Source organism: Elaeis guineensis, chromosome 6, assembly GCF_000442705.2.
Source record: "Elaeis guineensis isolate ETL-2024a chromosome 6, EG11, whole genome shotgun sequence".
Lineage (NCBI taxonomy): Eukaryota > Viridiplantae > Streptophyta > Magnoliopsida > Arecales > Arecaceae > Elaeis > Elaeis guineensis.
Window position 1 is genome coordinate 2,436,382 of NC_025998.2, and position 72,089 is coordinate 2,508,470.

General features: G+C 36.3%; 5 protein-coding genes across 5 annotated transcripts in view; 1 reads left to right on the plus strand and 4 right to left on the minus strand.

Annotated features, from left to right (window-relative positions):
• Window positions 1-16,136: 16,136 nt before the first annotated feature.
• Window positions 16,137-23,850, minus strand: LOC105047693 (probable protein phosphatase 2C 6). The gene is given in 6 exon segments (XM_010926737.4): window positions 16,137-16,392; window positions 16,609-16,950; window positions 21,676-21,781; window positions 21,884-22,264; window positions 22,371-22,606; window positions 22,609-23,850. Coding segments are annotated over 5 exon segments (1,497 nt in total). The 5' UTR covers window positions 23,045-23,850; the 3' UTR covers window positions 16,137-16,392; window positions 16,609-16,612.
• Window positions 23,851-29,740: 5,890 nt separating this feature from the next.
• Window positions 29,741-36,012, minus strand: LOC105047692 (U-box domain-containing protein 52). Its single transcript, XM_019851383.3, is given in 11 exon segments — window positions 29,741-29,995; window positions 30,154-30,377; window positions 30,380-30,496; window positions 30,499-30,937; window positions 31,198-31,626; window positions 32,305-32,415; window positions 32,515-32,851; window positions 33,956-34,150; window positions 34,233-34,354; window positions 35,230-35,342; window positions 35,695-36,012. Coding segments are annotated over 11 exon segments (2,355 nt in total). The 5' UTR covers window positions 35,894-36,012; the 3' UTR covers window positions 29,741-29,926.
• Window positions 36,013-46,957: 10,945 nt separating this feature from the next.
• Window positions 46,958-55,539, minus strand: LOC105047691 (conserved oligomeric Golgi complex subunit 8). The gene is made up of 12 exons (XM_073258881.1): window positions 55,225-55,539; window positions 54,973-55,125; window positions 54,120-54,268; window positions 52,719-52,796; window positions 52,496-52,589; window positions 52,252-52,326; window positions 51,503-51,799; window positions 51,250-51,317; window positions 51,097-51,151; window positions 49,906-50,044; window positions 47,843-48,027; window positions 46,958-47,728 (listed from the first exon to the last, which is right to left on the minus strand). The coding sequence occupies exons 1-12, from the start codon at window positions 55,363-55,365 to the stop codon at window positions 47,441-47,443; spliced, it is 1,722 nt and encodes a 573-aa protein (XP_073114982.1). The 5' UTR covers window positions 55,366-55,539; the 3' UTR covers window positions 46,958-47,440.
• Window positions 55,540-68,197: 12,658 nt separating this feature from the next.
• LOC105047690 (1-aminocyclopropane-1-carboxylate oxidase 1) lies at window positions 68,198-69,595 on the plus strand. Its single transcript, NM_001303586.1, is given in 3 exon segments — window positions 68,198-68,306; window positions 68,393-68,619; window positions 68,869-69,595. Coding segments are annotated over 3 exon segments (894 nt in total). The 5' UTR covers window positions 68,198-68,204; the 3' UTR covers window positions 69,434-69,595.
• Window positions 69,596-71,804: 2,209 nt separating this feature from the next.
• The window catches only part of LOC105047689 (V-type proton ATPase subunit C), a 10,468-nt gene continuing 10,183 nt past the window's right edge, over window positions 71,805-72,089 (minus strand). The window contains exon 11 of the mRNA XM_010926731.4: window positions 71,805-72,089. This exon is cut by the window's right edge and continues 1 nt beyond it. Coding sequence (XP_010925033.1) covers window positions 71,994-72,089 — 96 coding nt within the window. The 3' untranslated portion in view covers window positions 71,805-71,993.

Here is a 72,089-nt window from a genome sequence, read left to right on the forward strand (position 1 = left end):
AATTGATTAAGTTCCTCTTGCATCGCATTAATCCAATTATAATCATTTTCAGCTTCTTCAATGGTTTTAAGTTCAAGATGAGAGACAAAAGCACAATGATTGAATGCATCTTTAAGTGAAGAATGAGTTTTTACCCCATGCATAGGATCACCAATAATTAGCTCCTTAGGGTGATTGTGAACATACCTCCATTCTTTGGGTAGGTCATTTGTACCTTGAGATTGTTCTTGATGTTCTTCACCTCCCTCATCCTGTTTGTCTTCATGTTCCTCATCATCTTGAATTGTAGAATCTTTCAGAGTGATCTCCTTCATTCCTTCTATAAGAGGATCTGCATCATCAACACCTTCATTCTTCCTTGAAGGAAGATCATTAAATTCATCAAAGATAACATGTATTGACTCCTCTACTACTAAGATTCTTTTGTTAAAAACCTAAAAGCTTTACTAGTGGAGGAGTAACCAAGAAAAATTACTTCATCTGATTTTGCATCAAATTTTTCAAGTCTTTCTTTACCATTATTTAATACAAAACATCGCAACCAAAAATATGAAAATATGCAATATTAGGTTTTCTTTTTTTCCAAAGCTCATAGGGGTTTTCTTTAAAATTTGTCTAATCAAAGCACGATTTAAAATGTAACATGCTGTGTTAATAGCTTCCGCCAAAAGTATCTTGGAAGGTTGCTTTCACATAGCATGGTACGGACCATTTCTTCTAGGGTTCTATTTTTTCTTTCTACTACCTCATTTTGTTGGGGTTCCTAGGTGCTGAAAAATTGTGACCTATTCTTTTTCATCACAAAATTTTTCAAAGTCCTGATTTTCAAATTCGGTTCCATGATCACTTCGAATATTTTGAATTGAAAATTTTTTTTCATTAGTGACTTTTCGATAAAATTAGAGAAAACTTGAAAAGTTTCATCTTTGTATGCCAAAAAAAAAACCCATGTAAAATGAGAGAAATCATCAATAATTATAAAACCATATCATTTTCCTCCTAGACTAGTAGTTCTAGTAGGTCAAAATAAGTCCATGTGCAATAGCTCTAAAGGTCTAGAGGTTGAAACAATATTTTTAAATTTAAATGAAACTCTTGTTTGGTTACCTAGTTGGCATGCATCACAAATTCTATCCTTTTCAAAATTCAATTTTGACAAACCAAGAACCAATTCCTTCTTAATTAATTTTGAAAGTGAATGCATGCTAATATGTGCAAGCCTACGATGCCAAAGCCAACTAGTCTCATTAATCTTGGCATTCAAAGATACTAGGCATTGCATGTTTATCTTGGATAGATCATTCAAATCTACCATATAAACATTACCATGTCTATGTCCAACAAATTTAATGCCCTCATTAATAGGACTAGTTACAATGCAAACAGAAAATTCAAAAATAACTTTATATCCTTTATCACAAAATTGACTAATGCTTAGTAAATTATGCTTTAAACCATCTACTAACAAAATATTTTCAATGTATTTGGAGGGAGTGATACCAATGTTACCTATACCGATGATCTTTCCTTTACCATTGTCTCCAAAGGTGACCATCCCTCCATTCTTAGCATCAAGTGTGATGAATTGGGATTCATCACCAATCATGTGTCTCGAGCATCCCCCTATCAAGATACCATTTCCTGTTTCTCCTTGGGATGCTAGACACACCTGCAGGCAAAAGTCAAGTTTTTTTTTAGGTACCCAAGCTTTCTGGATCCTTTTTGGTTAGTCATAATGGTTCTTTTGGAACCCATATTTTCTTTACATTTGAGTTTACAGATTTGTTAGAGAGGCAAGTGTATGATTTATGTCCTACTCTACCACATTTGAAGCAAGTAATATTAGATAACTTGTTACTTGAAGAGTTTACATAGATATTTTTTAGATACTTTTATTTCTTAAGGGGTTATAGCCAAGTCCAGCCTTATCATACACGCCTTTTGATTTTCAAGAATCATATTAAGTTTATTAGAGCTCAAGGTGAATTTTTAACTATTGATTTTAGCTTGGTAATTTCATTCTTTAAATTTTGATTTTCTTGAAGCAGGGTGGATTTTTCAATTGAAATGCCTTCATTTTGTTTCAGTAAAGATTGATTTTTTGATTTTAGATCTTGTTCTTTATCCCTAGTTTCTTTAGTTCATCAATTAAGTCATAGAAAGCTTCATGAAGTTCTTCAAATGTAAAGTCACTAGGAGTTTCGGAGTTTACCTCATTTTCATGTGCCATAAGGCACAAGTTGGCTTGTTCAGTTGAGTCTTCCACTTCGGATCTTGAGTCATCACTCCCACTCCAAGTGGCCATCATGCCTTCTTCTTATACTTCTTAGGATCCTTCTTCATTGTGGGCATTCGAACTTGAAGTGTTCCGATTTCTTGCATTCATAGCAGATAAGGAGTTGGTCTTTATCCTTTTCTTTGCTCTGTTCCCTTTTGCGAGTGGCCTCTTCCTCATTCTTTTTTTCTTTTTCTCAAAAACTTTTGAACCTTCGGGTAATGAGTACCATCTCTTCATCCTGCTCTTCATTATCGGTGTCATCAGTTTCTTCATCTGGTTGAGCTGTGGATTTGAGAGCGATTGTTCTCTTCTTTTTGACTTCTTCCTCTTGATGTTGTTTCATACTCAGCTCATGTGTCATCAATGATCCAAGAAGCTCTTCCAAGGTAGAATGTTCAAATCCTTGGCTTCTTGGATGGCGGTCACTTTGGCTTCCCAAGCTCTTGGTAAGGACCTGAGAATCTTTCTTACAAGCTCACTGTTAGAATAGGACTTACCAAGACTCTTTAAACCATTTATAATATCAGTAAAGCGAGTAAACATTTCAGTTATAGACTCATCATGCTCCATTTTAAATAATTCATATTTATGCACGAGCATGTTTATTTTGGACTCTTTACTTGATTAGTTCCTTCATGGGTTACTTCTAATCTATCCTATATTTCTTTAGCAGACAAGCAAGTTGAAATGCGATTAAATTCGTTAGCATCAAGAGCATAATATAGAATATTTATAGCTTTAGCATTTAGTTGGGCCATTTTCTTATCAACCTCATCCCACTCTTTTTGGATTTGGCTGATTCCACACCATCAATAATTTAGTGGATGTGTGAGGGGTTCACTATGATACTCTACATATCATAGTCGAGTGCTTGAATGAAGATTTTCATCCGAGCTTTCAATAGGTATAATTGAACCCATTGAAAAGTGGAGGTCGGTTAGTGGACTGCCCCTCGGCTAGAGAAGTGCCAACTTGAGTTGTCATAGATCTTTAGCTCTTTGATTGGTTAGATCAAAGTAGGGCTTGAGCACCGGGCTCTAATACCATTTGTTGCCCAGCTATGCAACCCAAGAGGGGGGTGAATTGGGTTTCTAAAAATTTTAAACTTAACTTATGTCTTATGAAAAAATTTAACAATAGCTATATAAATAGGGAGAGTATAGTTGATTCAAAGCTAATGATTAAAAGTAAGAATGCAAGAGAATAAAGAAGTTCTAAAGAAGATCAATTAGGCACATCACAAACAAAAGGATTTATAGTGGTTCGGTGCCAACCTTGCACCTACATCCACTCTCCAAGCTCCTACTTGAAATTTTAATCCACTAACTTGTATTCAACCTGAATAAAATGTGAAAACTCGACTCTAGCTATCCCAACTAGTCCACTTATTTTTCGGGTACAAGCCAACCCAATACACTCCGATTCAAGGTTCGATCAACCTTCCTTGTTTTGAAACCCTTTCAAAACAAAAATAATAGCTTAAACAGAGTAGAACAATCAATAGCTCAGAGAATACAAAAGAAGCTCCTTTAATGAGCGAATGAGGCTTTAAATACACTTTACTCAAAGAGAAGAAAGCTCTTTTCATTTTTCTCAAGGTGGTTGGAGACTTGAATGTGCACTTGAGGAGTTGGTGAGCTTGAATTAAAGGCTTCTTGAATGCTTTGAGTGAGCTCTTGCTTAGGGCTGAAAAATATGCTTGAAATCCTCTTTTTAAAAATCTCTCTTCTTGATTCTTCTTGATGATTCCCACCTTTTTGTCCCTTTTATAGCTTTAAGAAATGGTGGAGAACAATCTGGGCTGAAATAGAACCGTTAGACCACATTAAATGAGCATTAAAAGCACTTAAAATGGGTTAAAAACTAGCCGTTGTGGAACATTCCCATCACAGGGGTCGACTCATGCTCATGGGTCGACTCATGCTCATGGGTCGACTCATGGGTTGACCTCTGTGAAAAATTACCAGAAAACAACCAGAAAATAAGGTTCTGTAAATTTGGCCTAAAAACAGCAGAGGTCGACTCATGGGTCGACTCATGCCTAGGGGTCGACCCATGGGGTCGACTCACAGGCTGTGCCAAGCCTGTGCCGGCCAAAAAGTTGCGTGCCAATCAGCTCATTGTGCCATGAGTCGACTCATGGGGTCGACTCATATTTTTCAAACACGAATATCTTTCAAAATACAATCCAAAAATAATAAAATTTTCATCAATGGATCACAAATCTTTTGTTCTATCACTTGATACTTTCAAATCAGGGTTTGATGAAATTATGATTTTATCCCTGAAAAGCAATAAGTTTTTTTCAAGCGAAAATCATTAGTACCCCTTCAAATCTTTGTAATCATTAAAATCAATCCAAGGAGCAACATCTTTCGTAACTCTATGGTGCAAACCGATAGTGTTGAGGCCGTATTTGCAGAACAACATTCTACTACTGCTGGTCCTAGTTGTCTAATTATTCAGTCATATGTGACTTCTCTTGTGTCTTCTGCTATGGTGACTTCTCCTGTGTCTTCTACTATGGTGACTTCTCCTTTGCTAGAAGTAGTGGTAAGTGCGGGAGACGACACTCATATAGGAAACGATGACTGGATAGTCGATGGAATAAATTCTGATAATCTAGGCTTTGAGTCAGATGAAAGTGGAGATGAAGACTGTTGGATGGATGAGGACAGTAGCAGTAATGATGATGATGGTGAAGATGAGAATGATGATGAAGATTTCATGCTAATATTAATACGGAAGAACCTCAACCTCATTTGCACGAACCTCCATAATTTTTTAACGATATAAATTTAATTATGGTGGTTGTATTAGTGCTGGTCGAAGATTGAACTCTGACTATCATTTTGGGACTCCTCGATGACTGAATTTTCTAAGATATAATGTTTGAGAGTAAAGATTATGTAAGAGAGCTATTGATCTTTATCAAATTATGAAGCATCGGATATACAATGTAGTTTAGTCACATTCAAATTATGGTCTGTACGATACGCATCATCAGATAATGTTCAAAAGTGTAAATGGAGGCTTCGTGCTGCATTGTTGAAAAAATATGAATATTTTCAAATCACAAAATATGAGGATCCTCACATTTGTTTGTTTATGGGGTTGAGTCGAGACCACAAATATATCAGTGAAAGAATGATTGGCACACTAGTCCGACATATTGTTGAAAAAGATCTCGGTGTTAAAGTTGAAGCTATTGTGGCAACTGTTAATGATCAATTTCAATATACAGTATCATACAGGAAAGTATGGTGTGGAAAGCAAAAGGCATTGGTTGATATTTATGGAGAATGGGAGCCGTCTTATGCTAAATTACCCTATTATATGGCTGCACTTCAACATGCAAATCTCGGTACAGTTGTTTCATAAAATTTTTTCAAACTGTGAATTCCAATATCTGAGTTTTAAATTATATTTTTTGGGCTTTTAAACTATCTATCCAGGATTTTACGTGCTACCATTCTGTAATCAGCATTGATGGCACGCACTTGTATGGAAAGTTTAAAGGTAAGATGTTAATTACAACAGAAATTGATGCAGAGAATGAGATATTTCTATTAACATATGCAATTGTGGATGAGGAGATGACTGCAAGTTGAAGTTGGTCTCTTTTCCAGCTCAGAACATATATCGTTAAAGATAGAAATGGAATATGCTTAATTTCTGACAGGCATCCAGGTATATTAAATACCATCGCAGATGAGTCTATTGGATGGAGTCCACCATGTACCTATCACCGATATTGCTTAAGACATATCTGCAGTAATTTCAATACTTATTTTAAAAATGTGCAGCTAAAAAGAGCAGTATGGCAAGCAGGAAGCACTCATCAAGTTCGCAAGTTCAACTTTATCATGGGTAGGATCAGAACAGTGAATGAAGAGGCTTGGAGCTGGTTGTCCGAGATAGAAAAGAAGAAGTGGATTTGGTACATGATGATGGCCTGCGCTATGGTGTCTTAACTACAAATTTATCGGAGCTTTTTAACAGTATTTTACGAGGAGCTAGAAATGTGCCAATTACAGCTTGTGTTCAAATGATATTTTATCGTCTTATAAAATACTTCAATACAGGCATGTCCAAGCCTTGAGATATGTAGAGGAGAATCCAAATAATCTTTTTACTTCTCATGTTGCAATTAAGATTACTGAAAATCAAGTTAAAGCTAACCAGCACCGAGTAACAGCATTCAACCTTCAAAAGGTATATATGAAGTGCTTACGAGGAGAGCAAGCGCAGGGTTACGAGGTGGAGAAAATTTTCATACTGTTCTTTAGCTGAAAAAAATATTCTTGTGGAAAGTGGAGCATGTACAAATATCCATGTTCACATGTTTTAGCTGTGTGTCAAGAAATTGCTGTACATTTTAGTGATTTTGTGGATGATGCATATACAATTACAGCATATATGAATGCTTAGAGCGGTGACTTTAATCCATTACCATATGAAGATTATTGGATGCATATACATATGTTCAAATATATTCTTGATCATCATCATTTGAAACCTAAGTAGAAAGGTAGACCAAAGTCAACAAGACTATGAAATGAGATGGATGATAGGCAAATAAGAAGTAAGAACCACTGTGGCATTTGTAAGGAATAGGGTCATGACCGCCGCCGCTGTCCTAGGATACTTCAACACACTTCAACTTCAAGCAGTGGAAAAAATTAAAGGCTCCGAAGATTATTTTCGTCATTGTTTTATGTATTTCTGTGAGATTGTATTTGAATATACATGTTTAATATCCTGAGATGAACTGAATTTTATGTTTAAGTTGTATTGTGTGACAATATTGTGTTTAAAATATATTTCTCATAAAATGAATGATGATTATATTTCTTATTTTTTAATACATCTATGATAATATCATTATTTTAGATTCATTAGCATATTATGGCTTACGATCCACGGTGTCCCGATCTTGAGACAGCAGTATTCTTACATTGCAGGAGCATCATCGATCACAGATTATTTTAGATGGCGGTGTAAGCATTCCAATCCTATTTACTATTTAATTTTTTTTTAAAAATCATATACATTATCTAATTATTATATTTTATTACAGGAGCTCAGACATCTTCATCTACGACGATCCAATGCTGACTTCTGGAGGACAGAGGACATCCCACATAGAGTGCTGGATTATTTACGATATCTTGGATTTTATAGAGTATATCGAATTGGTCGTATACAGATGGACGTTGGTCTTATTACTGCTTCGCTTGAGAGATGGCATCCAGAACACACACATTTCATCTTCCATTTGGTGAGGGACCATCACTTTATAGGATGTCAGCATCCTTACTGGACTACCAGTTGATGGCGATCTAGTTACCGGAGTTGATCCCACACTTACCATTCCGGATTGGCAGGCTTTGTGCTTACGATTGTTAGGATTTGAGCCTGACGCACACTTTTTCGATCATTCACGACTTAGGATTGAGTGTTTGGATGATCGTTATCGATATTTTCATATTGCGGATGATGCATCAGAGGAGATGGTCCAGCAGTATGTTAGGGATCAGGTGCTGCGGTTGTTAGGTGGTGTCCTGTTACCCGATACTTCATCGAATAAGATGAAGCTGATATTTTTGCATTATTAGAGGATTTAGACTTCGCTTAAAGACTCAGTTGGGGCAGTGCAGTACTAGCTTGCCTATACAAGCTATGTTCGGGGTTCTTTTGCTGATCAGAACAGATTGATGGTTATCTTGTATTATTACAGGTATGTGAATTAAAAATTTTATTTTTAATATTTAATTATATTTCATATTGGGTATATCATGTATGATTTTTTTGAAATTTACAGATTTGGATATGGGAGCATATGCCGACTATCAGTCTATTACGACACAGTTGCTCGAGATGCCATCAGAGCAGCATGATCCTGATGTTCCATTCAGACTAGACAGACCATTGGATATAGGTATAAAAATATTATTTTTTTATTTAAAACTTACTATTTTAAATTCGATAAAATTTATTTAACATGAGTAGATTGTGAAACAGATGGAACGTTGCATTCAACGTTCATCACGTATCGACGAGAGTGACATGGGTTTATAGGTGCCAGTTGGATACATTAGTTGATACATATAGACGGATAAATTTTAAATTTTTTACAAATATCATTTTACAGTATTCATAATCTATTAAAATTTTAGCTTACTAATTTTTTTATTTTAACTCTATCAGTTTTTGTGGGAGCATATACAGATGAGATATTGGCTATACTGCCGCAGATGTGTACAGTTGGATATGACATATGGACTGCTAGAGTGCTACTTATTTATTTTGATGTGGTAGAGTGGCATCTTTCTGATCGTGTCCTGCGACAGTTTGGTCAGATTCAGGGCATCCAGAGCAGTTTGATACCAGTCAAAGACTTCATCGTATTGATCGATGAGGGAGAACTCGTATTGACTGACGTATCAGACATGTAGAGTACATCGATATTTGAGATGCACGTCGAGATACATTGTTCATGGTGATCCTATTTTGAGAGGTCATTCATATACCGATGACTACATAGCTTGTTTTTTAGCATTACAGTGCGAGTCATTGGACAGCCTCGGTATACAGTTTTCGGATACGAGGGCGAGAGTTCTACTATGCATCTTTTAGTAAGACTACGAAAATTACTTTATGTTATTTGTGTTATATTTTTGTTTTATATTTTACGGTATATTGACTATTTTATTTTTATTTTATAGACTGATTCTATGTCAGATCTTGTGTTGGATGCTCGTCGTGCTTTATCTACGACTGATAAGGACGAATGGATTCAGATACTGCTTGAGATAGAGAGAAAATTTCAAAATATTGGTGGTGATTGGTGTTGATCCATATAGCTGTGCGCTTTGGTATGGAGTAGCCGATGCGTCAGATATGAGATATACGCCGTCACCATATGTTTCACATATGCCATCACCGCATATTCGCAGATGTCATCATTAGATGCTGCACATATGCCACCATCTTTTGATCCACAGATGGCAGCGCTTTCTTCTTCCTACATCCCCCAGATGACATCATCGGGCATCAGTTGGCCACATGAGTATGATATTTTCTTTTCAGGCCCATCCGTGTATCCAGATGAGAGGATTGATCGGGTCGCTCAGTCCGTAGATGATCCGACAGCATCAGTTATTCCTGAGCAGCATGATCAGCAGACCTCCTCTACTGATATAGAGGAGGAGCCATCACAGCAGGAGCAGGAGCAGCCGGCGAGGACCTTCTTGAGAAGGTCCAAGCGACCACGGGCACCGTGACGTCCTTGTGGGACTTAGTCTTTTTTAGATTTATACTTAGTATTTTAGAAACTTTTATTATACTATTTTTTGTATGCTTGATATTTTTATTCTATTTAATATTATTAAATATTAATTTTATTTTATATTATTTAATTTCAAGTGATCGAATATTATGCTTTGTGATATGGATACACATACTCGAATGTGTCTCAGAACATTAGGAGAGAAAAAGTTATGTTAAAAGAGCTATAAAAATTATAACGTAAATAATAATAATATATCAGATAATTTAATTATGAGATAAATCAGATCGTACTGGTATATCTCGATCTGGTACGGATACGAACAGCTACGTATGGTGCGGTATGAAAAAAAATTAAGTAATTTAAAATTAAAAAGTAATTTGAAATGATGTTTCTTATTTGAATTATATTTTTTTCCCATTTTTTTCTTATCTTTTCTTTTTTTATGGTATATTTTATTTTTTTAATTTTTTAAGATTTTTTTGATATATTTTTTTTAAAAATTAATTTTAAATGAAGAAAATAATTTGAAATTATCTTTTTTATTTGAATTAAAATTAAAATTTTTATTTTTTAAAATTAAAATTTATAATTTTTATTTTTTTCTCATTTATTTATTCTTTGTTTGGAATATTTTAAAAAAAAAAATTGAAATGGAGAAAGTAATTTGAACTGATATTTTTTATTTTAATTAAAATTAAAAATTTTATTTTTTATAAATTTAATATTATAATTTTTTATTTTTTCTATTTTTTTAAATTTTTTGCTTCTTTATGGTACTTTTCATTTTTTTGACATATTTTTAAAAAAAATTAATTTAAATGCGAAAAGTAATTTGAAATGATATTTTTTTTTGAATTAAAATTAAAATTTTTATTTTTTTTAAATTCAAATTTATAACATATATTTTTTTCTCATTTCTTTCTCATCTTTTTATTTTTTATGGTATATTTTATTTCTTTAATTTTTAAAGATTTTCTTTAAAATATTTTTTAAAAAAATTAATTTTAAATGGAGAAAATAATTTGAAATTATTTTTTTTATTTGAATTAAAATTAAATTTTTATTTTTAAAATTTTAAATTTTAAATTTATATTTTTTTCTCATTTTTACTTCTTTGTTTGGAATATTTTTTTTAAAAAATAATTTGAAATGGGGAGAGTAATTTAAAATGGTATTTTTTATTTTAATTAAAATTAAAAATTTTATTTATTTTAAATTAAAAATTATATTTTTTATTTTTTTTTTTTTAAAATACTTTATTTTTTATTCTATTTTTTTAATTTTTTATTTTTTATATATTTTTAAAAAAAATTAATTTGAAATGGGGAATGTAATTTGAAATGATGGTTTTTATTTAAATTAAAATTAAAATTTTTATTTTTTTATATTCAAAATTATAATTTTTATTTTTTCTCATTTCTTTCTCATTTTTTTATGGTATTCTTTATTTCAATTTTTTTTTTTTTTCATATATTTTTTTTAAAAAAATAATTTGATATGGGAACAGTAATTTGAAATCGCATTTTCTATTTGAATTAAAGTTAAAATTAAAATTTTATTTGAATGAAAATTAAAATTTTATTTAATTACTATCTTATTTAATTAAAATTTTATTTAATTCAAATAAAATTAAAATTTTAACTTTAATTCAAATAAAAAATGTCATTTCAAATTACTATCCCCATTTCAAATTATTTTTTTAAAAAAAATATGAAAAAAGAAAAAATTTTATTTTAATTTTAATTCAAATAAAAATCATCATTTCAAATTACAATTCCCTTTTAAAATTAATTTTATTAAAAAAATATCCCAAAAAAATACCTTAAAAATTTAAAAAAATAAAAAATAAAATAAAAAAATGTAAAAAAATAAAAATAAAAATTTTAAATTTAAAAAAATAATTTTAATTCAAATAAAAATCATTATTTCAAATTACAATTCTCTTTTAAAATTAATTTTTTGAAAAAAATATTTTAAAAAAATATATCTTAAAAAATTAAAAAAATAAAAAGTATCATAAAAAAAAAATGATATTTTTGGGATAAAATGATGTTTTTGAGATAACATAAAAAAAAAAGATAAAATGATGTTTTTGAGATAAAATGATATTTTTGGGATAAAATGATATTTTTGGAATAAAATGATGAAAATAGAAAAAATAGTATTTTTTAAAATGCCATTTGAAATGGCATTTTCAAAAATGTCATTTCAAATGGCATTTGAAAACACCATTTCAAATGATGATTTTATTTTTTTTATTTTTTTTCATCTACGTGAAAATTTGGATGGAATAGGGTGGTGACGTGGCAATCAAGAAACGCCATTTTGAATGACGTTTTATCCTGTTTGCATCATTTGGATAAATAAGTTAAAAATTAATTATTTTTATAAATAATTTTTTTTTAAATTAATAAGTAAAGTACTCGATTTTTCCATCCTCAGCAGTTTCAATCAAGTGGGAGGCTTGGAGCGGCCAAATCGGAAACCTTAGACGACGGCTTGGGGTTTTGTGTTGGGTATTTATATATAAAAGTTTACCGTATGAGTTTCAATCGGATGGGGGCTTTGAGCGGCCAAACCAAAAGCCTAAGGAACGGCTCCGATTTTGTATTGGGTATTTATACGTAATAGTGTAAACGACATAAATATATTATTAATTAATTTAAAAATAGATATAATTTTATTGATTAAGATGATCTTTAGGCCATCCAAGAGCTCAAATCTTCTCTGCCTTCAATTATTTCTATATTTTTATAAAAAATATTATTATTATATATATATATATAATATCAAAAGATATCTTAAGAATAACTTTCCAATTCGAATGAATGTTAATTTTAAATTCTAAATCATCTCAAACTCTATAACATGTTGTCAAGTGGATCTTATTTTGATTTAGAATAGATTCGATATTCAAAAAAATCCATCTGTCATATTTAAATTCATTGTAGTATTAAATCTGACATTAGCTTATTGCACTTTTGGACCCATGAATTATATGTTAATATATTTTTTTATATTTTTATATAGATTTTAATAATTTGTGTTCAAACATGTGAATATTTAGATTTATTATATATAGGTGAAAAATATTAAAAATTAAAAAAATAACATTAATTATATTAATTAGATGGTACTATTTTATCAAGAAAATATTTTTAAAATTTTAAGATTAATTTTAGGATCCTATATTAAAATATAAAAATATTTAAATTTATTATATGTGATCCAAAAAATATTTAAAGATCAGTATAAATAAAGTTTATGATCCTGTATTGAAACTTATAGAAATATTTAAAATTTATTATATATGACCTAAAAATATCTAAAAATCAATATAAATAAAATTGATAGTTTCAATTGAATGAATTTACAATATATATATATATATATATATATATATATATATAGCTTAGAAAATTGAAATATAGAAAAAATAAATTCAAAATTATAGATTATATTTACTGATTGATTTTAATATTTAATATTTAATAATAAATAATTTTTTTATCACCTTGCGTTTGCTCAAGTCATACTAGGCCGAATAAGTTTAATGTTATATTAGAGATTGGGCTCTAAAAATTAGTGGCTTAAAATATGGAATTTATTTATTTTTGTAAATTGGATTGGGTATATTGCAGGTTTAACTCGGATTAGTAAGGTTGGATTATTAATATTTCATATGCGGGATGATAATTTTTTATATCCAATAAATTGTATATACAAAAAATTTTAAAATTTTTAATTATATTTTAGAAGATAAAATTTACTTGTAAAATATCTTTAGAATAACTGACATCTCTTGTGATGATGACATAAAATATGTTATAGTTGCAAGACTACAGTAAAGATTTATGTGATTTTTTTTAGTATAATTGATATGATAAAAATGATTAGCTTCCCTGTACGATGGTGCAATTCCAATACATTTTTTAGTATGAAATTTTATTTATTAAAAATAAATATATTTTTATTTAAAAAAATTAATATATCTATTATCTGAAGATATAAATTAATAGTATTGTTGAAGATGAAACTGGTACAATGATCTTTATAATTTTTGAAAAATTAACTCAACAACTAAATTGGTATCACAATACTTAATTTTATAATGAACATAAAATGCGAAAAATTTAGTCTACCAATTATTATCAGAAACATCCTCAATAGTACTTACATATTTAGATTTTATTTAATTTAAAATTTCAATGATAGCATGTATAATTTTAAGATCAATAATATATTTTTAAAAATAAATCTGAATTTTTTAACTTGCTAAAAATAGTCTGGCCCCAAACTTTTTCATTTTATGTTCAACAAAAATCTATTATTTCAACTAATGAAAAACAGATTCATTTGAACTTTTTCAAAAAACATCTTCCAAAAAATCGTTGAGCATAACTGGTAACATACCTTAACTATTAGTCCTTTTCCTTTTCTTTTTTATTTCATTGAAAATAATTTAATTTTAAATAATATAGCTTATTTTTTTAATTATTTTGATTCATATTTGATTATGATCTTCTCAATTTGTTGCTCTAATAAATTTGTTGATATTCATATTACCAATTTAAACGAAAAGGTCAGATAAAGATTAGTATGGTTATTAATTTATTAATTAATAAAATTATTATATATTATATTATATAAAAAAATTATATATTGATAAAATATTTTAAATTTTATCTTTGATTTCCACCAAATCCTACGCCGCTGTAAACACAGGTTATGTACTAGTAATCATGAAACTTGAGGCTTAGGCCATGCCCGAATAAAACTTGGCTCAAGCCTTGAAGGTGGACCTAAAGGCCAGTCCGAGCCTGTCCAAGACTAGGAAATTTATATTCACCTTTAGGCAAAGCCTAACCCAGCCTATGCACAGATCTACTAATTATGCGACCCAAGCCGCAGTTAATCCAAACTAATCCTTTTGCCACCCTCCCATTAAGGTAGTCTTTCCACCAAAGCATATATGGTTACGGTAATTCTACTGATCTTTCTTTTCTTATTTGGATGTTGTCAATGTTACCCTTTCTTCTCTTATAACTATATTTTGCGTTCTTCCACAGAACCCATTGTTTTATGCTCTGGCGTGTTTTCTTTGTGGATTTCTGATCCCTTAGGGCTTGTTTGGACAATTAGGCTCAAAATTTCATAGAATTCATGAGTTAAACCAATACGACTATTAAAACATATTGAGTTAGACACTGGGCTAAATCTATTTATAACCATCTAAAACTATTTTTTATATGAGCTGGCCTAAATCTCATAAGGAGAAAAAATAACCTCAGCAAAAAAAAAAAAAAAATCTGCTGAGATCATTTTTTCATTTTTTCTCCTTAGGAATTTGGTCCAGCCCCACCAAAGATCCATGGGTATTGGGACTATAGGGAAATCAGATGACCCCATAAAATCTTGCATGCATCAACTTCTGGGCAAAACCTTACCAACTTGACAATGAGGTAAACAAGCAAGAAGGCTTTCAATTAAGGGAAATCTTCTATTAATCCCACAATCTTTTGTGTAGAAATTTGAAAAAACAGATAGAATTTATAGCGTCCAAAGGATAGCAGCACAAATTCAGAGTCACACAGGGAAGCTGCAGCTTGATATAACCATAGGCGCCATATCTTTGACAACAACAGGAAATGCAGTCAAGGCAAATTAGAAGCCAACCAAAAACACATATAACAAAAGATAAACTACTGAAAAAAAGGTTGCACTCTAGGAAAATAATACCCAGATAGCAGTCCAGACCAGAAATCAGAGGTTCCTTTTTCATATATATATATATATATATATATATATATATATATATATATATAAACTTCATGGAAAAGATAAGTAGAAAAGAAGGAAAATATGTGCTATGAGAAGACAACATAATGAAGAAGAAAAACATACCGCCAACAAGGCAGTACTACTTACTTCACAAAATTCCTCAAGAAAAAATTACTTGCCAGCACCACCATTTTTACCCTATAGTAGTTCAGGTGTACATTGCCATCACATGACTCAGCGGAAGAAAAAGAAATTATAAAATTATGCCCACCTGCATAAGAACTATATACCTTGCTACTCTAGAGCAAAAAGATACGCAGACCCAAACCCAAGTATCAAGAGCTAGGTTATGTGTCCAAGGCAGCAGATTTATTTGCTAGCTTGAAGTCCCACATCATATGCTTTTTTCACTCAGTTGATAATCAAAAAAGTCCACCCCATCCGGTAAGGACAGTCTCCTATCAACCTTACCTTCTATCTGAGCAGAAATAAATAGTAACCGACATTGTAACCGCCAAATCATAGACAAGAAAACTCATTGGAAGACTGCAGCTTGGACCTTCTGCTACTCATCCTTGACAGTGCCCAAATATGAAACTTAATTGAAATCTAAGTATTTTGGGCAAAATAGCTTTTGAACTAGAACAACTGGAGCTAGTGAGTTACCGTGAGGAAAATAATGTCCGTTAAGTGAATAAGGTAATATAGCATTTAGGGTATTTAGTAAAATCATCAGTAAAACAGGCCAAGCTACCAGAGGAACAGAGCATAGAAACAGCTAAGTAGACCATAAGTCCCAGGTTTCATCTTTTAATATTTGCATACTGTTCATGGAAGAACTACATGCAGAGCAAGGGGAAAAGTACTAAGACAAAAAAAGAGCAAAAGTAAAACAAGCACCTCACAGAGCCTTGCACTCGGAGGCAGAAGCGAATACAACAAAGTAGATTAACATTGTCCTGAGGGTAGTATAGAATACTTCCCACCACCATTCTTCACCTACAATAGCTCAAATTTACATTGCCAGCACACAGCCCAGCTGAAGAAGAAAGAAATTACAAGATTATTGCCGCTTAGAATTATAAACCCTAGATTGAAAAGATACTATAATAAATACATAGCACAGCCTTAAAAAGCCCAAATGACAAAAACAGATGGGCTAGGCAATGCATTTAAGGCAGTAATTTTCTGGGTAAATTTAAGTCTCAGATCATGTGACTTTCTAACCCAGTTGATCAAATGATGTCCAACCTACCTGGTTAGGTTTTGCTCTTAAACTTCCTTTGACATTTTAGGTCCACCACAATGATAGTGATGTTGTCCTTGCTTCCCTTCTGGAGAGCATGCTTCGACAGGCAGCCTGCAGCTGCTTGAGCTGCAGGATCGGCTTCTTCACCTCTTTGTATGGGAGATGTCGTGACACCATTCTTTTTGTGCCAGCTTAGGATCCGCCTGCGGGCTACATCACAAACCTCTTCATTTGACATAACATCCCATAAGCCATCACTGGCTAGAACAAGGCAATCGTCTTCTTTTGTTCGCGGAACGATTGTTACTTCAGGTACTGGAATAATCCATGGCTTCAAGTAGCGGTCCCCTGCAAACATGCCCATGGATATAAATCTTGTTAAACTTGATGAGCATGCTTATTTATGGTCAAGTGTTGCAAATGCTAGCCCATGTATTCATCAATGCATTTTGTCTTGATCAGAAAAATTGGCAGGCACAACTTTGTAATGGATGATAAATTTTAATGTCATCCGTTCTCCAGAATTAAGGATATTTGATAGCATATGCTTAGCATTTCTATATTATGATATACTTGAAGATAGATGATGGCCGTGTTGATATGCCATTCAGCGGCTTGGTGCAGATAATTGCAGTCTGCTAGTTCAAAGTCACTATAGCATTTTATGATCACAGTTAGAGAGAGTCAGTAATTCGTATTGGGTAATTATTTTTCTTTCAACAGGCAGAAAAACCTATCCATCTGCACTGTAGATGATATATATACCATTGATTTTTATTGCAATGTTATTTATAAACTACAACAAATTGAAAGATTGATATCCAAGTAACATATCAAAGTGATGTTTTCACATGACTGTAGACTTTAATTACTTCAGTTAAGTATGCTCTGAAACATGAATTAGCTACATTCAAACTACCATCAATTAGTTTTTCTAAGCTTTAAATATAACAAGGCCACGAGTAAAATATTCAACAGCAATAGAACAAGAAATCATACTATCATTAATTTTATTAATCACAGATGAGAAAGATTTTCCCCGGGGGGCAAATCAGTCGGGGAGATTAATGCCTCGTATATAGGATGTAGTTTCAGTTACCATGGCATGTAAGGGAGACAGCTCTATTGATGGCCCAAGGTTTTACAGCCACTTGTGCAGATTGTGGTGTGGCGGATGTGCACATTTGATTATATAAATAGGTATTTGGGCTTATGACGGGTTGATTGTCTTGATAACAGCTGCCTGGCTCAGGGCCAAAAAAATGAGGTTAGTTGTAAGCTCTTCTACCTTCAGGCAGATATGAGTATATGTTACACCACATATCATACAGAAAGCATTAGTAGTATTATAATTTCTGAATGCATATAATATAAGTCTGATTCAATTAGCAAAATTTTTTGTTTAGCCATGTATCAGCACAGAGTGGATATTAAGTGCATTTTAAGCCATCAATGCTTGATAACATACAATCCAGCAGGAAGAGGAAAGCACGATGTATGTTAAAAAAAATTGTATAAAGGTGTGAGGTATATAAACCAATGAAATTTTCCGTCCAGAGAACACTTATCCCAGATGTATCATCTATAAATCAGTAAACAACAATAGATTGCTATAATGAAGAATACAGCAATATATAATCTGAATATAGTGTACAGATCATACAGTTCTGCAATGCATCACACAGATAAGCTTAATCAGGATTATGCAACCAGACCATCATAACAGACATGTAATTATAAATGTATCTACTTTAGCCATGTTATGAATGTAATTCATTTTAACTGATATTTGTTATAGTTGATGTGGTAGAAGAAAATAGAGCATGTGGTGAGGATGAACCCCCAAAAAAGGTGAACTTGTCACCATAAAACTTCCCTTCATCTTGATAGTAAATGTGTACATGCAACACACCTGAGAAACAAATGATATATCTCATGGATATCTGACTGTACAGGTAAATACTACATTTGACATTAAGAAATACAAAATCCTGAAAGGAAATTGACTTAAAATGCGAATAATACAAGAAATGGTGGGACATAGCGAATGTGCATTGTAGCTAGGAATAGAAGAGAAGTTAAATTGTCTGATTACATTACAACATCCAAGCATAACTTCTTTAATAGATCACCAAAGAAAAAAAATCCAAAAGAGGAAGAGGTGGGGAGGGTCATTGAAGTGATTTGAGAGTTGATAAATTTAGTAAAAATAGTGACCAGCTAAGATCTCAGGTAGGAATGGGTTAATGTGGCTAACTACAGTGGCCAGGTAATAGTGGTCCTCGAGTGCTTGGAACATTGAGATATGATCAAAGTGATGTTATCAAGAGATATCTGTCATATTTACTTGGATATGATTTAGCAAGTCCAGGAGACTTGCACAGATATTTGTTTTCAGTACAGCAAGTTTGGACTGATGGGGTGCATGTAGGCTGCATACAAGCAGACAATGTAGCAAAAACAAGTGCTATATCTGCATGATATTTGTGATTCAAGTCAACGATGTGGATTCAGATGGTGATATTGAGCATGTCTAATGCAGTTATTCATTCCATTTTTACTAAAGAAGAGTAACTTAGCAAGTTAAGTTGTAAATCGACTGTTGCATTGAAGTTATACACCAATAACTCATATTTGGTGCTCCAGCATGATGAGGAACATAAAAAGAGATTGTCATCCTTTGAGTAGTAGAAGAGTTATTAAGAAACATCTCAAGCTTTCCAACTACCATGTGCAACCAGTGAAGGTATAAAAATAAAAGATTCATAAATTCCTCATCTACATTTGAAGGTTTTTATTTTCCAACCGAAGACAAACAAAAAGGCAATAAAGATGAGGTGGGATCATAAGATCCACTTGGAAGCAAAAAGTAGATCAATCGCTTGACCATTTGTTTTTAAGAGAGCCCACTCAATTCAACACCCCAGGGAGGCAATGAAGGATCGATGCAGTAAGCAATTGTCATAGGAAAAATACGACTAACATAATTATGAAACCACAGAGTTGAAACGGTTAAGGACTGAAGCTCAGCAAAATTTCTCTGGCTGGTCTAAAGAACTGAAAAATTCAACAGCATGAAATACTATGCACTAATCTAACTGCCTAAAAACTTTGAATCTATGGATATGTGTTGGTTGAATTGTCAAATTTGATTGTTTGTTTGCAGATAATCATAATTTCCTTTGAGAGGGTTTATGTTAGAGAGAGAGGAGAGAGAGGAGAGAGAGAGTTAGGAGAAGCTCATAAAGTCTGAATTTCTGACCACATGTTCTTCAGATGCAAACATTCTGATATGAGAAATTAAAGACCTCTTATTTTTGACCAGTGAGCATAAATCCACAATGCTTCTTGAATGAACTGACCTTTTCTCTCTGTCTTTGAAGAAATTATTCTGATTACAACTCAATGTTTAATTATGAAAGCACTTTGGGTAATATCAATGGAACTTGATGGGCAGCTTGGGCAATAAACAATGTATCAGTAGGACAGCTGAATGGAGTTTAGGTAGGATATACTCTAGGAACAAAACATGAGGGAGAACCTAACCACTTTTATTGGTGTCATTAGAATTGCATCTTTCAGAACTCTTGTTATGTCCATGTAAAAAATTCAAATGTGATTTCTGAACTAATAAAACCAACATAAACCCCAGCAAAGCTATTGTTTTAATTATATTTAGTTCATTGTTGTATGAAGAACTTTGCCTTTATTATTTTTATCTTTGATAGATACTCCTGGGCAAGTTACAAGTAAAAGAATGCAGTTTTAGGGCTAGTTGGTATAAAGAATTTGTATGGCGAAGCCTGAAGGATACAGATATTGAACAAGAGGAATAGCAGCTTAAAGTTAAACCTAGTGGTTGTTGGAAAATGTACATTATTTTCACAACTTGAAATTTGTAAAGTCACATTGATTGTCCATCTTCAAGCCAAGATATTTTTGAATATGCTACATGAATATAAAGGAGTGGAAATAAGCTTAGAGGGATATATCTTTATTGCAGGAAATCAGTGAATAACTCCTTTTTTTGATTTTTCAGATAAATAACTATTTAATCTTCCAGTCCAGGGTCCTAACAAAAATTACAGAAGCAGCATTACAATGATGATGACCATGAGAATTAGCAAGAAGTCCGCGGAACATAAAAGTGGCAATATTTGCTGGCTAATATGTCCCATTTGTGACTTGTGAGTTTTGATAAAGTTGTTAGTTGTTGTTAATATTGCCTAAAAGCTTCAAGCAAACTTAGTAGCAGACAGACAGTGATCCTCAAATAAGCCAAGAAAATGCAAGAGACTCCTGATTCCTGATCACTGTTGATATTTTTTCATGCTCTGGAATGTGGGATTCAAGTGACTAGCAGCTAATGGGAACAAATAACATGACACCTGGAAATTCCTATAAATTGTGCAAATAAATTCTACATATGTTCAAACAAACTGCTTAAAGAGAATTTAAATTTGTGCACATTTTTAGATTTGTTGACTAGGTGGCAGTTTGGCCCAAGAAAATCGGTTCACAAAGCAATATCTCACCGGTTTCTTGTTGCTTGTGGATAAATAGCTTAGCTTATTCATTCAAGACGCTGATCTAATTTAGTTAAACAAAATTTTATTCATAAATAACTGCTGATAGATTCAAAGTAATGTGATGATATAGACACAAAACCATCTAACTATGAAGATGCCCTCGTGATTTCCTCTTACTGAAAATGAAGATTTTATACCTAAGAACCTATCACCTTCATCAGAATCAACAAGCACCTTGGTATTGTTTAATACGAACTTTGATAGTTGTGCAGCCACATTTATTTGAAATATTATTTAGGCTCCAAAAAAATAAAAAAGAACATAGTTTTGGCAATGATTGGTAAGTCTCATGACCATTTTCATGCTGTAATCTCCTCATCACCATCCAATTGTATATGTATATTACATATTTAATACATGACCTTTAATGATTGGCTAAACATAATAATGAATTTCCATGTTTAAAAAAAATAAGAGAATGTAATTTTTGTGATGTTTCTTCATGATCACTTATGTTGTTCTCCTACAAAAAAATTATACATACCAATTGAACGTGACATAGCAAGAACACCAAATACACGGTATCCATTCCATTGTATAACCTTGCCCCCCTCTGCTTCAATCCTTGCATACTCATCTTCTCTGTTTGGCTGAAATATTAAAGAAACAATCAATTTTTTGCAGAATTTATAATTTTTTGGCATATACTAGGGGGAAAAAAGCACTACCGAAGCAACAAACACATGCCTTACTTTATGATCCACAGATAGAGACACAGGCTGTTTGCCACGACAAAGGACCGCCCTCGAATCCCCACAGTTTGCAACGATGATGTGTGAAGAACAGATAACAGCAACCACAGCTGTTGATCCAACAGTCTCCGGTGCAATAGGTTCTGATGGTGCACCTAGACAAAGATCGCTGCCCTCCACTGATGCATCAGCTGCACCTCCCACATTCCCTCTGCTAACTTTGCCTCCCACCTCATCATCAACTTTCTGAAAGCAATCAACGAACACTCTCTCCCACTGCTTCTTCCAAGCATCCCCGCTTACTCCTCCCAGACCTTCAGATACATTTCTTAGCCCTTCTACCAGTGCGAGATGAAGTCGATCACGACAGTAGTTAGCAACCTACAATCAGAGGACAAGAGACACAGACAAAAGCTTCAAACCAAGCAACCCCATATGACATCAACAAGTAGAACCTAAGAACTAAAGAAAAGAAGAACTGGATTACCTGGGAACCACCATGACCATCATAGACTCCGAAGAAATGAGCAGGCAAGCTAATCAAACTCGGATCCATCCCATCAACAGCACCATCATTTGTTAGCATCCGGAGCGGGATTTCGAAGAATCCAGGCACCGCCACCACAGCATCCTCCATCTCCGGCCTCCGCCCACAAATGGATACGCAGCCCCAGAGCGGTACGTAATTCGTCAAGAACACGCTCCGCCCACCGCCACTTGCACTGGCCGACCTCCCTGAACCTCTGGTTCGGCGACCGCCGGCAGCACACCCACATTCGCAGTCAAAGCAGGTCCCGCCACAGAGATCGGCGTCCCGGCCTCGGAAGACGGGTCCAAGCTCGAGAACTCGTCAGTGGCACTGGCGATGCTGCTGCTGCTATCGCTGATCGAGCTCCCAACCGATGGCTCCGGTACGACTGAAACGGAATCCTCTTCTTCGCTCCCGTGTACCGTCCGGTCCTCGAGCTCATCCCCATCTCCTCCCTCCTCCATCACCACTACTTGGGCAGCTTCCTCTCGCTCGGCCGGCACATGGTCAGCCATCGTATCGGACAGCAGGGTCGCGGCAGGGTCCGTTATCAGCTGAAGGCAAGCGACCTCTTCGCGGTGCGAATTGCCGGTCCTAAATGGCAAAGCAACAGCCGGAGACATGTCCTCCATCGACTCCTCCCTTTGAGTTCAGCAGCAGCACAGGGGGCAGTAGACTTCTTGGGCTTCAGAGATCATACATCCTGTCATTGCTCCACCACGCCCTCCTCCGCCTCCTCTTCATCACTCTCCAAGGCTCACCAGCCGCAGGTTCAAAAATCTTTGACACGAATATGCAACCGAACCAGATCCGAGAGCTTCCCCTTTATAGAAAGCACGCGACGATGGAAGAAGAAGAAGCCGAGAGTAGTCTAGAAATGGCAGGCAATTCCCCGCTCACTCTAGAAGCAGCAAAAGGATCCAATTATGCATCGATCCTTGAGGGAGGAAATTAATTGGTTGAAAAAATTAGACGGGAAATGGGACGCGAAATTGGAGGCCTTATCGCTTGATACAAGAAAGGGGAAAAGGGGGAAGGATCACAGGAAAGGCTAGCACAAGAGGGGATGCCTTTTGCTATCCGGGTTCCCTGGATCTGAAGGAACACATGATAGCCTCTATAAAAAAACTTAAGGGCGAAAATATATAGGTGGTATTCTGCCTACTTCCCTCTCTGAGCTATCACTTGTCACAGTCGTACAAGGAGATAAGTTAGCAGAGAAGAAGGAAGAAAGGAAAAGAAACGAAACTTGATTAACTCTCTCTACTTCTTCCTTCTCTCTCTATCACACGCACATGGACGCTAGTGAGAGGTATCCGTTCGTTTGTGTTTCAAGAACTCAAGAAAAGAAGAAGAAGCAGGAAGAAAGGAACGTCCACTTCACCCTAGAGAAACAGTAAGAGACAGAGAGGTTCGCTTTTGTTTGGTGGTGACTTGAAAGATGGCAGGAGAGCATTTTTGAGAAGGGAATGAGAAGAGGAGGAGGAGGAGGACAGGTGTCGGGCGATGACGGCATTACGGAAGACATTGATCAACCGTTTATTCCAAACAGCTTCTTATAACATGGGACGCGTTTCGTGTTTCTATTGGTGGGAAATGTGGGACCCGCGCGTAAGCGGTTGGCCGAGGAGAGAACGAAGGGACAGCACGTCATCAAACAGCATGGGTTGGTGGAAGAGAGGCAGCAGCTGGGTTCGAGTAAGGACGATGCGTTTCGGCGCCTTTTCCCTCCCTCGACTGGTCCGGCGATCCGGTTACGTGTTGAAATTACGAGAATGCCCTCGATTTCGCCGAGAGCGATGAACCACTGGACGGACCATGGTCCCTCAATCGTCGCGTTCCCCGGCACCCAGGCTATGACCCACCCGGGGACCTGAGAGCTGGATAGCCGCCTTGATGTCATCCTGGCCATCCGATGACTAGACCTCTGTGGACCCCAGGGGTAGCTGGTGGGCCCTATGGTTCGCTATGCTCGCCAATCATGTCTTGTGCTACACGCTGAATTTTTCACGTTGTCGGCTAATCCGCACTTGGTTCAGCGTATGATTTAATTTTCGGAAGAACCCCAGGATGTAAACTTTATCTTTATTAATTTTATTTTTTAATTTTGCTACCTCTGCCCTATTTTTCAGAAATGAAGGCAATTATCAGTAAACTTTTACAGCATGAGGGCATTGATGCAGTTTATTATTATTTTGTTTTCATTTTTTTCAACAGAAGACACGACAAGAAACTATAATTTGAGTTTGAAATATTTTTAAATTGAAAAATGTTCCTGCCAGTTGACTTAAATGTTATCAACGTGATAAATCTTACCATGAGAAAATCTCGGTCTAATGTAGCATGATGACATAATGAGATACCACCATTCTAGTTTTATCTTTTTAATGGGAAAAATGTGTCAACCGGTTGACTTGCTCCACTGAGGGTGGGTTTACTTTATAGTGGGTTTAGTTTATAGTGGACAGGCCATTCATGAGGCGCGACATCACCACATAAAACGTTTGTAATTGGTTTTCATAGCATGGCTTCTTGCAGGCGTGGCATCAGCCCTCATCAGCCTTTAACTCATCTTTCTTCACCAACATTGTTTGACTTTTTGTCAAATTCCCAAATAGAGAAAAGATTGAAGTTACTCATGACATATGTGACTTGATTATTGTGATAATCTCGGAATGATAGATTATTCAATCACAACATTATTTCTATACCAAATTTGATAACGAAGGCCAATCTCCATCTTCTGCTATGTCTTACCAATTGCAGGATACATTTTCTCCGTCCAGGTACTGGGGTGTTCTATCTCTATTTCAACTATATTATTCTTCATCTCCTAAAATCATATGGGCATCTTCTCCATGCAGAGCAATTAAAATAAAATTTTGATGCTTCTATCATCCCTTGTATAGTTGCAGCATCTTTTGTCATTCATGGTTCTTGGGGTGGGCCTTTGCTTGCCAGAGAAAAATTATTAGATTGCCCTTCAGTGTCTTTCGTCGAGCTAAGCTTGATTGGGTGTGTAAGCTGTTGCCTCAAGCCTCGAATATTTTTATTTTTTGTGACTTTGCAACTATAATTTTTGATTGCATAAGGCACTATCACAATATCATGAGTAACTCTTTGCTTCTTTACTTGAGGTATTGGTTTCAATCTCTTTCATATTTTTTTTTTTCATGTGCACCATGAGGCAAACTAAGTGGATCGTCTAGCCCATAAGACTTTGGTTGGTGATTTTAGTTGTTATTCATGGTCTGATTTTGGTTCGCATTGTCAGTTATTACCTCAGATTGATGCTCATGAGATATCCTTTTTACATGGCACTTAATTTGGGATACCGGCTAAGAATGGCCTGCAATGACTTCTGCATTTTCATGTCTCTCCCAGTTTACTTGGTGGCCTGTCGGTTTCTTGATAGTTTCTGCTCTTTTCTTCCTTTTTCTTTATGGGAATATCAAAGCTACGGTTTGCTTGGGTAGTTAATTTTCAACTAAGAAAGGCAAGCGGGAGGCTACTGAAGAAGTTTCAAATAACTAGCTAGATACAGGATTTTACTTTTTATTCTTGCCAGTGAACTCATGATCTCTATGTTTCTCACATCTGCTTCATATCTTCTTTGCCGACTCACAGATAGAGTCTATACTTGTTTTACAATTCCCTTGTACGTTTGTATCAAAGATGCTATCTTATTTTGAAATATTCCGATACACATCCACTATCTACTATTTTATCATGCTCAGTACTACCTCCAAACTACATATTTTTATAGCAGTATGCTGGTCATGAGATTTTACTGGACGAAAGAACGACGCCAGCACTTTATTTGCCTGTCCGCTTTACAAGCATCAGTTCCCAGTTATCAAATGTTCACCTGCATTTCTGTTCTCAAGCAATCCATTGTGGGCTTTATATCTTCTATATTTCATAGATGCTATGTTTTCGTTCACCCACTTAGTTTTTATAATCCTTATAGTGTCAAAATGTATCTTCCGACCATGTGCTGTTGTTGTAATCTCTTAATTTTGCTTCCTGTAATGGGCTACCATGTTCTTCTCATGGTAGCTTGTTTTTGACATTCTGTACTGTATCTATATTTCTCAGTATAAATAAAGTTTCTGTATTACTATAAAAATATAATAATAATAATAATAATAATAAAAAGCCACAATCCGGCGGGCTGGTATCCATTGTAATTCTGTGGACTAGCAGGGGCATGCCGAAAAGAGGAAACGACTTCCATGTAATAACATGGACGACGGCGAGCTGACGGGAGTTTCGAGGCGAGGGGGCATGTGCTTTCCATGGGCGGAGCAAAGAAAGAGGATTGAGACCACCTACCGAAGGCCACGCGTCCCCCCGAACCCGACAGCCCTCACGGGAACCCCGCCACGCGTCGCGCCCTCCCCATGCTGACACTTTGACCTGCCCCTCACCCTCTAATCAAAAACCGAGGCTGCGTGTCGTGCCACCACTCCATCTTTCGGTTGGAAAACGACGGGTGGGATTCCTCCATGCCCTCTACCCCACGCTAGAAAAACGGAAGATATTTTGGCTACGATTCATGTGATGCAGATATCTTTAGTTATTCCAGTCCTGGTGATATCCCAGCATCAGGCTTTATGTATGCATATATCGTTACATTAACAGCAAGAAATATGTCATCCTCCATCCGAGTGTCAGGTTTTCTGGCGTCTTTCTTTATTTTTTTCCTTTAAAGAACTGTGGATGTTAGTATTATTTTTACGCAGGGAGTGTGGGTGGGGCCACAGAGTGCATGATGAAAAGGAAAGGAGAGGAGAGGAAAGGGAGGGGTGCATGCAGAGCAAGATCTTCGGGGATGCAGACAACGTGGAGGGGCTGAATTCGTATCCATGTATGGAAAGAGAATCAGAAAAGGCAAGGGAAAAATATTTGATTCGATATGTAGCCTGATGCAACAGTTTGGGTTGATGAATGACTTGTCATGAGAGGATGAATGATTTGTCTCACGAGGTTGCCCAATTACTGGGGTCACCGTTTCTATTATGGTTATAGTCCAATACTGATGTGGATTGGTGACCAATCAAACTAGCCGGCTTGATCAGCCGACCAAATCGTTCAACTTAATCCTCTGGTCAGATCGTTCGACCAAATTGTCAAACTAATAATGAGGACCAAGCCAGCTGACTAACAATGGCAGACTACATGTTCTGATTCAGATGATTAAAGCCCATTAAGAGGAGTGGTTAATATCCATGCGTTCATGAGACATAATATAAATATAGTTTGTCCTGCATCGTTGAGCGGTTATTGCACATTCAAACAATTATTACACGTCCAATGAATATAATGTATCCACTCTTTTCAAAAAAAAAAAAAAAACTCTATGCCCGCTCTTTTATATATGCAAGATTCAGGGGACCTCCACGTATACCTTTTTTCTGTCTTACTTACATTCTACACAACTCTATCAAATCTCTACTATTTCCTCAAATTCGATTTGATTTAAGTATTGGGAGATCTCCAATCGAATCAAGTCCGACAACCTACCGTGTTTATTCTTTATTTACATGTTGGATCTTTACCTTCATGCAGCCGGCCCAAGCAAATCAACTCGGGCAAAATTAACGACTCACTGTATGTTACTTCATCCAATTCCATCCAATCAAATTTTGGCAGCAACAACGACCATGGGTCTTCCGGAGGAAAAAAAAAAGAGGGGGGTGGGGGGGGTGTGAAGAAATTTGACAGGATGCATGCAAAGCTTAAGCACCAAAGGCAAATCTGTTACCTAATTTTTTTTAATCATATGAGATTGCAGATAATAATTGTCTCTACTCGTTCTTATTTTTAATTGCTTTGCTTCCACGCCAACGTTCAAAAACTCAGAACTGAACTTCTAGTATAATGTTGTTTCCGCTTGACTTAATTACTGTGTAGATTGAAATTATTATCGATAGACTGATTGTTACCTTTCAAATAATTGGACATGAAAACATCCTCACAAGTGTTGTATGTCAAGCCTGGACTTGCTGTGCAAATAGCAGATTCATTCGTATATTGGTTCTAGACATATCTAGCATCCAAACAATATCAAGGATCCAAGAAAAAGAAAAATAGAAAATCTTATAATGAGAATATGGGAAATTAATCACGGCTATGCTATGAATGTGATCAAATTTCTCTGACCATGCTTTTATTTCAAGAACGGGACCGATGTTGTCCTTCCAGGAATGACCATCAAAATTAAGAAAGAAGCAATCAACCATACATGATTGCGTTCTAGGATTACAGGTTAAGCTTTCGGCGAGAGTACAGTAATTGTTTTCCACGTGCTCTGCTTGTTTTTCTTGCCAGGATAAATAAAAGCTTCGGAAACAAGGGCTCTCAATTTTGTTTAGTTCTTCTTCTTCTTCTTCTTCTTCTTTTGCCTTGAAATTTTGTTGCGTTTAAATAAGTTTTTGTCCAATCCTGTTCTTCTTACATATTCTAAGTTCAGTTTAAGTCTAGAAATGTGTGCCATGAAGGACTAAGTCATGTGCATGGTGCTTTGCAAGTCACCTCATTTGAGCTTCCAAGACACTGCTGCCATTGATTATTATACCCATATCAATGCCATGAAGTATTTTATTTTCGGTGCTGTTCATCGATAATTTGATTCATAATCTTTTTCCTGTCCTCTGGAAGTGGTTTGTCTTCATGTTTTTCCATGGCCATTTGGCTGCATACCCGCATTAACTGAGTCAAAATTGCATTTTGCCAGGGCAAATTGGTGGCGAGCAGCACAGGTTGAAGGGTGCTATTTAGGCCACTGCAAAGTAGAAACTCACTTTCTACCATGGATTTGCAAGCCATTCTGGGATCTTTGGATATGAGAAATTATTGATTAGAATGATTCTACCACATATATCTTGGACTATGTGCTAAGAAGCCATCATATCATCTATTATTGGCAAAAGATACATTATTATCCAAACTTAATTTAAAATTTTTAATAAAATTTTTTTTACTGGTAATCATGCATGATTGGCCAGCTAACACATAATTTCTCCTGGGACACACCATCATATATTTTATAGTATGTAAAAATCTATCATGTATTATAGATGGGCCTGAAGTGCAAGTAAATTTCCATCTGGCACGACCTAATTAACACCACTTGTATTTCCTCTCAATAAAGGGTGCTTGGAAAGCTTCCAGGAACCAGCTAATTACTAACCCTTTCAATTCCGCCTAGCAACAAAAAAATGATGGACGTTTTGTGCATCATTTGCATGCATATAATCGTTCTTAGTCTCGACTTGGCCCAAATAACTCTTCTAGGAAACAGTCTCAGATCTCAAGGCTGTCACAATGCAAACATTCTTTTCATTTCCTTTAACAAGGGAGGAAACAACAACAATATATTAAATTCTATAACACATTGATTCCACATCTCACCAAAACATCGAGTTATTACTACCCAATTAATCTGCACACACCCCACCTGCCTCGTTCCTTCTGCGCCAGCCTGCTCTCCCAGCTCAACCTGCATCCCGTCAGCTCTCCAGCGTGTCCATCATCGACCTCCATGGCGTATCCACGCTTGAAGCGCTAATAACCTTCTCCTGGTTCATCAAAACATAAAACAAAGACCAATATTTAATTAGCTCTCTCTCCCCGCGGCATTATCTATGATAGAAATAAGTTATTAATATCTGGATAATTTCGACGAGTTCTAATTGGTCGTGGCCGTTATGGTCGTTGATATCAGTTAATTATCAACCTCATTGATCACCGATCGTGCTCGTGGTTGCGGGCCGCTATAATTGCAGAAACTGGTGCTGCCACCGCCGAAACTGCCCGAGCTTTGAGTGGCCTCGTAGGCATGTCCGAGATTCCTCAGCCGGTTGAGCTCGGGCAAAATGACCGTGCCGAGATCGGGCCGGTCCTTCCTCCTCAGCTCCACGCACTTGAGCGCAAGCTTCGCGAACCCGAGAGCCTCCTCCACGGCCAGTCGGGAACCGAGGGGTCCAGCATCTCTGGGAAGGTTCCCCTCTCGATGGACTTCTCGACATGGTGGCTGAGGCCCATGGCGGGCTTTGCGGTGATGATCTGGAGGAGCATCACCCGAGCGAGTATATGTCCGACTTGATCCCGAGCATCCCGGTCTGCTGGTACTCCGGGTCGATGTAGCAGAAGGTCCCGGCGGTGGAGGTCATCCGGTACTGGGTCACGGTGTTGGCGACGGATGGGGGGACGAGCCTCGCGAGGCCCACGTCGCTGATCTTGCTAACGTAGTTGCGGTCCAGGAGGATGTTGGCGGGCTTGAGGTCGCGGTGGACGAGGGGCTCGGGCTTGCTCTGGTGCAGGAAGAGCAGCCCGGTTGCTATCTCCGCGGCGATCTTGAACCGAACATTCCATGGGATGGGAGGGGTGTTGCCTCGCCGGAATAACCGGTCCTCCAGGCTTCCGTTGTCCATGTACTCGTAGACGAGGCAGCCGTATTCAGGGCAGGCACCCAGGAGCAAGACCATGTTGGGATGCCTCATGCAGCTCAGCACCTCAACCTACACACATCGGTCATCAGTGAAGTGAGTTGCATGATGAGAGGAACGAATAGGATTTAATGCATGCAGCATAAGAATTACACTTCCATGGGTAGCTATTGTTGCATAACAACCTAGTATTTGTAGTGGAAGAAATAATTTCTCAGAGAGGAGCACAATGATGGAGAGCCGATTCATGAAGTATGAAGAAGGATTTATGAAACCAGATCCTTGATGGTTGGAATAAGTCATTTTTTATCAGTTATATGTGTCATAGCTACCTCTTGCTGGAATTGCTGCCTCCCCTGGGCTGCATCTGGTCTTAAAACCTTTATGGCGACTGGCGTGTGATCCAGAGAGGCTTTGTATACGGGTCCATATCCACCTTCACCAATCTTCAGGTTCTCCGAGAAGTAATCGGTGGCGATCTCGATTTCTTCGATGCCGTACTTCCTGTAACGGACATCATGGTGGGCCAGAGCATCCAACGCTTTCATCTTCTCATCCGCTTCGCGTTTGGCCTTCATCTCTGCGTTCAGCCTCTTCTGTGCCTCCAGCATCGCGATCCTCTGTGCTGCCTCAGCTGCTTCAAGGGCGGCTTTGGCCTTCGCTTTCTCCATTTCGGCGAGTGCAAGGGCTGCCTCCTCTGCATGCCTTGCTTCCTCGAACTTTCGGGCCTCTTCCATCTTCCATTGGTGAAGCTCTTTAGCCTATAAAAAAGACAATTGATGCTTAAAAAAACCAGGCAGACTGTAGCTAGCTCTTTTCAAGATTTATCTGAAGCATTAGCTCTAGATTTTCTATTCTTGCATCGGATTTCTCCTTTTAGTCCCATGACCGTTAAAAATAGAAAATTTGTTAGTAGGAAGCTTAAGTTATAATGGCCTGGTCTCAACTTTATGCTCCAGAATTCACACAGGTTGTAGGTAGATGTGTCAATTAGGATTAAATTTGGTGTAATAGAGTTAGCAGTGAGCTTTCTTTTCTTGCAACAAGTTTTTCTGTTTACTACTCCCGTATATGTGACATATAAATTTCTTTCATTAGCTCTCTTTTTGCTAGTTCCACATTTGTTATTAAGTAAGCTCATGAGTCGTGCCAAAAATATCAGCTCTAGATTTTTCTATTTGTTGCAACAGCTTCCTCGCTTCCAAAATTTAAGTCCCATTTAATTGAAAAAATTGTTCATTGGAAATTGAACTTAACAAATGTTTGAATCTCATTTGGAGCATTATCATTAGATTTTTTTTGTTGCGCCAAATAGATGTTAGGGTATTAGCAGTAGGCTTTCTAATTTTGCATTAACTCTCTCTCTTTTGGTAATCCCACATTTGTGACATGTAAGAAATTTGATCAATGGGAACTTATAGATGGTTCAATATTCCAACCTTCTGTTTAGCTGAGATTGCTTCCTTGCAGGCATTGCTGTACATGTCCATAGTCTGCTTCAGCTCAAGCCTCAGCCTTCTCATTTCAGCCTCCAAATCTCGCTGAGTTGACTGGACATTGACAATAATAAGAATTAACTCACTTATGCATCGAAGAAAGATGCTGAAAGCATCAAAGCATTTGAACCCGATTACTGTTGAAGTACTTACACTGGAGTTAGGGGAGTAGGATCCTCTGGGGCTATCAGACAAGTTAGAAGAGAGCTCTATGGAGTCACCAAAGTCTATGGATTGGAAACCGGTGCTCCCATGGGAATCCGTATCCTCTGCAAAGGAGTCACGGGAGTAACTGGAAGGCCTCGGCGGGCGCTGAGAGGCTTCACTAAACTCAAGCAACATTTGCACAGGTGCAGTCCTGGCCCCGGAGAGGGGCCGTGCAGGTGCTTTCATAAAATCAGCGTTCTTCTCAAAAGACCACCTTTCTGGCACAGCTGATGGGCCTGCTGGTGGAAGTGACCCTCTATAATTTGCTCTTGCGAATGGGGTTCTGAAGTTGTTTGTCAAAGCACAGATGTAAACAATTGTAAGTGACTTGTTCCAGCAAAAAACTCTTCACACTTTTATGTTGCTCAAGTTTGATGAAAGAATGGTTAATGTAATTAAACACCAAAAAGAGTAATTTATATAGTCTATGGACTATGGAACACTTCAAGAGTCTGATTTAAGAAATTCTGGAGGAATTATTATCAGAACCTTGCAGTTCCTTTTCTGATCTGCACACAAGACAATTCATGTTCTGTCTGATGCAGTTTGATCCATATTTTATTAGCTGTAAAAAGTTCAACACTAGCATTAAGTGAATTGAAGGAAGGCAAACTGAAGCTAAACATTTTCGCATCATAATGGTCACTAATGTAGAGAGCTGAACAGATTGATAAATATGAGTTTATACAGACAGGAATATTGAAGACAATTCACAAATCTATACTGTATACATAGTTATTAGAAATTAACATATTGTACTTCTCCATTAGTCAAAAATTGTGGTTTGCCATCTGATTTTCTATTCTGTACAACACAACCCAATTCTCACGCATTTCATGAAATAGTTTGCATTTTGAGAAAGGATAGGTACACAATAATGGATACTCAAATAAATGATTCATGGAATATAACTCTTTTGGGCACGGATGATTGATATGCAGAGTATAACTCTGTTTAGTTCTAAATTTATCATAAGTTTGGTTCTTGCAATAAAAAGATTTTTTGAGTCAAAAAAAAAAAAAAAAGATATTAAAGTCATAAACGAAAATTTTAAATTCCTCTGTCTAGAAAATGCACATTGTTCTGGGCATTCATATCTGGTTCTTGCATCAATATCTCAAAAAAGGATTTAGGAATTTGAAAAATCAACATCAGCTAGCATCAGAATATAGTACTGAGAGAAGATCTTTTGTAAATAAAAATCTTACAAAAACCCCTTCTCCACTTGCATGCGGGTGTTATCTATATTCAATGATAAATTATGAAAACAATCTGAATAATTTTGAAATCATTCCGATACTTTGCACGTATGCAGCATCAAAACGCTTCATTTTAACAGTAGAGTGAAAACATCATTAGATGAACAAGTAGTTCCTTATGGACTTACTTGACTGCATCATCATGGTCAGGATGGTAATGCACACTACCCAGGTTTGATGATGGTTGCCTATGCTGTAAGGATGCAGTACTTGCTTTTGCTGATCTGACTGTTACTGGCTTCCCTTTGGATATGACATACACGGAACAAAACTCTGGCGCTGATTTAATTAAGCTAGTGGGCACATCCGGGTTCCTAAATTTTCTGCGGTGGAACCAGAGCTTCACTTCCATTTAGAGTTTCACAGAGCACAATTTATTCCACACTGCATATGAGAGAAACTTACTTGGTGAGCGCATTTCTATTGGAGCTACCAACAACAATATTGTGGATGTGGTTTGCAGTGAGGTAGTCGACGATTGCCTTTGAGACATCGATGTCATCCAAGACCACCTCCTTCATCTGCACCTGAAAACAAGAGCAATTCATGTGAGATCACTGCTACCAATGGCAATTTTTTTTTCTTTTATTATTTATTTTTTAAGTGATTCATTCATGTCACAGTGGGGGTTTTGGCTGACTCCTGCCGGTCTGTTGATAGGAATCAACATGTACATAATATACACCTAACAAAAACAGGAAAGATGTCTTAGGCTCTGCTTAGCCAAATCAAGGCACCACCAGTGCTGCAATAATATAGCACTGGTTTGTTAGTTGTTTCTCAATACATTCAGCTCAGGCCTAACATACTCAACTAATCTGAAACTAAACCAAAGAAATCTAATCTGAAATAATTTTTTGCCAGTTTTATTTGATGCTGTTGCCCTCAAACCGCTCTGTAGTACATAGGCATCAGCTATTTACAAAGTTCTGTCCTGCAAAAGTAGAACAAGGAATAACAAAAGATGAAATATAGAGTGGAAACTCTTTTTCTTCATATCGGAACCAGGATGGATAAATTAAATTTGGGCCGCACTATTCTTTGTCTGGTATTACTCATACCACAATGATAATCCACTGTTTTTTTCCCTTATTCTTATTTCTTTTTTTGTTTTTTTTATGTAACAAGCGATTTTTCCTTTTCTAGTGAAGCACATATTAGAATAAAGTGGACGTATGGAATCCAAATTTTTCCTTAACAAAGTTTTTCTCTATCAAATATTAAATGAAACATTGAAGTATAGGCAGTGAAACAATTGGACACTTGTAAAATGTTAATTACGCATAGTTTCCACCAAAACTAATCCAATTGCTTTTAAAGAAGAAAATTTTATAAACCACATTATTTTCCAATAGTAATGGTGATAGTTCAATTGATATCAGGGCATAGATCAAAGACTTACCCCTTTGCGAGCACAAAATCCCTTAAATGGAATGAACAGTTGTTGCATCTCAGCTTCTATCTGCTCTCGGTTTGCCTCGGAGGTGGCTTCACCCGTAGCAAATCCAAATCCATCTATAGCGAATTAGAACAATAACCAAACCGATGAAAGATGATGCTAAAAACGATAAATAGGATGACGTAGTGCGTGAAAGAATGAATGCACAAAGATTGTGCGTATAAATACGTGATCACAGCAATCATAAGTACAAATATCAAGGCATTATGCCAACTTCTTGAATCCGGCCGTCACTCGCTGAGGTTTTTCCTATTTAGGACTCCCTTTCTTTCTCTTTTTTTTTTCAAGCTTTTCGATATTCTTTTTCACAGGGTCCATCCATGTATGTATATATATCATGTTCTATAAGAAGCATGCAGAATTTTTTTTGATTCCATGTACGACCAGATATGAGGGAGGGGTACCTACAGTTCTTGCACCTGACGTGAACGAGAACGATGGTTTCGTTTTTGACGAGGAGATGGTCGACGGTCCATTTCACCGCCTGCTGGCTATTCTTGTCCCTGTCGACAGCCACCGCTGTCAACGTGGCCGACGTGGGGAGCCGGTTATTGTCATCGACCGCTGCAGCTGGGTGCTGTGGATGCGAGGGCCACATCATGTGCATTTTTGGGAAGCAATGGAGAGAAAGGAGAGAGAGAGAGAGAGTATGGGAAGGGAAGGAACCTCCTTGCTTCTCCTCCTCTTCCTCCCCCCTCAGGCGGGCCGAGGGGCCACGAGAACAAATTTGCCCAAACACCTTGGGCACCAACGGAGGCTACGTTTTTTATAGGGCTTTGGCCGTTTTGACCAATGTTGAGGCCGTCCGGGCCTCTCCCTCAGCATGACGCGTATTATGGCCAACGGGACCGATGATTTGCACCGTTTGAGGTGTCACCAGGGTTGACCGATCCTGCCCTCGCGGCGCGCCGTGTTTGGTGCGTGTTCTGCGCTGCAGAGCGCTGTATATCTCTCGATTGCGACGACGTAGCGAAGATCAAGGAGTGCACCACCCTCTGCGATGCAAAACAAACTCTTCTGAACTCCGCGTCCAGCATTCACTGCAACACCCTCTTTTTTAAAGATGAACAACGGCAATCCATCTCTACGATAAATGATATGGGAGCTACCCAGCCCTCCGCAGAACACGCCTCCCAAAGAATGCCAACCCGTACGAACGCTCATAAGTACACTGGATCGTCTACGCCACCTTCGCCTACACAAACAGCTTCGTCATACTTCGGACCCACATCCTGCTCACGACATCCAGACCTTACATAATTTTTTTTGGTAGAAGACCCTACATAATTTGGATAGACTTCAGCTCGCAAGGCTCCAAATCAGGAGCAGCATCTAAGGTGTGATTCACACGTGGCTCCAATTACACGTGGGGTTGCATCTCTTTTACTCCTCAAACCAGTTAGGGTTGGCGCGGACAAGAATTGTCCTTCATGGTATCCACTCCGCCGGATTGTTTCAAGGAGAAAGATTTTGTACACCGCACACCATTCAATCATATTAGAATACGTAATGCATTTGAAAATAAGATAAATATTTAATATTATTCAATTTTATTTTTTAAAATTTTAATAAAAAAATATTTTTTTATAAAATAAAAAAAATATTATTATTTTCTGATGTTTTGTATGATTTTTCATGAATATATATATATGACATTCTAAATCATATATATGATTTTTTGTGTATTTATTATATCTTGAGCAATATATATTTATTTACAGAAAGATATATATATTCACAAAATTAAAATCACATAAGATATTATTCATGATGTCATATATATATTTATAAGAAGTCATATATATTGTTCATGATGTAATATATATTCACTAAAAGCCATATAAGACATTAATAAATCATATATTGTCACGTCCCCGATCCGAGATTGTGAATCGAGGGTCATGGTAACCGCCGAATACTCATAGAAAACTCTTCCTATAAGCATGCAAGGCATCTTATCATGTTATCTTAAAATAACAGCGGAATAATTAGACAATAATTTAAATCTAAAATATAACGATCTAAATTTTTTCTTTAATATCTCAATAAATTCAACAACGATTCATAGGCTTTACATCAAATTCAATAAGCTTTTTAACCTAAAATAAAAATATGGAGATTCTGCTTCTGGTCACTCTTCCATTCATATCTTGTATCATCTTAATTCCTCAACATCTGTAAAAACAGTAAAATAAAAGGTAATGAGCTAGACAGCCTAGTAAGCAATGATCATTTTTCGACAGATTTAATCAGGCATTTAAGTAAATAATCATTCATAGAAAATAAGCATATAGAGTTCATCAATTTGAAATCAATTTCAATTATGCAACATAATTCATGCCAAATTCATTTTTTTTTCAAAAATTCAAGTTTCTTTCCAGATTTCAATTTCTTTTGTTCTTCAATTCTTTTCGTCAACCATAAGCTATGACCATATTTTTCTGTGGCAGGGTCATAACACCGCGTATCATCTTGCGGTGAGCTGCGAATCATCTGGCAGCAAAGTCCTTCGGAACCGCTGGTCTCTCTGCGGTTTGTCGCTGATCTCTTTGCGACGTAAATCCTCAGGATAAATCAATTGCCAACGTATATGCCCCCATTGGTAGGGTCCTTTACATAGTCAGATTGTCAATTCATAATGTTTCTTATATCATAATTCTTCATAAATCATATTTCATATTCTAATTTTGATAATAAAACATAAAATCATGTAGTATCGAAATCAATCAATATAATGCATCATGGAATCAATATGTTCAATCATGCTTCATCATAACATTTCAAATAAGATATTTTCATAACAAAGTATCATTAATCCAATTCATGCATCGTTTCACAAATCATGTCAGAAAAATACATTATAATTTATCGATAAATCTAAAAAAAGTGAAACATTACTTACTTCGAACGTATTCCAATAAATCCACATAATTCTATAAATTTTCTTTCAAAAATTTTGTTCGTAGATCATATCGCGATATCCAATGATCAAACATCCACAATCCTATACAGAATCAATTTCAATAATTAGAAAGAATACGAATACCATATTTCAACGGTTTAGATTGGGTCCGATCATCTAATTTCATCTAATCAAAATCTAATTTGGACCTAAACAATCCAAATTTGACTATCAGATCAAATCGGATAAGAAGTGATAGGACCGAAGTTTCTTCATCGATTTCATAAAATCAAGTGGAGAGAGAAAATCAGAGGAGAGAGAATTCATGAAGTACAATTCGAATTGATCAGATGACACAATCCAACATTACGATTGATCCAATATCTCGAGTGATGAAATCAACATACTCAAATCATGATTAAATCGGGATCATGGATAATTAAATTGATAAATATCAGATCTGATCAAGGTAAGTAGCAGTACACTGCCCGACAATCATGGATCAAGGTTCTTCATTAGAATCAGATCAGGACTATTAAAAAAAAAATTTTCATTCACTAACCTTGTTAGAGAGAGAATCAATCAAGAGAAAGAATATTTTAGAGAGAGAAAACTCATCTTGAATTCTTCAGATAATATGATTCAACAAATCCTGATCGATCAGATCAAATCATGCTAAAATTATCATATAGATAATTTAATAAAATCATGAAAAATAAAATCTTAAAAATACCTAATCTGATCAAAGTGGATGTCGGTGTACCATCCGATGATCACAGATTAAAAATCCATCACTAGGATTATCATCATTCTTCTCAAAATTCTAGAAAATCTTAGGAGAGAGAAATAATCTAGAGGGAGGATTCTAGATAGAGAAAGTAGAGAGAGAAAGTTCAATTCTAAAGAGAGAAAATACTAGTTCAGGCTGAAGAAAGAGAGAGAAACTCTCTTTCTTATATTTTATTATTTATATCATTATTTATTAATTTATTTTATTTTTTTTTCTTTTTTTTTCTTTTTCTTCACAGAAGAGAGAGGAGAGAAAATCCTATTTATTATTATTATTTTATTATTATTTTATTTTTCTTCTTCTTTTTCTTTTTCTTTTCTTTTTTTTCTTTTCTTTTTCCTTTCTCTTTTCTTTTTCTTTTTCCTTTTTCTTTTTTTTTCTTTTTCTTTTCTTTTTCTTTTTCTTCTTCTTCTTTTTCTTTTCTTTTCCTCCTCCTCCTTCTTCTTCTTCCCGTGGTTCCTTTGGGCCGAAACAGGGGATCTCACAATCCTCTGTTGGCTGGCCGACCGGCGGTGCAACCGGCATAGGGTGACCGTCAGCAGGAAGGGGCGACCCAACGACAAGAGGAGGGCCAAACCGGTGGTCGGCGGTGACCACTGACGTCGAAAATCAAAAAAAAAATGATAAAATAAAGGTTTCTTCCGCAACAAAATTCGACAACTCCGATCGCCGGCGAGCGTGCACACCGACACGGAAAGGAAAGGAGAGAAGAGAGGAAGGGGAGGAGGCTTACCTCCGACGCCGGTGAGGCTTTTCCAGTGAGCAATTGGGTGGGCACAGGTCGATCTTCCGCGGTAGATTTTCTTGCTATCTCTACCGTTTTACCTCGAGATTTCTCGATGAGAGAGAGAGAGGAGGGTTCTCCTCCTTAAATAGAGCCGGAGGGGGCTCTTTCCGACTCCGATTGGGAGCCAACGAGAGGAGGAAGAAGACTCCCTTCGGGAGTCTTCTCTCCTGTTTTTCTTCTTTTTTTTTGTTTGGGCTTTGGTGGGCTGGGATTCTTATTAGGACCGGGCCATCACATTCTTCCACTCTAAAAGAAATTTCGTCCTCGAAATTTTTCTTGCTTGAGTTTTCATAATTTCTTACTTGAATATCATCCATAAATATTTTAATATTCTAATTCTTGATATAAATTCATTCTTAAATTATTTTATAAAGAAAAAGTCAATACATCAAATATTGATCTGAAACGGAACCATTCATTTTCTTATTTATCAAAATCAATATCTCAAAGATTTTTAATATTTCAAAAATTTCAAAATTATGATCTCATTTCTTATAAAAATTATGTTCAATATCTCACGACTCAAATTAAAATTAAATCTATCTCTTGTAGGTAAAAGAAAATCAATGTCTCTATTCTTGCATAAGAACTTCATTCATCATCATCATTCATTTTTTTTTTAAATATTATCCACTCTTAATTTCAACCCATCATAAGATAGGAAAAAACATACTTATGTGAATCATATGATGACATCCCAATCAATCAAAATTCAAAAATATTTTTTCTTATTCGTACTTTCAAAGATTGAAGATTTATCATTTCAATCTCATTCTCGAACTTTTGATATTTTAATTTTCGATACAACTTCATCATTAAGTCATTTCATAAAGATAAATATCATCAATGTTGATTAGAATTAATATCACTATTTCTAGTCATCGAAATTTTCTTACTCAAACCCTCAAATTCTTAAATATTCTAATTCTTGAAGCAAATTTTATCATTAAGTCATTCCATAATAAAAATCAATAACTCAAAAATTGATCTAAATCAAAACTATATTTTTCTTATAATCAAAATCAATGTCTCTATTCTAAGTAAGTATATCAATTTTTTTTATCTAAATATTAACAACTCTTAATTAATCGATTCATTATCAAATTAAATTATAAATAACTTCAATCCATCTTTTGTAGAATAATCATCAATATCAATAGATAACCTCAATCTTTTCTATTCAGTCAGAGAAATAATAATGATCAAAAGAGTCCAAACTATAAATTTTATTATACCCTGAGGATAAATATTTGAGTATAATAATCTAAGATCGAAATCATTATTTGATAAACAATCTCAAATTCTTCCTAATAAATAGAGAATTATAAAATTTAATTCTAGGATAGAGAAATTTTATCTCTAAATATTCTAAATCTAAAATCAAAAATCAAAAGTCCACTCATCCTAGAATTAGGATGCTAATTATTTTTTTTTTAGCATAGTAGGTGGAAGCACTACTTTTAAAAATCATGTTATAATATCTAAAATAATTTAAAATTTTAAAATATTATTCTTTCTCATATCAATAAATTTTTTGTATCAAACCATATCATCTATCATAATTCTTTGACTCAAAGAATCAACATTCCTGACTTACTCAAAGTAATCCGGATTACCATACTTCCGCTGACACTCTGATCTAACAATCAAAATTTTTTAGGTTCATCAAAAAAAAATTTTGATCAAATTATTTCTTTATCTTATCAATAGAAAAGATCTAAAATTTTAAATTTTAATTGAAGTCAAAGATTAACTTTCAATTCACATTCATACTTTTACTGGTGTACAATAATCTTAATTAACTCTTGAGTCCAATATCATATTTAAACTATCATATAGATTTACTATAATCAATATGAATCAAATCTTAATTCTCATATCAATTTAATTCGATAATTTTCAAACCAAAAATCCTTATAAGTCAAATTAATGAAGAAAAAAAATCCTTCGATGCTCCACCAAATTTGGACATAATCAGAATATATAAGAACTTCAAATCATTATTTTTTTTTTTTTAATTTTATAATCAAAATCTTTAATATCTATCACGTATCTTTTCACAACAATCATACAAGCCTCAAAAATCAAATCTTCATTTAATAGTAGATTCAATTAGGGACCTCGTTAACAAAAGCAAAGGAAACTCCATATCAATTCTTAAATCCAAAATTTTTAAATTATAAATTCACATGGATCCCTTAATCTGAAATAAATATAAATCAGATTTTTATCTTAATCTAAAGATATCAATTTTTCATTAACAACCTCAACAATAATATCAAAAAATCTCTTGATCAACTTAGATACAAAATCTTTAAATTGAAATTTCATACACATCATGTAGTCTCCAAGAGACATAATAAGATCTATTATCTAGATCTAAGGATGATGATTAAAGATTCTAGTACGATGAATATTCTACAACCTCATAATCGATTTCATCAATAAGAAATAGGTTTCTTTATAATATCCTCAAATATGCATTCATCCATCATATTTCAAACTCCATATGTCATAATCTCTTGCGATCTTTTTATACATAATCTCAATGTTTAATCAAAATTTATAAATATTTCTTCCACTACAATCATCAAAGATCTATACTATAATGTCCCTGGTGTCTATCCACTTACACCCATTCTATATGTGATTCTATGTTTCATAATTTATCCATTTATGCTCTGATACCACTTTAATTATCATGCCCTCGACCGAGATTGTGAATCGAGGGTCATGGTAACCGCCGCATACTCATAGAAAATTCTTCCCATAAGCATGCAAGGCATCTTATCATGTTATCTTAAAACAACAGCGAAATAATTAGACAATAATTTAAATCTAAAATATAACGATCTAAATTTTTTTTTTAATATCTCAATAAATTCAACAACGATTCATAGGCTTTACATCAAATCCAATAAGCCTTTTAACCTAAAATAAAAATATGGAGATTCTACTTCTGATCACTCTTCCATTCATATCTTGTATCATCTTAATTCCTCAACATCTGTAAAAATAATAAAATAGGAGGTAATGAGCTAGACAGCCCAGTAAGCAATGATCACTTTTTGATAGATTTAATCAGGCATTTAAGTAAATAATTATTTATAAAAATAAGCATATAGAGTTCATCAATTCGAAATCAATTTAAGTATGCAACATAATTCATGCCAAATTCATTTCTTTTTCGAAAATTCAAGTTTCTTTCCAGATTTCAATTTCTTTTGTTCTTCAATTCTTTTCGTCAACCATGAGCTATGACCAATTTTCTCTGTGGCAGGGTCATAACACCGCGTATCTTCTTGCGATGAGCTGCGAATCATCTGACAGCAAAGTCCTTCGAAACCGCTGGTCTCTCTGGCGGTTTGTCGCTGATCTCTCTGGTGACGTAAACCCTCAGGATAAATCAATTGCCAACATATATGCCCCCATTGGCAGGGTCCTTTACATAGTCAGATTGTCAATTCATAGTGTTTCTTATATCATAATTCTTCATAAATCATATTTCATATTCTAATTTCGATAATAAAACATAAAATCATGTAGTATCGAAATCAATCAATATAATGCATCATGGAATCAATATGTTCAATCATGCTTCATCATAACATTTCAAATAAGATATTTTCGTAACAAAATACCATTCATCCAATTCATGCATCGTTTCACAAATCATGTCAGAAAAATACATTATAATTTATCGATAAATCTAGAAAAAATGAAACATTACTTACCTCGAACGTATTCCAATAAATCCATATAATTCTATAAATTTTCTTTCAAAAATTTTGTTCGTAGATCATATCGCGATATCCCATAATCAAACATCCACAATCCTATATAGAATCAATTTCAATAATTAGAAAAAAATATGAATACCATATTTCAACGGTTTAGATTGGGTCCGATCATCTAATTTCATCTAATCAAAATCTAATTATGACCTAAACAATCCAAAGTTTGACTATCAGATCAAATTGGATAAGAAGTGATAGGATCGAGTTTCTTCATCGATTTCATAAAATCAAGTGGAGAGAGAAAATCAGAGGAGAGAGAATTCATGAGGTACAATTCGAATTGATCAGATGACACAATCCAACATTACGATTGGTCCAATATCTCGAGTGGTGAAATCAACATAATCAAATCATGATTAAATCAGGATCATGGATAATTAAATTGATAAATATCAGATCTGATCAAGGTAAGTACCAGTACACTGCCCGACAATCATGGATCAAGGTTCTTCATTAGAATCAGATCAGGACTATTAAAAAAAATTTCTTCATTCACTAACCTTTTTAGAGAGAGAATCAATCAAGAGAGAGAATATTTTAGAGACAGAAAATTTTAGAGAGAAAAAATTCTAGAGAGAGAAAATTCATCTTGAATTTTTCAGACAATATGATTCAACAAATTCTGATCGATCAGATCAAATCATGCTAAAATTATCATATAGATAATTCAATAAAATCATGAAAAATAGAATCTTAAAAATACCTAATCTGATCAAAGTGGATGTTGGTGTACCATCCGGTGATCACAGATCAAAAATCCATCACTAGGATTATCATCATTCTTCTCAAAATTCTAAAAAATCTTAGGAGAGAGAAATAATCTAGAGGGAGGATTTTAGAGAGAGAAAGTAAAGAGAGAAAGTTCAATTCTAGAGAGAGAAAATATTAGTTCAGACTGAAGAAAGAGAGGAAAGAGAGAGAAACTCTCTTTCTTATATTTTATTATTTATATCATTATTTATTATTTTATTTTTTTCTCTCTTTTTTTTCTTTTTCTTCACAGAAGAGAAGGAGAAAAAATCCTATTTATTATTATTATATTATTATTATTTTATTTTTTTCTTCTTTTTCTTTTTTTTTCTTTTCTTTTTCCTTTCTCTTTTCTTTTTCTTTTTCTTTTTTTTTTCTTTTTCTTTTCTTTTTCTTTTCTTTTCCTTCTTCTTCTTCTTTTCTTTTCCTCCTCCTTCTTCTTCTTCCCGTGGGTTCCTTTGGGCCGAAATAGTCACAATCCCCTGTTGGCTGGCCGACCGATGGTGCAACCGACATAGGCCGACCGTCGGCAGGAGGGGGGGCGACCCAACGACAAGAGGAGGGCCAAACCGGTGGTCAACGGTGACCACCGACGTCGGAAATCAAAGAAAAAATGACAAAATAAAGGTTTCTTTCGCAACAAAATCCGACGACTCCGGTCGCCGACGAGCGTGTACACCGACATGGGAAGGAAAGGAGAGAAGAGAGGAAGGGGAGGAGGCTTACCTCCGATGCCGGCGAGGCTTTTCCGACAAGCAATTGGACGGACACAGGTCGGTCTTCCGCAGTGGATTTTCCGGCGATCTCTATCGTTTTGCCCCGGGATTTCTCGATGAGAGGGAGAGAGGAGGGTTTTCCTCTTTAAATAGAGTCGGAGGGGGCTCTTTCCGACTCCGATTGGGAGCCGGCGAGAGGAGGAAGAAGACTCCCTGGGAGTCTTCTCCCCTATTTTTCTTCTTCTTCTTTTTTTTGTTTGGGCTTTGGTGGGCTGGGATTCTTATTCGGGCCGGGCCATCACATATATCTTATTCAAGATATTATAAAGACATAAAAAATTATATATATTGTTCGAGATATCATATATATCCATAAGAAGTCATGCAAGATATTAGAAGTAATAATACTATTTTTTTGTTCTATTAAGAGAAGGATATATTCGTCTCTGAAAATTAAAAAAAAATACTGAGCGGCATTAAATTCTATCCCATCTAAGTATCTTACGTGTCTCGATATTATTCGATGATATGCTTCTATTATACCACATGCGATACATAAAAAATTACTCTTGTTATAAGAACAGACCTAACTTTATGTCCGTGGCGTGGAGATGAGTTTAGGCCCAACATGGTCAAACAGAACACTTAATAGAAGTGAAAGTAGTATGAATATTATATGTCCGGATCCGTTTTAGTATCCGAATCAATTCAGATATGAATAGAAATTTAAGGATTCAACTAACATCCGTATTCATGTCTATATCTATAAAAAAAAGATATAGATATGAATAGATAATTATCCGATTTATATCTGAATATTCGAATCGACATGTAACCATATATAATTTTATATAATACTTATTAATTTAAAAAAATATAATCTTATAAATATGTTATTAATTTATTTATCATTTATTTAATAATATCTTTGATTATGTAGTCATAAAGTTTAATTATCTAAACTATATCTGTAATTATATCCATACTTGTAGTATCTTAATTGTATCTTTATTTATTTAAACAAATATAGATATGAATTTTTATATCCGAATTATATCCATATCTATATTTATATTCGTCAGAAAAAATAAATATAGATATGAATATACTAATATCCAATCGATATCCGATCCAATTTCAGTCTAATGCTTAACAAAGTGCTACAGGAACTATAGCATTGATTAGCTCTGTCAATGGAGACTGCCCAAGAGAAAAAATATTAGCAATGCACAAATTATCGTTGGAGGAAAAAAAAAGTGTATTATCCAATCATATTAGAGCATATAATCATCACTTTCCAACCATATTTAATAACATTTTAATATCTGTAGTTCTATTTTTTTGTTTAAAATTTTGAATGACAGAAATGCTCCTATTTGAAAAAAATTATGATATCTTTGATCATATTATGACATCTTACGATCAAATTATGACTTTATTATACAGAAAGTCATAATTTTTTTTAAAAAAATCATAAAGAGAAAGATATTTCATCATTAAAAATTTATAAAATTTTTAAATGATAAAAATATTTTTTTATGACATCAAATTATAAATAAAAAATTATAATTTAACCGCGGATATCATAATATGATCATAGGATTCGTAATTTTTTTAGAAGATGAGATATTTTTCTATTTAAAATTAAAAATAAAAAAACAGAACTGTAAAATTAAATACGCATTGAAAAATAATAGCTACATGATCCAATCAAATAAAATGATATATTTTTTCTACACCGCATATGATGTACAAAAAATTATTCGATAGCTAGATGCTCTCTGAACGGCTTACTGAAAAAAATCCAAATCCTTAGAAAGCTGAAAACTTTTATCCACCTCGAAAGGCATCTATTGACTCACCGTCCAGTCCTCTCCTTCCACTATACTTCGGATCTAGATATACCAAAAGCACAGAATACAATTTAGATGCTACAAACATCCTTGTTTAAACGTTCCATCTACACTCACAACATCAACAGAGTAGTTTTTTGATGATATACTTCGAATTTCATTTGATGTACATGATATCAAATAAGATCACAATCCACTACTGTAGTACACTAGAAAAAGCTAGCACTTATGACTAATAAATGACAAATTGATCACAGAAAAAGAAGCCTGTATAATTCTGGACTACTGTGCGGGCGAGTCTATGGAAGCCTCGCATTGGTGATGAAAATCTTGGGGCCAGATCCATAATGCTGAGTTGACTAAACAGCATGAACCTCGTCGATGTCAATAATGCCAAGTGCATACAAAAACAGCATGAGTCGAGCGAAAATGCTGCACCAATCTTTAATAGTATATTCTCAATCCCCTTTGAAGATATCCAAGGGAAAAACATGGGAAAGAGCATAATCGCAGAACTTCCCAGCTTTATCCAGATATTAGCAGATCAAACAGGAACCGTTTATGCACTGCTTTGCATTTCTGTCGGCACAGACCCTGTGTCACTTTGATCTGTATTAGCGACCCCCAAGTCTTCCACGTCAGGTGGTCCATTATCAACAACCAAACCATCACCATTTTCAGTTGTTTGCTTCACTTTTGTATTCGCCGTGGAATTTCTAAGTCCTTTAACAGGGGAGATTGTCAAAAGTTGGCTGACACCACCAACAATACTCCTATATTCTATGATCAAGGTTGCTCCATTAGGATAACAGCGACCGAAACAAGTTGCACAATAAGGATATGCAACCTACAAAATCCATAAAGGAAAAGGAAAAGAAAATAAAAGAGTAAGAAACTGGTCATGAGCTGGGGGATAACTATGTAAAGTTCAGAAATTAAATCCAGTTAAAGTTCAACTAACCTCGACGAATACTTGACAGAGTGAAAGAAAAAGATTAGACTCATTCCCACGGAGCACCCGAACAGCATCGTATCTAACTAGAGAGTCAGAAACAGCCTGCAGTCCCTTGACAATTTCCTGAGCCAAAACATGCTTTAGACTCACCGGGGCACAGGGTCGTAATTCATTCATAGCTGCTGAAACACCTGCAGAAGTGGGAATAAATGAAAGAATGTATGCGCCATGAAATCTCTAAATCAAACAGCAAACAATTTGGCTTGAATTTAAATTACAGATTAACTGGAAGATAAACTACAAAATTGGAGATAAATTTAATGTAACTTTTCTACTTTTGTCCATGACAAAGACAACCACAAGATGCCCTGCACACAGATGATCGATACACATCTAATTAGAGACAATTTTCCGACTTTGAAAGACAGTCTAATAGGAGTACTTTTGCATGCACATTTATTTTATTGTATTAAGACCTTACACTACAGGCAATGACATGTTAAACAATTCTCTAAAAACTTTTTGTCACCCTTTCTGCACCATTAATCTTCATGTCCACTTGGTTTAAAGGCATTTGTTTTCGTATGAATAGTAATGTACATGGTCATGGTTGCATTACACATGGTGCAAAGCCCAGAGAAAAATGACCAAATTATAATCAGGATAGCTCATCTCAGCATAGATATAGCTCTTTACAACAAGCATATGGCTCGGCATACCTCCAAATCTACGCCTCGGATATGAATCCGAGGTATTAATGATACCACCGTAACAAAAAAGAAAAAAACAAATTTTCCTAATTTCAGAAATGTCGAAGAAAAACAGTTAATATTTGATATGCTCTTAGTCATGGTCATGGATGGAATGCCAAAATTATAAATTTGACAAAAAAAAGGTCGTTTCTGTAATTCATATCAGGAAAATGATGGATACCATATAACACCTCTAAGATCTTAGTTCTTTCATACAACACCATATATGTCTAACATTTGCATCATACAACCATTAGGTGATGTCCATTATGTTAGAAGAAAAATAATCAATGATCAAACAAAAGTTAACCATATCTACGTCACCTATTAACATGTCTAATACCCATTCAGATGCCATCTAACAACCTGCATGGTTTTCATTTCATTATTGGCATCCTTGCTGCACCTGAATCCCTCTATTTTTCACCACCATACCTATATTGTCCCCTAGTTAAATTTATATGCACATTTCATTTGCTTATCAACTGACCACCCAGGTCCAACCATCCCACACCATCACTACACCCACCACTGCTGTTTGCGGACTTTCTGTCAGTGACACGAGACTCACAACATTGTCACTCACCCTCCAGTCCAGCATCCTTGCCTCTCCACCTCAGCATCACATCCACTCCGCCTTTCAACCACCACAGTAACCACACTACGTTCTTCCTTGAAGGAGAGACCAGTACGATTCTTTCAAATTGCCCCTACATCAAAGATTGCAGTTTTAACCCAACCTATTATTCTGACTAATTATTTGATTTTACTTTACAAGTTTGACTACTGATATGTATGTGCATATTTCAGATTCTCCATTTATGTCTCAGAAGTCTAGCATGCGTGAATAAGACAGAATTTGGATGTAAATTTTATTTTGATATAAATGTTCAAATGTATCACTTTTTTTAAGTTTACATAACCAAATCCATAACCATTAACCCTTTTCCATCTATTTGGGGTCGGCTTATCCTGATGTTTACAATTCAACATGTTTTATACTACTGGCTGTCAACCTAACATCAACCCTCCACCTTTTCCATCTACAACTGAGACCCATATTGATAGTGTCTACTATAGAATAGTCTCTTATAAAATGATGTGTTACCCAGTAGGAAAATGATCACCCAATCACTTCCTCCCGAATCTATCCTACAAAATACTTTAGAGTTCAGATACTTGATGTCTCCATACCAGTTGATGCCACTTACACAATACCATTAGATTTGCTCAGTACCAGCATAAAGAACGACATTTAACAAGAGAACAGAATTAACTGTGGACCAAGCAGAATCATATGCAAAAAGTCGGACTTACCATTAACAAACACGGCAATAGGTGGATGCTCCATTAGAATAGAAGGTGGACTCACATCATCATAGCTTTCATCAATTGCTCCATTGGTTGTGAAGCCAACAGATGGCAAGGGAACCCAACGATGTGAATCTAGGACAACCTAATAAAGGCAAAGGTTACAATCACAAGTGAACTCTGTAAAGATACAAATTCTTTATCAGCTGAAATGCTCGGACTATTCTATGAACTAAAAAATTTATAAACAAGAAATTTTAGTCTTGAAATGAAGATGTAAATCATATGCTCGCAGTCTCTCAAATTGTTGAATTGGATAGAAGATATATTAAAAATGATAGCAATATCCAAATCCAGGCTGGATTCTGCTAGGAAGGTCAACAAACTGCACCCCTCCCCCTAGTTTCTGGATTTTTTTTTTTTTTTTGAGTTTTTGTTGTTCTTGCTGTTGGGGGGGGGGGTGAGGGTGGTGGGTTGGTCTTAAGCTATGGAGATTGTTCACGTAAATCTACAAAAAGCAAAATTCAATTATTGAGGTTGGTAAGGATAAGTACAGAACAACAACAAGTCTATTGTTAAAAGTAGTCACGACAGTTAAAGTAAGCTTCTAGTCAATATGATACAATTTCTATTTTGGATATGTGAATAAGAGAATGAAGATCAGGAAATGTATTCAATATGATAGCAGACAAAGTAATGGAGATAAACAAAAGAATTTAAAAGGACTGCAACATAGTAGGAGAAGTATAAAGGTGCTTCTGCAGCATCATTGGATCATTGCATATTTGGGAATCAAAAAAAGAATTGTATGATAATACCTCAAGCGCCTGAAGTTTTATCCAAGTTGAAATGTTAGGCAATAAAGAGAGTTTAGGCACACAATGAAGATGAAATTGAACAGATTCCAGTGTTTGATTCATAAATCCAGAAAGGTTGGAGATTGGAATGTGCAATGCAAACTGCTGGAATTGCACAAGTAGGGGTTAAAGGAGGACCAGGCAAGATGGTAAAGGAATGGATAATAAAGATCTGAGAAGGCCTTGATAACAACAATAAGGGCTTGAATTTGTGTAAATGGATAAAAAGGTATAAGGTCTGCCACTGGGCTGGTTGATGGAAAGATATAGAAAAACCATTAGTCATGATTAATGAATAATCAACACTTCACGAATGAAATTTGTCCAGTTGCACGCATACCTGAAAATTGTCAACCGCTGTGCTCATATTCTTTGAGAATAAGTTAAGAACTGCACTGGAGATGAAAAACAATGTCAGTTGTAAAACGAGTCAAACAAAATACTAAAGGTAATCTAACGAATTGTTTGGAACAAAACCAAAATGTTCATTTACTCTTCAAATATTGGTGGAAGCAAGCCTCGGAAATCCAATCCAACCAAGCCAAGACCCATCGCACAATACTGTTGATAACACAACAACTTGACTATCACCACTAAATCTACAGAAAAGGCAATGATAACTATCTCCACATGTGGTAACTAGAGGTATTCTTCTACAATTATATAAATGGCTATGTTTAATGCAGTCCAGAAGTCATGTGGTGGCGTAAATTGTGGTCCGTTTAAAGGTATAGAAAAGTTCTCACCATGCACTGATCAAGTACATTTGACAGTGATCCACCATCAGTGATCTTGGGAAGCATGACCTCCAGAGTGCCAAGGTGATTTTCAATTTGATGCATAGCCCAACTAAAAAGAAGTCCACCATCATAATTCTCCTCAATCCCAGATTTATCATTGTTGAATATTGCTCTGTATTGATTAACAACATCAAATAGATGCATCCTGTGGCAATTTACCATTCCCTTCAAATATTCATAAACATTTCTTTGGTCCAAATCATCAAGAATGCCTGAAAGCCATGCCTCTCTACATCTTAAGAACTGTCCACAAAACAGATGGTTAGTAACAGAAGAAAGACAATTAAACGTGCAGAAAATCTCAAATCAGTTCTTTCGTACAGTATATGGTTGCTACAGTTTTTTATAAGCACTTTTAATTATCAATGATTGGTTATCATCCTAATCTAAACTCAACAGTCTCATCATTGAACTGAGGTTGGAAGATTAAAAAAATTTACTACAGGTTGTATTTAAACATCTTTAAGCTCTGATCCTCTAAAAATCATCAGAAACCCAAGATACATGGCAATGATCGGCCAAAAATATTAAAAAGACTTTATCCTTCCACCAGACTCTGTGGCTGAACATAAACAATGATACAATTTAATTAGCTAAAAGATTTCCTAGCTATAATTTAGTCCATAAGGATTTTTTTTTATTTTTTTGTTGCTGGAATTACTGAAAACACATAAAAGATTGGACACTGACTGCACCTGTAAACGCAATTCAGATTCACTGAATACTCCTATACGCCGCAAATGTGCCACAATCCGGAGGCACTCAGGCAACTGCACACCATCAAGATAAGCTCAGCTACATCCATCAGGGAAAAAAAAGGAAACTGCTATTGAAGTAAAATTAAGTTCTTCAAAACATTGATCTCAAGTAGAATAACAAACAAGAGCTTGTTATTGCATGTATCCAAGATGAAGCCTTTCAACATGCTATATAGGCTACCTGAACATTAGATCGAAGTTTCTGAAGAAGCTGAGATAGTAGAGACTGCATCGTCTTCCTGACTTCTGCAGCCAGTGCCTGAATGACAGGTAACCTTGATTCCAAGTATCAAATGCTAACTATTATCATGGCATCTATAGGTAAATGAAATATTGGTTGGAACAGTTCTATTATAAAAATGCCAAAAGCAGGCACTTGGCCTCAATGGACACAAAGGACTTACTCAGCATGCATCTTCGATAGTTTGTGAATAAAAGCTTCTAAATCAAGGGCCTCATCATAATTACCATTCCTAATACATCTGTGAAGCAACATTGGATTGCTTTTTTAAGTACAATTCTTAATGAGGCATGACCAGACAAAGAAAAGGAACTATTTCATGAGTATATGAAAATAAACATCTAAGTAAGCTATATATTGCCGTAATCTAGATCAAAATGAATCCAATAATTAGATGATGAAAATCATCTAATTAGTACTACATTCTGCAAGCAGGATGTTTTCTAATCATAAATAAGAGAAAAAGGAAAAGGGAAAAGAACAACCCTGAAAATACTAAAACAAAAGAACAGCAAAAAACCAAAGTAGAAAACTAGTAGATCTAAATCATGTGTTTTGCACATAAGAATAGGAAATGAACATAAACATCATGAAAGTGCATGTACCGAGATCATGGCATGACATGAAAATAAAACAAAGTAAATAGTTCACTGAAAATAAAGAGACTTTTTGTTGGTCTCTTACACAGGGTAATATCTCTTATTTAATACATTAAATTTTCTAAGAAGCTTACCAACCATCAACTATTACTATAAATATCACACTTTATATAGCTTATTTCTTACAAAACGACATACAGCGTTGATCAAAAGATTCAATAGCATGTGAAATACAAAAGATAAGAAGTAAAATTCATAAACAACAATCAGCAGAACCCTGGACCAGTTATCTCAGATTGGCCATACAAATTAAGATCCCCATTATTGAAAGGGGGAACAGACACCATGTATTCTTTCTTACTATATAGAGCAATACAAGAATAAAAGCGATTTCACAAGCATAACAAGATTCAATTTCAAATTAGCCTCCTTTAAATAATGCATGCACTTCCTTAACCATTGCCAAACAACCATAGAACCAATCTGATATCGAACAGCCAGTTTGCCTAAATTAGTGTGAAATTTCAGTGAATGGCATCCATGTCATATTGCAATAGTCATGACAACATATATTAAAAAATAAATATTTAACAAACTTCTAAGGAGAAACTATGTAAATAGAACATTCTGGCAAGAAAAAAAAAGAACAAAAAAAAAGGAAAAAAGAATAAAGAAAATCCTAACCAATTAGTAACATAAGCAAGACCCAAGACCCTAAATCCTACAGTAATATTTTTCTTTTCTTAAAGAGCCCCATATGCTGAAGCAAGAGCCTTCAGGGAACAATATGTTGTATCCAACAATGAAGGCAGCGAAAGATGCAACAGTGCACTTGATGAATTACAGTCCATAATTATTCTCTAGGTATCATCGAAAGAAGAATCATGAGAATTTCAAAAGCCAACTCAAAGGATGAGCATTAAGACCTCATTTAGCATTTAGCTTACTGAAAATCAAGCACATACGTGTCCATTAGCTGTGGAATTTCAAGCAGGTCAAGCAAAGTACTGTGATTGGCAAGCAATGTCTGGTTAAGCTTTCTCTCCTCCAAAATTTGCTGTGCAGATTCAATAAACTCAGTACAACCAGATGTAAGATTTGGAATCTCTGTTACCTGCGAAAAGCAGATAACAACTGTCAAGATCGGACTAAAAGTACTTCTTTCGGGTACAATTTCTTGTAACTATCACATAACCATATAATTACAGCATAATCGTTGGAGGTACAAATGACGTGTTAATTATTTCTACAGTAAATGTCATTTTAAGTATATGGAATCACAGTTTGATAACATGTTGCTTAGGAAAATTAAATATACAATTCTATAACAGTTCCCAATCGAACTAGCTTGATATTTAAGCACATTTTTGTTTTTGATTTTTTTCTACAAAGGGGAAGGTGGTAAAACCACCCTGCTTTTATTTAGAGGGAAATTACAATTCATGCACAGTTTATGCACGCTTCTACTGGTAATGTGCTCTCTGGCCTCGGTATCAGGTATCTATATATTATACAAAAACACCCAATTCTACTGATTTTAATAAAATTTTGGTGCATGGCACTATTAACCTCAAAAAGATTACCCACTTTTGTTAAGTTTCTCCATTTCAGCATGCAGTTTCGCTTGACCCGAATTCTTGAAAGGGTTTAATGGATTGCTTATCACACCCTTATCAAGAACGGTTCTTAAATCAAGAATAAGAAAGATAAAGAAGAAAGAATAACGCCCGAGGGGAAGCTAAATAGATCTACTACTGGCCAAGGGAAAATCGCTGCTATCAATAGAAGATGGGGTTGAAGTGAAGTTTTAAAAGGTACCAGGGACTCGAGATGCTTGTCGAAGTCGGTGAGCTGTTCCCGGATGAAGGAAAGGGCATCAGCCGCGGCGATGAAGGCACGGTAATTACCGACGGCCACTTCTTGCATCTGTCTCCGAATGCGCTCCGCATCCACGCGGAGAAGCTCCGGCTCCTGCGAATCCATTACCAGATCTAGGGTAATTCGAGATCGACGATGCCAGAGAGAGAGAGAGAGAGAGAGGACGAGGAGGAAGGGGGAGAGGAAATGGACCTTATGGAGGCGATCGAGGGTGAAGGAGAGGAGCTCGGAGACGTAGGGCTGCTGAGAAGGGCCAGCGAGGGGGAGGAGGCCGGACGCTATCATGGCCTCCTCCTCCTCTCCGGCTTCCGAGTTCCGCTTCTCGACCTCCATGGGAGTGGCTTCGGGGATCTTTAGATCTACCACTCCTCTCAGACTCTCGCTGGAGAGAGAGGGCGCGAGAGCAAATAAACGCTGCGGATCTGACGGCCCGCTAGATCAAAGGTGAAACTATGGAACCGCCCTGCGTGCAACAGCCCGCAGAAAAGGAAGAAGAAAACGCCTTCGCAACGGCGACTTGTCCCGCGGATCCCCCGACGTATCCTATTATAAAGTTAGTCGGCGACTGCTGCCGATTTCATGTTAGGCTGTAACTGGGAGCCTGTAATGTTTAATCAGGTATTACAAATAATTTCTCCTCGACGTATCCCATTGTGAAATTAAGTTGGCTAAGTTTGCCTGAGGGGGTTTAAGCAACTCATCAATTAAACCAGACACCTATCTTCCTCCTTCCTTATTTCTAACAAAGTAAAAAAAATAAGTATCTAAATAATGACATAAAAATTTGACAGTATCATTCTTTCATATAATTTTTAAATCAATAGATCTGACAATTATTTTTATCATAAAAAATTGATAATCTATATGTCCTTTTTTATCTCTTTATTGATATTATCTTGATTCTATTTTTTAACTTTAATCTAATTAATAATATTAAAAAAAATTTATTATGTTCATTAGAATGATTTAGATAAAGTTAATATAATTTTAGGTACGAAAATCATTGGATCCTAACTCTTCTCTTATTCCATCTCTTTGCAGCACCACCATAAACTCTGTGTCATAGACCTCGGTGTCATCATGTAGTCCATGCCCAACCTCAATGGATCCCCGGCACATTGACCATGCGCAAATCATGTTCCATTTGCTCCAAAACATGTGCATCCTAATCGGCCCCCTTCAGATACGGATAACATGACGGACATCACCTTACTAATTTGTTGGAGCAATTCAGCCGACTTCTCGATTTTAATTTTCAATCAGTCTGATAAGCACGAACTACCGACTATCAATCAGTTAGCTGACCAACAGTCGGCTATCCTCAATCATCTTTAGCAAACTCTAACTATGATGACTCGACTGATTTTAGACTGATGACCATCAGCATATCAAAATTACTGACCGATGGTCATTCAGACTCTCACAACTGCCAACATGCGATCGGCATATTCTGATTATAGACATAGAGTCGGCTTATCAGAAACTGTCAGCACAGAAAGCGCATAATGGCTAGAACATTATCAGTAGTGGGTATAACCGCTCAACCCGCGATCATATAATGTCGAGATAAGCGGAACCCATGTGTTTAACCGTTACAAATGGTTACCAACAATGCGTCTATAAAAAGAGGTAAATGAACAATATTTGGTAAGAATTTTTTGAAGCTGAAATTCTGCCTCTCTAAACACTTATCTACTGTTCACTACTCCCTACTGACTTAAGCATCGGAGGGTTCCCATCGGATACAATTTTGGTCAGTGTGAACTTTATTTTGTAGGTGCTCTTCACTGGTAACGGACGTAATAAAGGATTAACCATAATAGATTGGCGCACCAGGAAGGGGGTCATACGAGCAATCATGGCAAAGACTAGAGCTCAAAACAATTCTACAGGATCCACGAGCTAATCTTCTCATCGGAAAGATCTTTCTCCTCCACCTCCATTGGTAGAGCCCAGCTCTTCGCATCCTGTAATCACTACGGACGCATAAATTACTGCTTTAATGCAGCAAATGAAGGTGCTGACGGAGGCGGTGTATAGCCTCCAACAACAATAAATACAGCAACAGCAACAGCCACTGGTGGAGAAGTCGGTGGCCCATTCAGTGCCATCCAGACATAGCCACCATCCTTCATGACACTCACCCTCTTCATCTCCAGAATGACGACTATCTCGACGTTCTCATCGAGTCGAGCAATCATTTTCTTAGCATTCTCATTATGCCGCTCATCATTCGCGGCGCTCTCCCTCTCCTTCCCATGTACATAGTATCAAGAAAAGAAAGAGGCCGCATGTACCTTCTGCTTCTCCATCTTCGAGTTTTTTAGAGAATTCTACCTCTGGATTTTTTCAGCAATGGCGGCTCGACGACTACGAGCGCAAATTCAAGGAGATCGACTGTCAACTTGCCTGATTTCAAGTAGAAGGTCGGAAGTCTTCCAACGACTTTGATTTTTACACTGCACAATCTCTCTCAGCGTATCTTGGACAAGCCGATCCCGTCTCAGTTCAAGATGTTGCAGATGGAGCCATATAACGGCTCCACCAACCCAATTGATCATTTAGAGAGTTACAAGACTCTTATGATGATCCAGGAGATGACCGATGCCCTCTTATCTATTGACTTTCCGGTAACTATTCGGAAGGCTACTCGAGCTTGATATTCTAGACTTCAGTCGGGAAGCATAAATTCTTTCGAACAGCTCGAACATTCTTTCATGGCACATTTCAGTACTAACCGAAAGGTGCCACAGACATAAGATAGTCTCTTCTCCATCAAGCAAGACGAGATAGAGATATTGAGAGATTTCGTGGCTCGCTTCAACACGACCACATTTGAGGCCAGGGATCTCAACGAAGATATGGCCATCTCAGCCATGAAGAAAGGTCTGAGGGGATTCAGATTTACCTACTCTCTGAATAAAACTCTCCCTCGGATCTATGCTGAACTCTTGGAGCGAGCATACAAGTATATTCGTGCAGATAAAGGTGCTTCTAACTGGCGTTAAATAGAAGAAAAAAGTCAGAAAAAGAAATAAAAGAAAAGTGAAGCTCTGATCGAACCAAGTCGATCAACAACCAGTAAAAGAGCTTCACCCCGTCGATGGAGTTCAAGACCGAACAATTATGGCAGTAGATATGACTCTTATACTCCTTTTTCTACTCTTCATGCGCAGATCTTAATGGAGATCGAAGGAGAGGAGTATCTTCGACATACCCCTACCAATGAAAGCACCACCGAAGAGTCACGACAAGAAGAAATATTATCGATTTCATCGTGGTCACGGTCATGATACCGAATAATGTATTCAACTCAGAGATGAAATAGAGATCCTAATCCCATGTGGCTACCTCGATAAATTTTGACGAGATCATCCGACTCAACCTTTCACCGATTAGTAGCCTCAGCCATAAGCTAAGGAAACGATCAACAATTGGCCAACGACAGGAGTGATCAATATGATTTTTGGACGATCGAAGAATTGGAGAACAACTTTCGAAGAAGAATCGGCAAAGAAATGACGACTTGATAATGTAATCTCTTTTTCAAAAGATGATATTCAGAGAATACAAACTCTCCATGATGATACTGTCGTCGTCTCGACAACGATAGCAAACTATGATGTAAAAAAATTCTGATCGATAATGGAAGCTCTACTGATATTCTCTTTTACTCAACTTTCTTCCGAATGCGACTACCGACTGACCGACTCAAAAGAGTCTTAACGCCATTAGTTGATTTTATCGGAGATGCAGTTATCATGGAAGAAAAAATTACTGTCCCACTAACCATGAGATCAGATCCAAATAAAATACCATTCTTCTAACATTCACGATCGTCCGAGTTCCTTCGACTTACAATGCCATACTTGGACGACTAGGACTCAATGTCTTAAGAGCGGTAGTATCAACATATCATTTATTGATCTGATTTCTAATAAAAAATAGAGTCAGAGAAATACGTAGAGATCAACAACTTGCTCGATGTTGCTTCATGATCTCTATAAAGAATAATCAATCTGAAGACTCTTTGTCCATCGATAAATTGGATCAAAGAGAAAATAAAGAAAAGGATGAACCAGCTGAGCAACTAGTTTCTATCCCATTAAGAGAAGAAGATCCTAAGAAGATGGTCCAAATTGGATCACAATTATCTGATCCAAAGCGACAACAACTGATGAATCTACTAACAACAAATGCTGATATTTTTGCTTGATCGGCAATCGATATACCAAGAATTCCTCCAGAAGTAATAACTCACCAGCTGAATATTGATCCTAAAGTTAAGTCGATGAGACAGAAAAAAAGATCTTTTGCTCCTGAAAGACAGAAGGTCATCAACGAAAAAATCGATAAATTTTTCACAGCTGGCTTCATTAGAGAAACTAATTATCCCGATTAACTCGCCAATGTAGTGATAGGGAGAAAAGTCAATAAAAAATAAGAATCTATATCGACTACATAAATTTAAATGAAGCTTGTCTGAAGGACAATTTTTTCTTATCAAAAATCGACTAACTAGTTGATACGACTTTGGGATATCGACTTTTGAGTTTTATGGATGCCCTCACAAGTTACAATTAGATTCGGATGGCACCCGAAAATGAGGAACACATCATTTTCATAACCGACAAAGGCATCTACTATTACAAAGTAATGCTATTCTGTTTAAAAAATATCGGAGCAACTTATTAACAGCTAGTCAACAAACTGTTCAAAGCACAAATTGGACGTAATATGGAAGTCTATATTGATGATATGCTGATAAAAAATTTTTAAACTTCTGATCACGTTCGAAACTTGAAAGAAGTCTTGAACACACTTCGACGACATCAGATAAAATTAATCCGATCAAGTATGCATTCGAGGTAACTTTCAAAAAGTTTCTTGGATTTCTCATGTCGCAATAAGTAATTGAAGCTAATCTTAAAAAAATAAAAGCTGTCATCAATATGAAGCATCCAAGTTCTAAGAAAGAGATACAATAATTCAATAGAAGGATCGTCGCACTCAGCCGATTTATCTTAAAGTCGGCAGAAAGATATCCATCCTTCTTCAAGACCTTATGACAAGCAAAAAAATTTTATGGTCAGATGAGTGCCGACAATCCTTCAAGGATCTAAAAAAATATTTGACATCTCCATCATTACTCACAAAATCAAATGTAGGAGAAATATTATATCTTTATTTGGCGACTTTGACAGAGACAGTTAGTTCGGTACTCATCCAGAAGGACGAAAATTAAATTCAATGATCGATTTATTATACCAGTAAGGTACTTCATAATGTTGAAATATGATATTTAAAAGTAAAAAAGATGATCTACGCTCTGATCATATCATCACAACAACTTCGTCCGTGCTTCTAGACACATCCAATAGTTGTCTTGATAGATCAACCATTGAAAGTGATTCTGTACCGACCTGATACTTTAGATCGAATGATGAAATGGATAATAAAACTCAGTGAGTTTGATATTCAATATCGTTCACGACCGTCAATGAAGGCACAAGTTTTGATCGACTTTGTCGTCAAATACATCATACCGACGATAATCCTGAGGATGAACTTGATGATAAATCAAAGCAAATTGAAACTCCTGAAGCCGACTTAGCATCGATGTGGATGCTACATATTGATGGAGCATCCAACGCACAAGGCAGTGGGATCGGTCTCATCCTCACCAATTTCGAAGGAATCATAATCGAATATATCTTTCGATTTAATTTTAAATTCTCAAATAATCAAACCGAATATGAAGTTCTCTTAGCAGGCTTGAAGATTGTCAAATAACTTGATATTTACAACTTGAAGGTCTTCACCGACTCATAATTGATTATCGGATAAGTTAAGAGAGAGTTTGAAGTCCGAAATCCTATTATGATGAAGTACCTTCAGAAAGTGAAAAATCTTATATCAACTTTAAAATATTTTGAGATCTCTCACATTCCAAGAGCAGAGAATGCTTGAACTGATGTACTTTTCTGACTCACAATCACTTCATTTGGTTCGCTTGATCGGACGTTCATCGAATGTCTTGAACAACCGAGTATTGACAAAGTCGAAGAAGTACTATAAGTCAATGACGAGCCAAGCTGGATGGATCCGATCATCCAGTATTTGACTGATAGAACTCTACCTATAGATCCTTCAGAAGCCAAACGACTATAGGGTCTCACAATATATTTTGATGAATGGACAAGTCTATAAATGATCATTCTCTATTTTCTTACTAAAGTACTTGAGACCAACGGATGCCGACTATATGCTCCGAGAAATTTATGAAGGGATTTATGAAAATCACTTAGAGGACAAATCATTAGCTTATAAAATCTTGTAACAAAAATATTATTGGCCCACCATGAAGAAAGATGTAACTAAACTTGTTCAAAGATGTGAACCATGTCAGAAATATGCTAACATACAATATCAACCAGCAAGCCAGCTGATATCGATTATTGCACCTTGGCCCTTTGCACAATGAGAAATTGACATACTTGGTCTTTTCCCTCCAGTATCTGATCAGAGAAAATTTATAGTGGTTGCCATTGATTACTTCACCAAATGGGTAAAAACTGAATCCTTGACACAAATCACTAAAAGTAAGATGAAAGACTTCATTTAGAAATCAATCATATGTAGATTCGATCTACCATACACCATCATCATCGATAATGATTGATAATTTGACAATCAAAATTTTAAAAAATTTTACATGAAATTTCATATTACACATAAGCTCATCTCAGTCGGTCATCCATAATCTAATGATGAAGTGGAAGTAACAAACCAAACAATTTTACATGGTCTCAAGATCAGACTGAATGAAGCTAAAGACCTCTGGATGAAAGAATTATATCCGATCTTATGGACATATTGGACAACTCCTCGTATACTGATAGGAGAATCATCATTCAACTTAGCCTTTGGAACTGAGATGATGATTCTACTTGAGATCAAATTTTTATCAATAAGAGTCGAAAAATATAATGAGCCGAGCAATTCTGAATGTCGGAGAGCTGACCTAGGCTTACTTTCGAAAGTCTGACAATAAGCTCAAATTTGAATGGCAGCATATCAGTAGAGAGTAGTCTGATATTACAATGCAAAAGTCAAGTCGAAAGTCTTTTGTCCAAGAGATCTGGTCCTAAGAAAGGCAGAAGTTTCAAAGCCTCTAGATTAAGAAAAATTATTTTTAAATTGGGAAGGACCTTACAAGATAACCGAGACACTTCGTTCGGACGTATATCGACTAGAAACTCTTGATGGAACGACTATTCTTCAAACATGAAATACCGACAATTTAAAGATGTACTATCAATAAAGTTGTTCACATGTACGATATATTCGGAATGAAATATTGAGATTCTAAATCTTAAAATCTTCAGTCATCTATAAGTTATCTACAAAAATGGTATCACACTGATAAATAATCGATCAACTTGTATCGATTGTATCTCGATTTTTTACTGTAAAAATCGACTTAAGTTGAATGACAATATCAAATCGATAAATAATCGATCAACTTGTACCAACTGTATCTCGATTTTCTATTGTAAAAATCGATTTAAGTCGAATGACTACTAATGCCGACTTAGCTTAGCTAAGCAGAATATTATGCCGACTTGACTTCGGTCGAGTAGAAAATATACCGACTTGACTATGGTCAATCGAAGGATATTCAGTTTATCACCATCTATCAAATATCTAAAAAGTATACAAGCTAAATCGGCTGATACCTGACTAGCACACAAACTCTACTATGATTATTGATTGACATTCAACTCATCGATGGGTAATCGGTAACCCGACTATTATTCAATAATATTGACAATATAAGATTAAAAAGAGATTCCATATTAGAAATTTTTTTTTCATTCATTGAAGAAGAGATTACAAAATTGAACCCAAGATCCGATTACAAAATTGGATTATTGTCTGATTACAAAAAAGGGAAGATATTACACCGATCACCAGTTAGCTTCTTCTTCACCTTGCTCCGATACAACCTCGGTGGTTGGAGCAGATTCTGGTGCAACCAGTGCATCTCCTTCGTTTCGACGCAGTGGTCTCCTCGACAGCCTCTTCTCCCAAATAAGATGGGATGATACTGTTCAGATCCAAGTTCGGATATAATTTTTCGACTGCATCTCTGCCATCTTCATATCCGATACAGTAGGAGGCAAATCCGCCCTCGAGAATTTCATCTTTGTATTCCTGTGATTCTCTGAAATTCTCAATGGCCAAATTCAGAGCATCTTTTGCTGATTCTGCCCCTTTTTTGACAGAGGTCGACACTGCATCGGTCAGTGCCAACCCCTCTTTGGTGGTCCGATGCCTCTCACGCTCCACTTCAAGTTTCTCTATGCATCCATCTCTTTCTCTCCAGAGTCGATTAATTGAATACTTTTTGCTTTTAATCCAAGATTCCAAGGATGTGATGCTCTGTTAAGCCGACCCTAATTTAGCTCAGGTGGACTGCAGCTCAGCCATCGCATGAGAGATCTCTTTATAAAGCTTCTTCTCCCGTTCAGTTGTCGCTTGAAGCTGTTCGATGACAGCAGCTTTCTCAGCATTGGCGATAGCGACTTTATCCATCTAGACTCGACGAAGCTCGATGAATTTTTGATATCCGCTCTCCAGAGCGTACATATCATGCACCAACTGAAATGAAAGAACAAGTCAAACAAAGAAGAAGAAGAAGAAGAAGTATCGTCAACTAAGTCCAAGAATCATCGGATAGAAGGAAGAAAATATCTCGAATACTATCTGATCTTTCTTGTTCTCTCTATCAGTCGAGAGAAGAGCTACCTCGATGAGTTGTTTGGCCAATGTTGGATTAGCCAAAGCTGACTCATCAATTGGAATTCAAATATCGAAGAGGGTGGGGAGATCCGCCGACGATCCGTTGTCGGCAAAAGTAGCTGGCGCCTTTCTCTGCTCTCCAATCAGCGGTCGTTCACTCGAAACCATCATGAAGTTGGTGCTCGACTGCACCCAAGATCGTACCACCTGAGGAATGACCACGCGACAGCAGACAACTCTGGTTCGACCGTGACTGCAGATTCGACCCGAACCCCCACTGATGGAGCCGCTGATGGTTCTGATGCGACATCTACGTCTCTCGCCGTCTCAATTTTAGCCGACGGCACTTCAACAGGAGAAAGTGTTGTCGGAGCTGACAACGCTATAACCGGCTCAGTGCTAGGAGCTGTCACTGACAGAATGTCAGACTCCCTCACCAGTATCGGCTTAGAATCAACCTGACTCTTCTTCCTCATTCGGGATGATCCAGCATCAGTCGCTGCTCTCTTCTTGGCAGCATGTAGACGAATATCGGTAGCTGAGACTCGTGCTGTCGACCGCATAGTTGCAATAAAAAAAAATAAAAGTTCAGTTATAAAGTTTAAAAGTAAATGAAAAATAAAATGACCAACTATGCTATACTTAAAGAAGTTACCAAAATAAGTCCGGCATCATAAAGAGCTTGCTCCGTCATTAGCTCTGGTTATGCTGGAACTTCCATATCCTTGAGTCGGAGAAAATCTTCTCGATCAACGATATTGATCCGACTGTGTTCGTTGAAGCCATTTCTTGGATCGCTCCAGGATGAAGGAAAGCCCCAAGAAGATGAAAAAGAAACAAAAAAAATTAATTCTTCTACCCATGAATGGATGATGGAAGATCGAAAATAAAAGACAGATCCTTTCTCGGATTGAAAAACCACCAACTCTTGGCTTTTGGGTGAGGACGAAGGACGAAGAAGGCTCAAAAAAGAGAGGGACGAGGGTTGGTCGGAATAAGATGACACAACAGAGCAAAACTGATAATTAGTCGAATGAAGTTCGGAGCTAATTGAGCAGGGCAAAGACAGTAATAATCAAGAAGATTCCGAATGAACTCTATAATTAGAAATCGAAGACTAGTCCGAAGGTCCTCTACATAAAATGCAACCTAATCCGAAGGAGGAGAGTTCACCCGACCATCCGGATTAGGAGCAAAGAGCTAAAATTTCTTCGAGATACGATACTGTTCCCAGAGCTGATCGACATTGGATCCGGATAAGGAAGAAACTTCCATCTTTAGATCCGAAGAAGAATCATCGATCGGATTCTCTAATCGACTATCTCGAAAAAATGAAGCCTTCGCTTTCTTACCCCTACTTGCCATTGAAAATGATAGAACCTAGAAGAAGAAAAGAAGAAAAAATCTCGAAGGAAGGAACAAGAACTCGATCTGAAACTAGAAAATGACGTGAAGAACAAGAAAAGCTCTCAGCACCTGGAGCAGAACCCTTTGTTGCATAAGAAAATGACGAATGCAAGAATAGAAGATCCAAATAAAAGTGATATTATATATATAGGATCTTTCAGCGGTCTGGATGAAGTTATTCAAATCAGGGCTTCCGCAGATTTCGACACATGGCTACATCAAAGTCAATCATTGATCGGATGGTTCGACACACCTAGCTTCAGATCATGCCACCTCACCACTATCTGTGTGAACAATGCAGTACCAATGATATCTGGATACGTGGCCGAAATCGATTAGTCAGAATCAAATCATCCGGATTCGTCGGATGCCAGACTATCTTCTCGAAACGACATCCCAATGATGATCTCATGGTTATCGAAACGACAAAATGGCTGGAGACCTTTCATTTTTCGAAGAAATCATTAATGTCTACAGTCGAATCGAGGCTCGAGACAACACGTGGCAACTCCCTTCATCCAACGTGTCAGACCACGTGCCAATCCATATATTAGACTATCTTGGACTTGGGAGTGGGGGACAACTGTTAGGGTAATTTAGCCGACTCTCTGATTCTGACTTTCAATCAGCTTGATAAGCACGAACTGCCGACTATCAAAGGTTAGCCGACCAACAGTCGGCTATCCTCAACCATCTTTAGCAAATTCCAACTATGATGACTCGATTGATTTCAAACCGATGTCCATCGACATATCAGAGTTGCCGATCGATGATAATTCGAACTCCTACAACTGCCAACATATGATCGGCTTATTCTGATTACCGACATAGAGTTGGCTTATCAGAAACCGTCAGCGTAGAAAGTGCATAATGGTCAGAACGTGATCAGTAGCAGGTATAACCGTCCATCCCATGATCACATAATACCGAAATAAGCGGGATGCATATATTTAATCATTACAAACAGTTACCAACAACTCATTTATAAAAAGAGATAAATGAACAGTATTAGGTAAGGATTTTTGGAGCTGAAATTCTACCTCTCTAAATACTTATCTACTGTTCACCACTCTCCACTGACTTAAGCATCGGAGGGATCCCATCGGATATAATTTCGATCAGTGTGGATTTTATTTTACAGATGCTCGATTGACCGCAATACAATTCATGTGACATGGCTCGAGGATCTATGTATAAGGTTTTGCATCCTTGGAGCAAATGCCATATAAGGTTTTGCAACCTTGGAGCAAATGCCAACTGGTCGCAGCTCACATTCACTCAATCCCCTCGCTTCCTGGATCCATTCAAGACTACTTCATTAATTAACACCGTCTTCGCTGACGACATGATATCTTCCTTAATATATATCTTACTATGCAGTCACCTATTGAAGCCCAATATCACAAACTATGGTTTGCATTTCCTCTCGAAAACTATGGTATGCACCGTATGGTAGTACTTAAAAATCCAAGTCATAGAGACTATTTCGCGATAGATGGATTCTTTAAGAGGAGCATTGTGAAGCCACGATTGCCCCAACTCCTATTAGTAGCCATAGGTTGATTAGGATATCACAAAAAGCTTAAGCACCAGGCTAATTGCTTATATTGCCGTAGTTTTGGTACTTAGACTATGTTGACATAAACTCTTAAGAGAAGGAGGTTAGAAATCTTTAGAACTCCAACTACCACAAAATGTCAGAAGTGAACCTACTAAGTTAAAAAGAATGGATGCCAAAAGCCCGAAAATGAAGAGGAAGATGTACCAAATTGGTGAGCGGCAAAAATGCCCGAAATAAGTTTGGATGCCTTCAATATCCACTTGTAATATTAAAGCTAATACAAACAGAAAGAACGACCTTCGGCGCTTTTCTTTCTTGTGGCCCAAGTACTGTTCTTCATGCTGAAATGGAAGGATTGCGTAATAAAGGAAGAAAGCTAGTAAGCCACAAAATAAGCCTCCAGAAAATAATGCAAGTGAGGGATTAAATTGTTTCGACTGTCTCAAAAACAATACTGCATATATTTCTATGAAATTCACACATCCATTTAAAGCATGAAAACTCCAATGAGAATTTGCACAGGAAAAAAAAAAGATACAAATAGTATATTCCAAGAACTTTGGCATCCTATAAAATGTGTTGCTGCAAGCCCATACACATGCACTCAGTTGCATCGTCAAAACATCTAAAATGTACATGTTAACATTGTAATAGATCTGAAGGTTTTCATCAACTGTGATCAGTGTGTATTTGGACAAGTTGGTTAGTTAAACATAACAAAAATCATCATGGAACCCTAGCAGATTTTCGTTTGCTAGCCTAAGTGATGTTGATTTCAGCAGCTAAATTTAACCAATATGTAAATCTTTTGCGCAGCAATATTGAGGGTGCTAATTTAATAATATATATAAATATACAAATATATATCCTTGGACTTGAATCTTGCTACCTGAATTTTACCTCTCGGGTCGCATTGGTGAACGGAGGACACTCACTACTGTTACTTGCCGTGCCTTTAGCTCTACGGAGGACAATCCCATCTGAACTTGGAGCTCCTTGTCGGAGCTCGAATATTGTGGGTACAATTGTTGATGATGAACTTGGAAGCGCGCCCACCAAAAGGCAAAGGAGGTTCATTGGACTTCTGTTTACTCCAAACCACGGGAAACCAATGGGAGGAGCTACAGTGGATTGTGTTTGGAGGCCAAGTTGTCACTCTAGGGAGAATTTAAAGTTGAAACAGAAGCTTGTCCTTTATTGGGTGCGATCTAATAATAAAAACTATAGCATCCCTCACATGGTGCTGGTGGTGAACTGCATCTACACCAACATGCCATGTTCTATTGTTTGTGTCCTGCTTTCCATGCGGACTTGGGGTGCTTGATGGCCACTATAAATGCGGACTGCATGTGGTTTGTCTAATTGTAATGAGCTAGCTTTAGCTAAGCATATGGAGGATATGGCAGTTCCAGTTATAAACCTTAGAGAGCTAGATGGAGATAGGAGGACCGAAACGAAGTCGCTCCTCCATGAGGCATGTGAGAAATGGGGCTTCTTTTGGGTGAGAAGAAACATCATGGCTTTTTGGATGTTTATTTTCATTTTAGTCTATGAGTGCTCATCTTGCATTAATGATTACCATGGCAGGTTGAGAACCATGGGATAAAGGAGGCTTTGATGGAAAAGGTCAAGGGACTGGTGAACTCGCACTACGAGGAGTATTTGAAGCAAAGCTTCTATGAGTCGGAGTTGGCCATGGGACTCGGGCCTCAGACCCAGTCGTCGGAGGCCGACTGGGAGAGCACCTACTTCATTCAGCATCAGCCAGAATCCAACAATATCCACGACATTCCTGGCCATGAAATCGAGTTCTGGTTAGTTTTATTTGTCTATCGAGAGAAGAATTCCGGCTAGCTTTCAAACAATTTTGCATAACTGTAGTTTCCTCCATGGCCTACAATACATGCCTTGGTGATGAATAAAATTCCTTGTATTACACCTCCCTTTGACTTTGAGCCAGAACTACTTCATGTTTCAGAAGAACTAACAGCTAGATCAAGCTGACTAAACCATTCATGCTATATTTTTTTTCTAAATGAGCAATGACGCACCCATTATTGCAGTGAAGCAATGGAGGATTATATCAGACAATTGATCAAGCTTGCAGAGACGCTTGCAGAACTTATGAGTGAGAACCTTGGCTTGGATAAGTGTTACCTGAAGGAGGCATTTTCGCCGGCCTTCGTGGGGACAAAGGTGGCCAAATACCCTCAGTGCCCCCAACCAGAACTGGTGATGGGTCTTCGAGCCCGCACCGATGGCGGCGGGATCATCTTGCTGCTCCAGGATGACATGGTCCCAGGCCTGGAGTTCTTCAAGCATGGGAAGTGGGTGCCAATCACGCCTAAGAAGGATAACAGGATCTTTGTGAACTTGGGTGATCAGGTGGAGGTGATGAGCAATGGCTTGTATAAGAGTATTCTGCACCGCGTCGCTGCAGACAAGGATGGAAGCCGTCTATCCATCGCTACGTTCTACAACCCCGGAGCCGATGCGATAATTTCTCCGGCTCCAAAGCTCTTGTACCCTGGTGGCTACCGCTTCAAGGACTACCTCGATTACTATACTGGCACTAAATTCTCAGATAAAGGAGCCCGGTTTCAGACCATAAAGGACATGTTCAAGTGACGACGACGTCAGACGATCTGCTGCTTTCATGCGGGTGGCTGATAAGGTATCCTTTCAAGTTTCCGTTGGTGATGTAATAACTGTTTAAAAGAACAAGCCTTTGTCAGGTTGTCGCATTAGGGTTTTGCTTGTTAAAATTTGCCTTAAGATTTTATGGGAAAAGCTGTTTGTTTGCCTCTTTCATCGACAAAGCAAAATTAAAAATTTTGTGAAACAGAATGAATTGAACCCAGTCTGCGAATGGGTTGATCAGTACTCAAACATCAAGCTGCTAATCAGGACCCAGTCCATTTGGACATCAACCGGTATCACGCCGTGTAAGTTGCGTCCTGAGAGCATAATGAAGTAACCGGGTTAAACCAGAGGAACATAATGCAACTAAAATTTCAAAGTATACAGCGAGCCTCTTTCTGCCTGCAATAGGAAATTTAAGAATCCCTATTCGTTTAGGATTAAAAACAGCTATAAAATATTACCAAGGGATGTTTTGCGGACAACCCATTGACTTACTTCTGGGATGACTAACGCTTTAACGAATTGTTTTGGATTAGTGACCATTTAAAAGATCTATAAACCTCCAGTTAATGAGCTCCAGATGTGAAACTGTCGCTCTTGCAACTGTAGATCGATGATATTCGACCTAAGCCCAAACTAGTTGAGAACTTTGTTTGGCATATTTCGGTCAAAAATATTATTGTTTCAGCCGAATCGCGGGAGGTAGAAGGGCAATCCATCTGGTATAGGGACGAAGCTCTGGCTTTCTGATGGCAAAGATGCCAATGATGTCAAGCCTATTTATATGAACAATGTTTAAAATCAGAAAAAGAACCGCGCTGAAATCAGCGAAGGAACACAAAAATCAACAGAAAAAATGCAGAGGAAAAATAACAGACAAATGTGAAAATTCCTAACTTGCAAGTCAGTCGTACAACTGTATGAATACAAGTAGCTATATATCCCACGTTTTCATCGAAAGGGGGAAAAATCCCACATCAATCTCTGACTTGTGATGGAAAACAAAATAATCTGTATCAGCTTCCTAATTATTTCATTACAAAACAAAAAAACTTCCTGTTAGTCAAGCCTATTCAAAACAGTTCAAAGTTCGAAGTCACAGTATTGACCACCCTCGGCGAACACAGCCAAAAAAAAAAATAGCAACTACAACACCAAAAAGTTTACCCTTCTAATTATTCATAAAGCTCTCTTTCACAATAAGAAAAATTCTTTGAGCACCACGAATAGTGTAAAAAATCCGACATAAAGTACATCACTTTATCCGATTGATCCACGTAGCCATCATTTTTTAATGCGCATTTAATATCTTTATTTTTATTTTTTTGTTCGAAATTTTGAATGATGAAAATACCCATTCTCTTTCGAAAAAATTATAACATCCTGTGCATATTATGATATCCTAATCAAATTATGACGTTCAAAATATCAGAATATCATATGGGCATTTTTATTCAACAACTTTCCAATGCATATTTAATATCTACAATTTTATTTTTTCATTAAAAAAATTTTGAATGACGAAAATATCCTAATTTTTAAAAAATTATGACATCCTATGACATATTATGACACTCTGCGTCAAATTATAATTTTCTACATGTAGAATATCATAATATGAACATAAGTTATCATAATTTTTTTTCTAAAAAACAGAGATTTTTTCATCATTCAAAATTTCAAATGAAAAAGAAAATATCAATATTAAATGTACGGAAAGTAGTGGTTATCTAGACTAATCAGATAAGGGGGTAAGCTCCATGTCAGATTTTCTACACTGCCTGTGGTGAACAAAGAATTTCTCTGCACAAAGAATTTCTCTTCACAGTTAACACAATGAAGAAAGGAACTTTTGAGAGCCCAGCCCAAACCCGTTTCAATAGTATATAACTGCTTTTCCCTGCTCTTGGAAATTAGGCAAGTCCATGCCCAACTTCCAATAGCATATAACTATTTTCCACTTCTCTCGGAACTTATGGCGTGCATGTCTACGTTCCAAAAATAGGGAAAAGTAATTGTACGCTATTGGAACTTGAGCATGAATGCCATGCCCAAGTTCTTAGAACAGGAAAACGTAATTATATGATATTGGAACTTAGGCGTAGCGTACATGCCCAAGTTCCAAGAGTAGGGAAAATAGTTACAGCCCGATGGTGCCCACTTACATTATTCGACAATCTAAGAGCATGATCATACAAGTGAGCTTCTAATTTCATTGTAATAATATCCAACTGATACCCCATTCTCACCCAAGTGATGTTGCAAGAGAACTCACAAAGTTCGCAATAATCATAAGCATCAATTATCGGACAGAACAGCTCAAAGATTTCCATCCACGGATTGAGTGAAATAATCAGGTTCAAAAAGATCACAATATTTATTATTACTAGACCCCAGAACAAAATTCTGCAGAATATCACATACATGAAAAAAGAATTGGAATAAATATACAATACAATATCTATGCATTGATGTTGTGATTGAAAATAAGTATGAGAAAAGTTTTTCAACTAGTTGAAATGGGGCAATCTGAGCTCAATTTTTATTAAACGATATTGATAGTGAAGGAGACATAGGGATAAGCCTCAGCTTCCCCACCTAGACCAGCCAAGCCAACTTCATCTTCAGATTTCCAGAAAGT

Coding starts and splice junctions, on each gene's coding strand:
- LOC105047691 (XM_073258881.1), bottom strand. CDS start 55,365: ATGGAGGTCGAGAAGCGGAACTCGGAAGCCGGAGAGGAGGAGGAGGCC. Junction 52,590..52,718: donor CTATCGAAGATGCATGCTGA/GTAAGTCCTTTG, acceptor CTTGGAATCAAG/GTTACCTGTCATTCAGGCAC. Junction 51,318..51,502: donor ATGTACTTGATCAGTGCATG/GTGAGAACTTTT, acceptor TGTTATCAACAG/TATTGTGCGATGGGTCTTGG.